Source organism: Muscardinus avellanarius (assembly GCF_963383645.1).
Source record: "Muscardinus avellanarius genome assembly, chromosome: 3".
NCBI classification, from domain to species: domain Eukaryota; kingdom Metazoa; phylum Chordata; class Mammalia; order Rodentia; family Gliridae; genus Muscardinus; species Muscardinus avellanarius.
In genome coordinates this window covers 46319951-46389892 of record NC_137788.1, presented here as the reverse complement: position 1 = coordinate 46389892, position 69942 = coordinate 46319951, and the positions used below count along the sequence as shown (strand labels likewise).

Genomic DNA, 69942 nt, shown 5'->3' with positions numbered 1-69942 from the left:
CGACATGTGGCTCCCCCACGTCTTATTTCCAGATTCCGTACTCCTCCTCGTCACCCGGCACCTACGTGGTAAGTGTGTGGGCTTGGGCACTGCACTTCTAGCCCTGTGTGGCTGACTCTGTATGGAGAACTATCAGGAGTCCCAGTTTCTTCCCTGGTCAAAACACATTTTGTGCACGGGTTCCAAACTTCTGGGACTTGCCATTGGTATTCAGATGCCTGTGCATCAGAAACACCCAAGATCTGTTATCGGCTCCTTCTGGGGAACTTCCCAGGATCTCTTGGGCTTCCCCACTGGCCTTTTCTTTCCCCATTGTGGGCATACGTGTGAGCAGGTGCATGCATGTACACATATGCGGGTGTACACATACACACAAACACACACGCCCAAGGTACCAGGCTCACAGCTTTAGCTTCAAGTGAGCACTGGAGGTTTAGCAGGAGATAAATGTGGCTGCTCACTGGGAGGGAATGCGTGCCCACTCCCCCATTCGTTACCTCTGTGGGCACCTGATGTGTTTTCATCTCATCTCAGGGACCCCCTGGTGGTGGCGGCCCTCCAGGAACACCCATCATGCCTAGTCCTGCAGGTAAGAAGGGCTGGTGGTTGCCTGGGAGTCTTGGAAGGCCAAGTGCAGAGCCCTGCTTACCAGCCACCCCTTCCTGAGCAGCCTGTCTTCCAGTACGCATCATGACAGCTGCAGATTGAGAGGGCTGTGAGCCCTCAACGCCACTGTGAAGGCTCCGACGGGTCACACCTCTTCTGCTTCTCAGGCACTACGTTGTAAAAAACAGGACTTGAGAGAGAGACCCAGTAACAGGGGACCCCCTTGCCTGCAGCTCCTTGTTAGGAGAGAACCCTGCCCTGGGTGTACATTGTCCTAGGTGACTCAGAAAGGGGCTTTGGGGCTTGGAGTGGAGCTTAGTGGTGGAGCATTTGCGTAGCACAGACAAGGTCCTTAGTTCAGTCTCCAGCACTGAAAAAATGTAAAAGGGCTTTGGAGCTCTGGCATCCTGGGACCAGAATTCTAAGACATGATTGATTCCTCCTGAGTTTCCAGAGCTCTAGGCCCCTGGTCCTCTGTGTAGGATCCCTTTCCCCTTTTTCTCTAGTCAGAAGAGGGAATGTGTACACATGCACGCATGCACGTACACACGCACACGCGCACAGCCTCACAATCTGTGTCTTTCCCAGCTAAGAATAGCATGCCAGCCAGCCAGCCAGCCAGCCAGCCAGCGGGATTCGGCGCACAGTCCCTACCCACCGCAAAATAGAAAGAGAAAGCTAGTGAGGATTTCTGCCTGGGATCTCCGATGCCCGCTCCTGATAGACATGCTAGCTGATTTCCTGAGGAGACTCTTTGGCTCAGTGGGGCGGCCAAGGCCCCTGCAGCCCTCCTCTCTCGCATAAGGAAGCTGCTCAGAGAGTCAGGGAAGGCGCTGACAGCTGCTTGCGGCTCGCTCTCACTCCTGCAAGGCTGTGTGACCCGCATTCCTCTGGGTCACATTAACCCAACCCCATGCGCCCGCCTCCAGCCACGTCCCTGCCTCCCCTTCTGCCCCCTGGGCTTGGCAGGGCAGCCCCTGGGTCACCCCTGGGTGGGGTTGTGGGGGAGCCCATGGGGAGATGAGGATGGAGCCTGCAGTTTCCTGGGCCGTGTCCATGCCGCCATCCAGACACCCTGAAATTCTTAGTTTTGTGGTTGAACGGTTTTCACACTTGAATTTTCTGTGATTAAAAACTTTGTGAATCTTCATTAAATACAAATTAGCCAGAAAATGGTGGTACTTAGAGGAAATTTTAGGTGATAAAATACAAAAGAATGAGTTCAAGTGCCACGAGTTTGTTTTAATTAAGAAATGAATTAATCACCTCGACTTGTGGGTTTCCACTGTTCTACAGATTCAACAAATTCCAGTGACAACATCTACACAATGATTAATCCCGTGCCGCCCGGAGGCAGCCGGTCCAACGTAAGTCTGCTTTCTAATAATTTACATATCAGATACCATAACAAATCATAATTAACTTCATCAGCTGAGGGGAAAGCTGGTTTAATTGATTTCAGCCATTTGTTACCAAAGATGAATAAAATAAACTGTCAGAAAAGTGATTAACTCTTGGGCCGTCCTGGAGTTCAGAGCTGGCAGGGTGGAGAGAAGGGGTGTGGCCGTTCCCACTTCAGGGACCCAAAGCCCCAGGCTACAGGAGGTCTGGGCTTGTCCCGTCTTGACTGTGCCACCTGCCCCGCCCCACCCACCTCAGGCCTGTTTCTTGGCGGCTTCCTGTTGCTGCCGTGGGCTCTGTGACCCTGCGCCTGGCACCTCCTTCCTCTCAAGTCTCATTCCTGGACATGTCACTGCTCCAACCTCGCCTATTCTGACTCCGACTTGCCCTCCACTGGACGGCACTGTGCGTGCCTGTGCAGCTGGGCCTGCCTCCCCCACCCAGCTGGGAGCAGTCCTGCTCTACAGACACCGGGGCACACCTGCCTGTCGCCTCCTTCCCCTGGGCGTGGGGAGGTGAGCAGGTCCAGCCTTGCTCCTCGGGGAGCTCAGGTCTGGAGAGGGGTCTCTAGGCGGCAGTGCTGGCGTGTAGGCGTCAGGCCCACTGCTATCCTCAGCCTGGCTCGGGTGGGACTTCGGGGGTACTCTAGTTTTGTCAGTCCAGTTCCTCAGGTGATGCCTGAATCATCCTACTTATTATACCCGAGTGTGGATACTGCATACATGTTTGTTTGTTTGTTGTGCTGGGGACTAGACTCAGCTGTACCCCAGCCCTGGGTACTGAACACACACAATCTCCCCAGCAGCAGCAGCCCTCTGATATTAAGCTCTTGGCTTGCCACCTTTGCCCAGGGTCATATGACCTGTCTCTCTCTCCTCCTTGGCAGCCAGCACCTCCCACCACCTCAGCCTCCTCCCCACCTCTCACTAGGGTGACCAGTCAACCAAGTTTTAGCACCAAAAGATCTGCAAACTGAGAAAGCCCAGGGCACAGAGAGTCCTAGGTTTCGGCAATGGATACAGAAGGATGGGTATAGAAACCCATATAGAGGCCAGGCATGGTGGCCCATGCATGTGATCCTAGTACTTAGAGGAGGCTGAGACACAGGCTCGAGGCCAGCCTCAGGACTTTGTGAGGTCCTCCACAACCTAGTGAGACCCTGTTTCAAAATAAAGAATAAAATAGGTATGGGGTGTAGCTCAGAGGTAGAAAGCCCCTTGATTCCATCCCCAGTAACACACACACACACACACACACACACACACACACACACACACACACACATAGCATACAGAGGCTCAAAAGACAGGATAGAGCAGGGCTAATGTCAGGTGGCCTTGACATGGTTCAGTGCCTCTGTCCATCACTGTCCTATAGTTGCCTTAGCCATGGGTGTTGGCAGCTGCGACCTCAGGGTGTCGCAGTCAGGGACTTAAGCAGCAGAGTCCACTTGTGCTCTATGGCAGATTCACTCTTGTGCATTGTGTCAAGATAGAGCTGGTCTCATTTTCAACAGTGTAAATCTCGTGACGATGTGCCCAAGAATTCAAATCATGAAAACAAGATGCCAGCACCTACGTGACCCAGGCCTTACCAAAAGGAAACCTGGACAGCTGTATTGTTGTAGTGATGGGCGGAAGGACACACTCGGATGAACTAGGACAGCAAAGAACCCAAATAGGACGTCCTACCCAGCGTGCAGGAGAATGTGGGGTTCGGCGGGCAGGGAAGGAGCTGTAGGGCTGGCACCTGCACATCCTAAACCAAAAGGCGTTTGTGTCCTCCAGGGGGAAACCAGTGCTCAGGCTCAAGTAGCGGTGGTTGAATTAGCTCCGCTCACCCCAGAATGAGCACCATTATCATCTCACTCCCCTGACTGCACCGTGAACTGAGTTTACATCACCTGATCCAGAGGTTGCAACTAAAAGTTCTATGTGTGAAAAGAGGGAGGGAGAAGTTCTGTAACCGATGTGTTGGCGCCTGAGACGGCTCGTCCTGCCTGATCTTACAGCGGTGGTGCAATCCATTGGGCACCAACAACACCTCAAGCCACAGCAACGAAAACAAACCTGGTGGAGCACGTGCCTCGCGTGTTTGAGGTCCTAGGTTTGATTCCAGCACCACAGAAAAATGAATTCCTGCTAGGTTTTATGTACATTGACTTGGAAAACAGGAGGTTTTTTTGTTTTTTGGTTTTGTTTGGTGGTACTGGGGTTCCTGGAAACCCTTCTACCTCCGGGTTATATTCCCAGACCTATTTTTATACTTTTTTTTATTTGGAAACAGGGTCTCTTAAGCCAGCGCGGCTGGCTCCGAACCTGCACGATCCTCCTGTCTCTGCCTCCCAAGCGCGAGGATTACAAGCGTGCGCCACCACACCTGGCAGAAAACAGGAGTTTTAAAAATCATTTTGAGCTGGGTGTGGTGGCGCACGCTTGTAATCCCCACGCTTGGGAGGCAGAGACAGGAGGATCACGCTGGTTCGAAGCCAGCCGCGCTGGCTTAAGAGACCCTGTTTCCAAATAAGAATATAAAAATAGGTCTGGGAGTGTAGCCCGGAGGTAGAAGGGTTTCCAGGAACCCCAGTACCACCAAATAAATAATAATAAAAATCATTTTTATTTTTGTGAAGTTTTTTGTTTGTTTTATGTGGTACTGGGGATGGAACCCGGAGCATTCTTCCTCTAAGCTCTACCCCCAACCTTACTTTTTATTCTTTATTTTGAAACTGGGTCTCACGGATTTGCAAAGGGCCTCATGAAGTAGCTGAGGCTGTCCTCAAACTTCAGTCCTCCTGTCTTAGCTTCCCAAATGATGGGATTAAAAGCGTGCACCAACACGCCCACCCTCTATGAAGTTTTTAATGAAGCTACAGCAAACGGAAAATTGTTCTGTCCAGATACAGACTAGGCTTTGCTCACTTAATTGCATATTTGACAAACAGTACATAGTTAATTCTGGCAGATTTTATTTAATCTATTAGCTTCTTGCCAAAGAAAAGGGAAACGACTTACCTGCTAAGTGTCCTGTGCACCTTGCTTCTAGCATTGCCACGGAGAGGTATGATCTGTCTGCTGAGGATTCCAGCTCTCATAGTGAAAGTTTTCGGTCACTTTTGAGTTTCCTGAAAGTGTGCAGAAGAGCTTAGTGAGATTCCTTTTTCTTTTTTTACTTCATAGAAATGGAGATCTCCTCAAACATATGCCCGCAAGATGACCATCATTGTTGCTGGGCATAGAAAAGGTGGCAAAGCTGGGCACAGTGGCACATACCTGTAATCCCAGCACTTGACAAGAGGATTACAGGTTCAAGACTAGCCTCAGACACTTAGCCAGACCCTCAGAAATTTAGAGATGCTATTTCAAAATAAATGGGGTGTAGCCCAGAGGCACAGGGCCCCTGCGTTCTATCCCTAGTGTAGAAGGGAGGGAGGAAGGGAATGTAGGAAAGAAAAGTAGATAAAACATTGCCCTGCTAGAGAAAAAGTTTGTTTTTCGCTGTGAGACAAGAAGTCTCACAATGGAAATTATTGAGGTGAGAATGAAAGAAAAATAGGAATAAAAGAGGTAAGCCAAGCTGGGCATGGTGGCACACACTTGTAATCCCAGCATTTGGGAGGCTGAGACCAGAGGATCGCGGTTTGCGGACAGCCTCAGCTACTTAGTGAGGCCCTGTTTCAAACATAAAGAATTTAAAAAAAAAAATAGGGCAGAGGTTGTAGCTTGGAGATCAAATGCCCCTGGGTTCCATCCCCGAACCTGCAAAAAAAAAAAAAAAAAAAAAAAAGAAGAAGAAGAAGAAGAAGAAGAAAGAGGTGAGCCAGGTGTGGTGGCACACGCTATAAGTTTGAGACCGGCTTCAGCAGCTTACGGAGACTTTGAGAAAACTGGGCAGCCTTGTTTTCAAGATTATTAAATAGGACTAGTGGTGTGCCTCAGAGGTACAACTCTGCTGGGTTCAGTTTTCATAATCCATTCTCCAGCACCTTTATTATTTTTAAATTACCCAGTCTCTGATACTCAGTTACAATAGCCAAAAACAGAGAGACAGACATACTGTTTCTCCCAAACTGAGTGGTTGTCTTGAGAGAGGCCACAGGAGCCCTGAGCGGGTGAGCCAACCGCACCTGAATTGTTCAGTGTTATGTGGAGGTCGCAGCAAAACCTCATACCACAGAAATAATGACTCATTTTTTTTTTTGAAATGAGACTGCCTGAGAATGCAGAAAATGTCATGAGAAAGGGCAGCCAAGTTAAATAGGACTTTCTTGATTTCTTTATTAAAACTGTAACTTATTTGGAATCCAGCTTGGATCCCACAAGTAAGAATTACCTCTCTGCTTTCACAGCCATTTTTCCTGTGCAAAAAAGGTTTAATTTATAACGATAAGTTATCCATCCCGTCTCTGCTTCGTGGTGTTTGCCCGTGCTGAATGTCGTAGGCAGCGCTAGCCCATGTGGTGAACTTGCAGGTACAAAGGCCCTGACTGGAGGCGGCCAGTCTAGAGCCCCCCGGAGACACAAGCGGATGGCCAGCACTAGGGGCTCAGTCATTTGTACCAACCAGGTTTTACAATCCTGTGTAAAGGTGGAAGGCCTCAGCCAGGCGCGGTGGCGCATGCCTATAATCCCAGCATTCGGGAGGCTGAGACCGGAGGATCGCGTTTTGCGGACAGCCTCAGGTACTTAGTGAGGCCCTCTGCAACTTAGTGAGACCCTGTTTCAAAATAAGGAATAAAAAATAGGGCAGGGGGTATAGCTCAGAGGTCAAATGCCCCTGGGTTCCATCCCCAGACCCACACACACAAAAAAAAGATGGAAGGCCTCCCCATGCAAGTGTGTTGGTTGGAAAAATAGTTGAGTGTTCTGTGTGACATGGGAATCACTGCAATATGGGCTTGGTAGGAGCAGAGAGGCAAGAGAATTTTATATTTTGACTCCTCAGTTTTTATTTTGTACTAGGGATTGAACCTAGAAACATTCTATCTCCAAGCTACACCCCAGCCCTATTTTATGTTCTATTTTAGGCAGGGTCTCAAGATGTTGCTAAGGCTGGCCTTGAGCCTGTGATTCTCCTGTTTCAGCCTCCCAAGCACTTGGGATTACAGGTGTTACACCACCACATGGCTGTGTATTCAGTTTTACCACTGCACCAAAAAAAGGAGGATATCCTAACCGCTAGAGGCAGTTCAGAGAAAAATATTGGGAAAGGAAGCAGAGCAGGAAACACCCTAGTGTATGACTGGGCAGAAAGAAGAGCTAAATTACTGTATCAGGACAGATACATTATTAAAATATACCTTTTGCAAGTGTGGTGGTACACGCCTGGTAATCTCAGTACTTGGGAGGCTGAGACAGAAGGATCGCAGGTTGGAGGGCAGCCTCAGCAACCTAGTGAGACTTTCAGTAATCTAGCTAGACTCTCTTTCAAAATAATAAATAAATAAAAAGGGCTGGGGAATATAGTGGAGAGGTAGAATGCTCCTGGGTTCAAACCTGATAACCTCTCCCCCCCAAAAAAAATTATTTTTCTTATTTTTTTATTTAGCCACCAGTCCTCTATATATTAATTGCTAATATTAACTAGTCCTAGCCAGGCATGGTGGCGCACGCTTGTAATCCCTGCACTTGGGAGGTGGAGACAGGAGGGTCACGCAGGTTCAAAGCCAGCCGCTCTGGCTTAAGAGACCCTGTTTCCATATAAAAAAAAAAAGTATAAAATAGGTCTGGGAGTGTAGCCCGGAGGTAGAAGGGTTTCCCAGAACCTAGTCCTATTGTTTTGATTAAATGATAACATGTAACAAAAAAGTAAATGGTACAGGATAAATAAGTGATGCTGCTAGTTGTGTCGTTGTTCTGATTACATCATGACATTTGTGTAACAAGCCAGGTGTGGCGTGGTGGCCCACACTCCTAATCCCAGCATTCCGGAGGTTGAGGCAGGGGGGTCACAGTTCTTGGTTCTGGGACAGCCTCAGATACTTAGTGAGGTCCTCTGAAACTCAGTGAGACCCTGTTTAAAAAAAAAAAAAAAGACAAAAAATGGGGGGGGGGACGACAGGAGGATCATGGTTCCCAGTCAGCGTCAGCTACTTAGTGAGGTCCTCTGCAACTCAGTGAAACTGTTTCAAAATAAAGAAGAAAAAATAGGGCTGAGGGTGTAGCTCATTTCCTCATCAGTACTGCATAAGGAAAAGAAAGTTAAACATCAACTCACAGGATGGAGAAAAATTTACAAATCATTTCTCTGATAAAGGGCTTGAAACTAATTTATAGCAAGAACTCTTACGACTCAATAATAGAAAGACAACCCAGTTTAAAAATAGGACAAGGATGTGAATAGACATTTCTCCAGAGATGTAGGAATAGCCAAATACGCACATGAAAAGATGGCAGTATCATTAGTCATGAGGAAATGCAAATTAAAACAGTGTTGCAAATTAAGCCAGGCGTAGTGGTGGTGCACCTTGTAACCCCAGTACTGTGGTGGTGCACCTTGTAACCCCAGTACTTGGGAGGATCAATGGCAGGTTCACAGCCAGTGCCAGAACTTAATGAGGCCTGTGCGACTTAGACCGTGTCTCACAATAATAAGAAACAGGGCTGGGGGTAGAGCTCAAAGGTAGAATGTCCCTGGGTTCGATCCCTAGTACCACGAAAAAAGCAACATTAAGGTCCTACCTTGTGCCCATTAAGAAGGCTGTAGTCAGCCAGGCATGGTGGCGCATGCTTGTAATCCCAGCATTTGGGAGGCTGAGACGGGAGGATTGCAGTTCGAAGACAGCCTCAGCTACTACTTAGGCCCTTTTGCAACTCAGTGAGACCCTATTTCAAAATAAAGAATTAAACAAAATAGGGCTGGGGATGTAGCTTGGAGGTAGAATCCCCCTGGGTCCCATCCCAAATACCGCCCCCCCCCCCCAAAAAAAGAAGGCTGTAGTCAAAAGACAATAATGACTAGTGTTGGGGAGAGTGTGATGTCAAATGCTGCTGCTGTAGAGAAGTCTGGCAATTCCAAGAAAAGTTAAACATAGAGTTACCATATGACCTAGCGGTCCCATCCTAAGTATCTACCCAAGAGAAATGGAAATGTGCAGCCACAGAATGACTTACATACAGATAGACAATAGCATCAGTCACAAACACCAAAAATAGAAGCGGCCTGTGTGTCCCATCAGCAAAATGCGGTATACCCATACAGCAGGTGCTTTTGTCCAAAAGAAGGAATAAAGGACTAACGTTTGCAGTATATGGATGAACACTGGAAACATGCTAAGTGAAAAAAAGCCAGCCACGAAAGGTCCCACGATTCTGTTCAAGTGCAGTGTCCAGAACAGGTGCTGCATAGAGACACGTACATGAGTGGCTCCTGAGGCTGCGGAGAGACTGCTGAGAATATAGGATTTCTTTTTGGGAGGTGGAAACGTACTAAAATTGATTATGGCAGTGGTTGTAGAACGACTAAAACCCACTGGATTTTTTTTTTTTTTCTTGGAACTTTGGAACTGGGAATGAAACCCAGGGACATTCTACCTCTGATCTACACCCCCAGCCTCAGCCCTGTTTTTTACTCTTTATTTTGAAACAGGGTCTCACTGAGTTGCAAAGGACCTCACTAAGTAGCTGAGGCTGGCCACAAACTGCGATCCTTCTGTCTCAGCCTCCCAAGTACTGGGATTACAAGTGTGTACCACCATGACTGTCAACTTGTTTGTTTGGTGGTACTGGAGGTGGAACCCAGGGGCTTTCTACCTCCATGCTATACTCCCAGACCTATTTTATATTTGGAAACTGGGTCTCACTGAGTTGCTGAGAGCCTCACTAAGTAGCTGAGGCTGGCTTTGAACCTATGAGATCCTTCTGTCTCAGCCTCCCAAGCGCTGGGATTACAAGCATGTGCCGTCACGCCCAGCTAAATTGTGTGTGTGTGTGTGTGTGTGTGTGTGTGTGTGTGTGTGTGTGTGTGTGTGTGTGTGTGTGTTTTGGTAGTACCCCAGAAGGGGTACCCAGAAGGGTTCCTGGAAACCCTTCTACCTCCAGGCTACACTCCCAGACCTATCTTATACTTTTTTAAATTTGGAAACAGGGTCTCCTAAGCCAGCACGGCTGGCTTCGAACCTGCGCGATCCTCCTGTCTCGGCCTCCTAAGCGCGGGGATTACAAGTGTGCGCCACCACACCTGGCTAAATTGTATATTTTAAATGGACCGATTTGTGTGGTATGCAAATTGTACCTCAACAAATCTGCTAAAATAGTACCCCAAAAAAAGACATAATAAAATATAGTTTCAAAGCAAGGCATGGTGGTGCACACTTCAGGAAGCTGAGACATGAGGATCCAGGTTACAGATAGCGCTTTGCAACTCAGTGAGACCCTGTTTCAGAATGAATAAAAAATAGGGCTGGGGATGTAGCTCTGAGGTAGAATGTCCCTGGGTTCCATCCCTAGTACTGCAAAAAAAAAAAAAAAAAAAAAATCTCTATATATAGTTTCAGATAAGTAACCTGATTTTTTATATATTTATGTTAAAGTAATGATGTATATATAGGATATGAACATGTTGGTGTGTTTGGGTCGTGGTCTTGTTTGTTTTGGTTAGTCACCCTGTCCTTACACACTTGGGCTACTAAGAATGAGATCCATTGCCAGATGGCCAAATGTGCCATGAAGCCTGGCCCTTCGTGCCGCCATCCAGCATGTGGCCTCCCCAGGACCCCTGGGATGGCTTCCATGGCCAGAGTTGTACCCCTCAGTTATGCCGGCACCCTATCTCCTCCTGCCACCTGTCATGATTTCGCTGCTCCGTCTGAAGCTGCAGCGTGCTGTCTGTGGCTGTCTTTGGGAGTTGGCACCTCTTTCCCTTCTGCGCGGTGCTCCTGTGACTCAGCTCCTGGCCCGGGCCAGGCGGCAGCAGTCCTCCGCCCCACCACGTCCACCCTCTCCCACTTGAGGTCCAGTCTGCGTCCCAGCGCCTTGGCCGTCCCGATGGTTTCCAGCCTTCCCTTCCCAGCTGTGTGAATTGTGGCGTGGGATCTGATCTCTCTGGCCTTTCATTGCTTTCTTTCTGAGATGGGTTTGATAGTTGTTCCACGCAGTCCTGAGGATGGAGTACAATTGATCTGAGTCCAGATCTGCCTGCACTGTGAATTCTGTGTGAGACTCTCCCCAGCACCGTGCCTCCCGGCCCTGCTGCTCAGCACACCCAGTCTCTGCCATTGCCCACAGAACGTCCTTGCATCTCAGGAGTAGCTTGGAGGAGGTCAATGTGCAGCCCAGGGCAGGCTGCTGGGCTCCAGCCCTGACCTAGGAGACCCCAAGCAGGGTACTTCCCATGCTCTGCTGCTGTTCCTTTTTTTTTTTTTTTAAGCATGTAAAGTCAGACAAGACACCTGTCTGCAGCCATGGCTGGTGAGCCTAGCACTGTGCCCCAGGGAATAGAATGAGCCCTGGGGGCTCTGGTTGCTGGCTCCATGTGGAGCTGGGTGGCCTGGAACTAGTTAGTTCCTTTCCCTCCCTGGATTTGCTCCCTCCCTTGGTAAGGGAGTTTGGGGGGGATTGGCACCTCTGCCCTGCAGCCCACCAGAATGGCTGCTGCAAGGCCAAGGACGAAAGCCCCCAGGGGTGCATAGGGCCTGGGTCCACTGAGCCTTGCTCTGCTTCTCCCTCAGTTCCCGATGGGTCCTGGCTCGGACGGCCCCATGGGCGGCATGGGCGGCATGGAGCCACACCACATGAATGGATCTCTAGGTAAGCTGGCCTGCTCCTGGGAGCGCACACCACCCGCGCAGCTCTCCTTGCCTCCACTAGGCCTTGTTGACGTAGGCCTGGCTGGGCACACAGCAAGAGGCTGCCTTCACAGGAAATCCTCTGCAGAGGTGTGGGGCTTGGGTAGAAGGACTCGGGGGCCCAGGGAGGCGGGCGCTCAGAGCCGGAGACCCCTCCAGGGAAGAGTGCGAGGAACAATTGGATTCTCCTTTCCTTCCAGGGTCAGGCGACATAGATGGACTTCCAAAAGTGAGTACAGGCTCAGTGTCTCCTCCCTGACAGTACCCTCCCCTCTACCCCTATCCCATGAGGACAGTGCACTGGGAACTCGCCTCATCTCCTCTCCCTTTCTGCAGAATTCTCCTAACAACATAAGTGGCATTAGCAATCCTCCAGGAACCCCTCGAGACGACGGCGAGCTAGGAGGGAACTTCCTCCACTCCTTCCAGAATGACAATGTAAGCCCCCATGCTTGTCTCCACCCTCATCTTGCCCCTTGGGCCTGGGGACACTTATCTAGCCGCTGCGGTGCCTGGCAGCCACAGTTGCAGCTGAGCTAGTGACTGGCACCTGTGCCATGGCCTCTTCACCCATTGCTTTTCCACACAATGTACAGATCACCCTGGCCTGGCCGCTGGCCGGTCTACCGGAGGCGCCATGGCGAGCTGGGCACCTCTGGCACTGAGGAGCCCTGGGCTGAGGGCAGGCGCAGCGCTGGCCGGGGAGGGAGGTTTGTGCAGCCAGGGCCTTCCTCTGTCTCAGCACCTAGAGCCAGCCTTCTGTGTATGATTTCATCTGAAGAAAGCACCTTTTGAGAAGTCCAGACAGACCACCCCACACCAGGGCACCCTGGCAGGGCTCTGGCTCTCTCAACCCCAGTTCCCTGCAGACCCAGTTTCCCTGAAGGAGTGGTTCAGGGCAGGGGAGGCGCGGGAGGGAGGCGGCCCTGAGCGGAGAGCGGCCTCCTTGCCCTCGGCCCAGCCCTGTCCAGCTCCCTGCAGCCGCAGCGCACAAGGCTGCAGTGACCACAGCCTCACGCATCCCCCTCTGCTCTCCCCTCAGTACTCTCCAAGCATGACGATGAGTGTGTGACCCCCTTCTCCAAGACGCCGAGAGAGCTGGCCTTGCAGGCAGGAAGATGCCAGAAATTATGCAAGAAGATCTGAGGTGTCGTTGCCAGGAGCGGGGCGGGCGCTCCCGCTCCCCTCCCCCCACCTTCCCAATTTAGTTTCATGCAATAAAAAGGCCGAACTTTTTATTCCATAAAACATGAAGGACAAAACTCAAAAGTGAAAATATATTTCAAGTCAGTGACCAGAAAAATCCCACCCCTTGCCCCGTTCCCTTTCCCAAAATGACCTTTACTTTTTTTTTTTTTCTTCTTTTTCGTTCATTTGTTTGTTTGGGGTTTTACTGTTGCTGGGATTTCTTTTTTATTTGTTTTCAGGGTGGGAGGTGTCTTGGGAAAAAATTTTTTAATGGAAGCTTCTTGCAAGCCCTCCACCCCCATCAAACTCTTTGCTTTCTTCTTTAAAAAAAAAAAAAAAAAGGAAAAGAGACAGAGAGAGAGAACCACCACAAGCCCTGCTGTTTGTCTGTCCCCAGCCCCTTCCACCAGGAAAGCTAGTCTAGGCGTGAGGTGTCACAATGTCTCTGTAGCCATCTAAAAATAATAATAAACTGGACAGTTTACAGTTGGTGGTTTCTTTAAAAAAAAAAAAAATGGGAAAGAAAAGGAAGTCACCCTTTTTCCACGTGGAGTTTTGTTGTGCGATGGGTGTGGGAGGGCAGGACCTGATGTGTGCTGGCATGGTTGGCGACAGCAGCACACCTGGACCCCAGCCCTTTCTGCCTCGTGGCCGGAGGGGCCGACGTCCGGTCCCTTCCAGGACTCTGCGCAGCCAAGACCGTCGCTGTGACCCGGCGCATGCACCGTGCTCCCGGGACGCCGCCTCTCTCCTGGACCTCCCCGGCCTCTGCTGCCCACCCGAGACTCCTGCCTGCTGGGCAGCGGCAGAGGAGGCGGCTGCCACCGCAGGACGGCTGGGCCCTGGGACACGGAAACTGGCCTCCTCGCCTGATCCCACGGTCCTCACGTCGCTGCTGTGCGCCTCGGCGAGTGGGGGCTGGAGTTTGAGTTTTCTTTTCTTTTCTTTTTTCTTTGCTTTCTTCATCCTCCTTTTGCAAAGATGGGATATTGACCAGAATTGCTCTGCACATGCTTGGAACTGGATGGAAAGACTTGAGCAGAGTGGTGGGGGTGGGGGAGCACCAACAACCAAACAGACGTGCTGTTTCCGGTCCTGTTTTTATTTTCAAAAACCAACAAACCTGACGACGACGTGGAGCCTGTCCCCTTCTAGGAGGGGCACGTCACGGCCTCCCTCATCTCACCCCATGGAAACCTTTGTGTCTTGCCCTGGAAGGCACCGAATTCTTTGTACATTTACACTCCCTCCCCCTGCCCCGCCCTTGTAGCTGGTCTTTGTTTTATCACCCCCCTTTCTGATCCATGTATATCATATTATGTGAGATACCATCTGCCTGAAAAAAGACCTTGTGCGGATTATTGGGAACATTGTAGCTGTTTCTGTGTTTTTTCTTACCTTGTAGTCTGGTTCTGAATTATGAGAGGAAAAAAAAAGTAATTATGATACATTGTAGTTTGTGTACGATATATGTTGATAACGTTTTATTAAAGGGACATCTTTTTTCCGCAGCAGCCCTTCCTGACATGTTTGGGGGGAATGTGGGTTGGAGTTTATTACACTGATTACAAAATTCAAAGGTGACTCGTTGAGCACAGTTTTTGTTCCTGTTTCATAACAAGATTGTGTTTTATGTGTGAAGCATCCGCCTTTTTTTCCTGGGCATTGTTCTCTGCATTTTTGTGGGAAGTTGCAGTGGCCTTTGGACGAGGCACCCATCTCCCGTCAAGTATTCGGAGGCCTGCTGGGAGCCGGTTTCAGCTTCTTGCCTTAAAGTCACATTTTAGTTTGCTGGAATGTCTTTTTATTTCTAAGAATAGAGAAAGGTTGCTGGTGCTGTGTTTTCTGTGGGAGTCGCCTGGCCACGGTGGCATAGGCCATGGTCGCACCTGCCTTCTCCCCTCGAGCAGTGAGGTATACTTTGCCAAAGGCCTGCCTGAAGTGCCTGGTGTGCTTGGGACTGCAGGGTTGAAACAAGAGTCCTTAAGTGATGGGCTTCAGAGGTGGTTTTACTTATTATTTACTTATTTATTTTGGTAATAGAGATTGAACCCAAAGGCATTCTACCTCCAAGCTATATCCCCAGCCCTGTTTTATTTTTTATTTGGAAACAGGGTTTCACTAAGTTGCTGAGGCTGGCTTCAAACCTGCCATCCGCCTGTCTCAGCCTCCCAAGTAGTGAGATTACAGGTGTTCACCACATCTGGTTCCCAGATCCGAATTTTAGAGAACTTCCAGGTGGGTCTGGACACAATGTGGGGTGTCCGGGTGGAGAGTACGGCAGTGTTTAGGAAGTTGTGCTCTGGGGATCTCATTCCAGACCAGGATGGAGAGGGTGCCCGAGCAAAGTGTAGGCTCTGTCCACATCTGTAAGGATCTTGGGACCGGATTGCAAATCACCAGGCTCAAATCTGGCCTTTGCCACTATCTGCTCTGTGGCCATGGGCAGATCAGTTTATACTCTGCCCTGTTTCCTTTGTAAAATGGGAGTAATGGCTTACCTGCCTTGTGGGATCACGAGGCTGGGTTATCACTGTAAAGTGCCTGTGACCCTGTGCCCCATGTAACAGGAGCAGTATGTGTTAACCACCACGATTATTGTGACTCACATTTAAGGAGAATCTACAAGATTCCACACTTGACACTTGCCCCTTCGCTCTGGAACAAGCTTCCCGAGGCTCTTCCTTAGCACAGGCACCTGTGAGCTCTTGGGAAGCATCCCCCGTGGACAGGTGAGGTGCCTCGGGTGACTGGCCTGCACCACCAGCTCTGCAGAGGCGTCTGCTCCAGCATCGTGCATCCCAAGCTCATACCCTTGTTGCCACCTGTGCCCCAGAGTGGGGGGCAGCACAGCCCGGCTCTGGAGCAGAGCCAGCCATGGTGGCCCTGGCAGAGGACAAGAGAGGACCCCGTAAGGAGCCCACTGCCCGCTTCCATCTGGGGTGGCCGCACAGCACTTTTCCCGCTGTCCTTGAGGGAAGGAGTGCCCAGGCCAGGATCCTGAGGGAGAGGTAGGACGGGTGTCAGGCTGATAGCCTCCTGTCTATCCAGGAGGTCTTTAGCTCAGCAACGAAGCAGGCAGCCGAAGAGGAACCAGACCTCACATCCCTGGACCTGGTCCCAGCCCTGCTGGGGCTTCAGGGCACCCAATTCTAAGTGACACCCGGACTGGAAACCCAGGCGCAGGATCAGCCACCTTGATGGGAGACCCGCACCTGCTCCCTGTTCCTGGCTGGGCACTCCTGTAAAAGCAGCACCCACCACCACTCCCCAGCCAGACAGCAGAGCCCCCACCTCCCCAAAGCAGTCTCCACCAGCAGCTGCAGAGACAGGGTCCCTGGGTACCCCTGAGGAACCTGCCCCAGGGGCCTCTTCTGTCCTTGAAGTGTGGGGAAGGTTCCCCAAAGTCCTCAGGCCTCCTCTCCACACACGTCTGAAGAATTTTGGCTCCTTAGGTCTGGTGTGGGGAAGAGGACCCAGAGCTCACTGGATGGGGGGCTCAGCAGTGGGGCAGGGATTGGCACCAGGGCCAGGAGGTTCCGCTCCACCCTGCCCTGCACCTGCCTCCTGTCTATTCTCAGCATGTGAGCACCTGGGTCCTGGCATTGATCCCTAGACATTCAAACACCTTGTTTTCTGCCCCATCTCAGCCCTTCCAGTGCCGTGAAGTTCTCCTCACTCTGCCTCCACACTCCTGCTCATCGTGTGTGTTGAGCAGCTCTTATCTGCAGAGACTGCTCCAGCCAGGGATCCAGCGGTGCAGACCTGGAAGATGGAGATGACCTTCCTGGGAGGGGGCAGGGGCAATGTCCAGTGGACATCAGGGAGGCAGGACTGGGCTGGGGACAGATGGCATGAGACAGACAGAAATCCTCTGAGTGGTAAATGGATGGGAGCCCAGGACAGGGCCCCAGGTGTGTCAGTGTTAAGAGATCTGGAAAACAAGCCAGGTAGTAAAATAGGATCGCAGGTTTGAGGCCAGCCTTAGCAATATCAAGACACTCAGAAACCCAGAAGACCTTGTTTCAAAATTTAAAAAAAAAAAAAAGAATAAAAAAGGCCAGAGATGTAGCTCAGAGGTTCAACTCCTGGGTTCAATCCCTAGTACCATAAAATAAGCAAATAATTAAATTAAATAGGGCTGGCCGTGTAGCTCAGAGGTAAAGATAGAAGAACCCTCCTGGGTTCAAACCTCAGGGCAAGAAAAAGGGAAAGACAAAGGGTCTGGGAAACAGGAAGCAGAAAAGTGAAGAAGAGGAGGAGAAACACCTGGGGTCAAATGAAGACAGGTGATCCCAGAGGCTCGCGCTGCGGGCTGTAGGGCCGCAGGTGCTCCCCCCCGCCAGCCCTGCCAGGGGCCCCCTGCCCTTGCCCTTCGCTCTTGCTGCCGCCTTCTCCCGGCTGCCTCTCCCACTTGCCTGTGGAAGCCGGCTCGCACGGCCCTCTTCAGGAAGCCCGGCTGTGACTATCCCGTGCGGCCTCCTGCCTCCTCTAAGCCAGGGAGCATGTCTGGGTCATCTTTGTCTCTAGGCTCACCCGGCGCAGGCCTGGCGCCCAGCAGGCGCTCAGCAAGTGTTCAAGGGGCAGCCATGCTGCTGCGGTTGCCCCTCCCTGCTGCACACTGCGCCTGTGGGCAGGTGCTCAGGTGTGGGGAGAGACGCGGCCTCCCTGGGTACCTGCTCCTGCAGGTCCAAAGGACGCTGGCAGCTGGCAGTGTCAGCCAGGCAGACTGGGAGCTCTGGGGACAGGGACCATGTGTCTCTTTCAGCATCTCTAGATCCAGCACAACACCTAGCAAACAGTGAGTACTTTTTTTTAGGTAGCACTGGGGATGAAATCCAAGGGCATTCTACCTCTGAGCTACACCCCCAGCCCCAATTTTTTATTCTTTATTTTGTAACAGGGTCTCACTGAGTTGCAGAGGGCCTCACTAAGTAGCTGAGGCTGTCCTTGAACCACGATCCTTCTGTCTCAGCCTTCTGAATGCTGGGATTACAAGCGTGCGCCGTGCCCGGCTGACAGTGGGTACCTTTTTTTTTTTTTTTTTTTTGGTGGTATTAGGGGTGGAATCCGGGGGCTTTCTGCCTCCAGCCTTCACTCTCAGACCTATTTTATATTTTATGTGGAAACAAGGTCTCACTAAATTGCTGAGAGCCTCACTAAGCAGCTGAGGCTGGCTTTTGAACCTGTGCGATCCTCCTGTCTCAGCCTCCCAAGCACGGGGATTACAAGCGTGCGCCACCACGCCCAGCCTGGGTACTTCTTAAATGGTCTGAATGGCTAGGCGGCCCCTAGAGGAAGTCTATAGTGGGGAACCTCAGGGCTTAGGCCCCAGTTCTGCTGTTCTTGGGTGCCATCATTGGCCTGGCTGGGGCTGAGAAGATCCATGGATCAGTTACATGTGCGTGCTGGGGTGGGGCATGTGACAGGAAGCTAGGAGGGGCTGTGATACTCTTGACAGGCTGGTCTTTAAGAGCCAGGGCCCTCCCTTGGATTCAGGCTTTGGGTATGGAGAGAGGTGGCCTTAGGTGTCTGGAATGGGCCAGAGGATTTCAGGGAGCGATAATCCTGGCAGTGTCCAGAACGGGAGGAGCTGGCCTCACCCCATCTGCCCTACTCACAGCCACTGAAGAATCTGGTCCCTAAGCTCCGCTCTGCCGCGTGGCTGGAGCAGGTGGCCAAGGCAAGCTGTGGCCTGAGAAGTGGGACAGGTCGGTGGGGGCAAGACACCGGGCTGACACTGAGGCGCTACAGGAGTCCCCCGGCCGGGAAAACAGATGGTGCTTGTGGCCCCACAGGCAGAGCTGGGGCCCTGGCAGTGAAGCCACAGAATGACATTCTTCCTGAGCCAGAGCTGCCACAGAATGAAAGGGACAGTGTGCAGAGGTGGTGAGTATCCCCGCTGGGGCGGCGAGGGGTACACGTGCTGGGTGGGGAGCTGGTTCCTGGGAGCCCAGGTGGATGGCAGAGAAAAAACCCTCTTCAGGAACGGACTTAGAACCAGCTCACGCTCACCTCAGAGAGGCCAGCCCTGCTCCGGGCTGGACGTCCACCTATGAAAGGGGTCCCTGCAGGCTCCACAGCTCAGCAAATGCCACAGAGAAGGGCGGTGGTCCTGCGGGTGGCCAGGGAAAGGGGACAGGAGCCTATCTATGCTGGCCTGGTCTCCTGTTCCTCCCACTCCAAGCCAAGTCTGTCTCAAGCCGCTGCAGTGTCCCAGACATCTGCCTGGCTGGCTCCCACCTGCACGCAGGCCCTACCCGACGTCACCAGAGGCCCTCCCTGACTGCAGTGACCTACCACAGCCCCGCCTCAGTGCAACTCCAAAGGCTGCCCCCGTGCAGAGTTCTCTGTGGGACCCGCTGGGGCCTGAGCTCCATCTGCGGCTCCTGCAGCCTCGCTCCCTTACAGGTGTCTCTGGAGAGCACTCCAAAGAATGTCTCACTGCGGCTCTGCGCCTCAGAGCCAGGCTGCAGGAGCCCTTCTGACACCCTGCTTCATGCCTCTTCCTCGTGTGTGTGTGTGTGTGTGTGTGTGTGTGTGTGTGTGTGCGCGCGCGCACGCGTGTGCGTGTTGCTGGGATTGAACCCAGGGGCATTCTACCTTCGAGCTATACCCCCAGCCCAATTTTTTATGTTTATTTATTTTTGTGGTACTGGGGATGAAACCCGGAGGCTTTCTACCTCCAGGCTACGCTCCCAGACCCTTTTTTTTTTTTTTTTTTTTTTGGAAACAGGGTCTCACTACATTGCTGAGCCTAAGTAGGTGAGGCTGACTTCAAACCTGTGCAATCCTCCTGTCTCAGCCTCCCAAGTACTGGGATTTGAAGTGTGCCACCATGCCCGGCTTGCTTGCTTGCTTGCTTGCTTGTTCTTTCTTTCTTTTTTTTTCTTTTTTTTTTTAGGTACTTGGAGTAAAACCCAGGGGCATTCTACCTCCAAGCTATACCCCAGCCTGATTTTTTATTCTTTATTTTGAAACAGTCTCACTGAGTTGCAGAGGGCCTAAGTAGCTGAGACTGTCCACAAACCACAATTCTCCTGCATCAGCCTCCCAAATGCTGAGATTCCAAGCATGCGCCACCACACCCAGCTATTCTTTATTTTTTGAAACAGGGTCTCGCTAAGTTGTAGATGGCCTCACTAAGCTGAGGTTAGCCGCAAACCCGGATCCTCCTGTCTCCGCCTCCCAAGTACTGGGATTACAAGCGCGAGCCACCACGCCCAGCTGACATGTATTTCTTCACCGTCTCTTCCCAAACTGAAGTGTAAATGCCATGAGTGGGTGTTCTGCCTGTGGGGCTGGCTCCAGCTGGGGGTGCTTGGTGAACACTTAGGATGACCCCTGCAGAGAACTTGACATCAGAGGAGCCAGCTAGGACTGACTAGTAGCAGATGCGCATCTCTAGAGGCCCCCGGGCTAGCACGGAGAGCATCACTGTAGCAGGGGTCTTCCAGCAGTCGCTCACATGTGCAGGACTCACAGTAAAGTCGGAGGCACTCAGGTCGCATGCAGATTTTATGGGATTTCACTCACTGGGACCTGAGATGACCCTGCCTGGCTCCTTCCAGGCTTGGGCTTGCAAGGGGTGAGGGTAAACTTCTGACAGGCGCTTTCCCAGGTCCCAGGCTGAGCCGGCCTTGGGAGAGGACAGAGAGCTGCTCACATCGGGATGTGAGGTTCCCAGTGAGGTTCCCAAGCCAGCCCTTGCCACAGGGCTCCTGAAAACTCCAGATCCAGCTACTAAAACCTAGTGAAGCGCAGCCTATTCCGCCTGTAGGTGGGGAAGCCTGGAAGGGAGGCAGGCATTTTATCCACTTGCAGAGGAGGCTGAGGATCTGAGGGCCGCTGGATGCGAGGTGGTGGGGACCAGGTGGGGCACTAGGGCTTAGGGCAGGGAGCACATCTGTGTGGTGGGGCAGTTGTCACCACATACGAACTCTGCAGCTCTTCACACTACATCGTGTCATCTCTGAGCCTCAGTTTCCCCAACTGCGAGGAGGGTAACAACTGCTGCTTCCCCTGCCTCACTGTGTAGACCAGCTGCGTGCATCAGGCCCCAACCCACCACCTGGCAGGCGGGGCTGTCCTCCATGGGTGCTGCGGGTGACTGCAGACTGCGCTTGCTCTGCGCCTCCGTCCCAAGGGCGCAGGGCACCAGTTCGCCTCTCACTCTCCATTTAGCCAGTCCCCACGGGGCTGTCTGCTTAGGAGGCTACTGGCTTAAGGAGAACCGCAGTGGTCTCCAGCTAGACTCAGCGCTGTCTTCCGGCTAGCTCATCTTTAAAAAAATCCCATGACTCAGCAATCTCCTGGCACGGAATTTACCCAATGGCTACGCTGACAAAAGTACTCTAAGATACCAAACAAGGAAGCTCACCGCAGCATTGTCTGCAATAACTAACAACTGGAAACTACCTGAACATCATCAGTAGACATGAGCGCGGCTGCTCCAAAGAGCAGGTAGAGCATGTTGTGCTGATGTGGCAAGATCCTGAGTCCCCAGACCTGAAAAGAGGCTAGGAATAGAGCTGGGTGTGGTGGTGCACGCCTATAATCCCAGCCACACCAACACACGCACACACACTCGCACACACACACATACAAATGAATAGGACGATACTAATGGAATCCTCTGGCCTAATCCCAACTCTCTACTCCTGTTTCCAGGACCCCCAACTCCCTCTGTGCCCTGGCTCTTCTGAGAATCCCTCTTCCTGCACCCACCCCACCCTTTGTAGTGCCTGGACGATGAGTAAAATGGAGAGAGCCTGCGCGGCGGTGCACACCTGTGGTCCCTGCTGCTTCTAAGGCTGGCAGGTGAATCACTAGAGCCCAGGAGTTCAGGGCCAGCTGGCCAACAGGGCAAGAGCCTATCCCTGAAAAACTAATAGAAATAAGCGGGAGTGATGGCACAGGCTTCTAATCCCAGGACTTAGGAGGCTGAGACAGGAGAATTGTAGGTTTGAGGGCACTCTCGGCAATATAGCAAGACCCTATTTCACTGCAAAAAATAAAAAGGGCTGGAGGTGTAGCTTGGAGGTAAAGCACCCCTGGATTCAATCCCCAAGACCACAAAAAGACAAACAAGAAACCTAATAAAAATAAATGTGTAGGTGAAGTGCAAAGAGTACAGCGAGGAGCTAGGCAAGGCTTTACCACCCCTGGCGGTGGGCGCCGGGGCCCCCAGCTCTCTCCAGAGCCCCCCAGCCGCAGATACGGCGCCGCCTTGCCAGGCCTCTCCCCCATGGGAAGAAGCGGTCACGCACTGACTGGCCACAGCAGACAGGGTTGGTCAGGGCGGGACCCTGGCCCCAGGCCCCTGCGGACCTGGCGGAGGCCTGGGTAGGAGCACAGGTCTCTCCCAGCCCTTCACACCAAGCCTCTTCTCCAGGGGTTGTGGGGAAGCTGACCAAACACCAGCTCTGGGGCCTGGCTGGGGCCAGCCCTTTTCACTTTTTGTTTGGAAATGAGGTATGCTGCTGAGACTGTCCTCCAACCTGTGACCCTCCTGCCTCAGGCTCCCTAGTACTGGGATCACAGGCCTGTGTCACTGCACCCGGCTCGATCACGCAGCACTTTTTCTGACTACAAAATGACATTTACCACGCAGCTGCCCTGCAGGGCTGTGTGAGGGTTAAACAAGACCCGGTGTGGGGCACCTGACATGTAGCACAGTGTCTGGCACTGGGGAGGATCTGGTCTTATTAAATAAGTAGAGGCAGGTGACACAGGAGTGTGCTCGGCCCATTAGCCATGAAGACTCAAGCCAGACTTTCTGTAGTCACTGTGGAAGTGTGCACCTGTAAAGGACTCTGTAAGCCCAGCCCCATCGCAGGGCATATGCCATGAGCAAGGCATGACACCTTAGTCTTCAAAACAAGAGATGCCAGGCTAGCGCCAGGTTCCAAACGAAGAGACTGAGGTGGAGAGAGAAGCACATGCTCATCGGAGCCCCCCATGGGTGCAGGGCGGAGCCCACCATGGGTACAGGGCAGAGCCCCCCCCCTCCGTGGGTGCAGGGCGGAGCCCACCATGGGTACAGGGCGGAGCCCCCCCCCCCCCCCCGTGGGTGCAGGGCGGAGCCCACCATGGTTGCAGGGCAGAGCTGGGCTCAGCCAGGCCTGCACTCGCAGGGCAGGGCGCACGTGGTGAGGGCGGCGCATGCCAGCGGTGCTCCCGACACCAACACAGGCTCTGGTGCAACACAAGGGCTCTTTATTGTGGGTAAGAGTGCCGCGAAGCCCAAAGGCCCCCGAGGGCCTGATGCAGGCTCTTCAGAGTGAGAGGGGCTGGGGGTTCAGAACGCCCACGCTCACACGGCACCGTGCAGATACAGAGCCAAAAACTTCCTGAATGTCTCTGGCTGGAAACCAGTCAGCCCAACAGGTTCCTGGAAAGAACACAGCCCATTAGGATCCTGTTACTAGGTTTAATGGCAGCAATTAAAACAAAGGTCAGTCTTATGTAAATCTTCAGTTACTGGATAATCACTGTTTCTTTCTCCCACATCGCCTCATGCTGGGACCAAGTAGGGACACCAAGGAGCTGGCACCAAGGAACAGCCTCCTGAGGAGAGCGCTGGGGAGGCCGGGAGGCGCCCTGACCGTCAGATGAGGCACGCCGCTGCTGCTGCCCTGCTCCCCAAGGCCTCTCGCGTCCAACACCCAATTCTAGGGCGACCACCCTCAGCTCATTCTACCCCATTTACCGCGCCTGCTCCCCGAGGCAGGTGCGGAGCCAGAGACCCGGGCAGCGGCGTGACCCTGCTTCCTCTCCTCAGGAGTGTCAGTCAGCTGCTCGAATAGTGCTGAGAAAAGGGGCAGACCTCACTTCAGAAGGCAGGGGCCACCACTAGCTCACCAGCTTGTGCACATGGAAGGGAAAGTAGAACGGGCCAGAAAGAAAAAGGGAAGGCAGGAGGCTGAGGGCGAGGCCCGGGCTCGGGCAGGAGGCATGGCAGCATCTGACCCACCCAAAGGCCTGGCGCTGAGTGTGTATTCTAGAAGGAAGATGCTCTGAAGACTCAGAGGCAAAGGGACTAAGAACAGAGGAGGTGACTGTGTGACTGCAGGTGAGACAAAGGGGTCTGGGCTAAAAAGGGCCCAGATCTACAAGGTGTTTCAAAGTAGAGCAACAACACACGGGGAGCTGGCCACAGAACCACGCTGCTCACACTCCAGGGCTCCCCGCTCCAGGCGGCCAGCTGTCCTCAGGCATGGGACCAGCCGACCACAGATCAGCAGCTCCGCTCTCTGCTGAGCCTGCCTACGTCTGTTCAGAGTGCTCACTGCTGCCTGCCGTCACTGATCTAGATGTAGTCACCCACTGCAGAGAGCAGGCCCCGGCTTGGTGGTGACGGAGCCGGGGGAGGACCTACATGTCCGAGTGAGGGCCCTGCCTTGGAGAAGTGGAGTGCAGGGCTTGGTGGAGGAGAAAACCAGGCAAACATGACTACAGGGTGGTCTTGTGATAGGCGAACACAGGGATAGCGGTGATCGGGGAAGCTTCCCGCAATAAGAGTAGCACTTACGCTTATGCTAACCTGGAAGGACAAGTGGAGGACCCTCACGAGAGAAACAGAAGAGGAGAGGGAAGAGAGGGGAGAGGTCGCCTAGGCAAGAGGAGCAGCGTCTGCGGAGGCCCTGGGCTAAGCAGAGGAGCCTGGTGGGCACTGAAAGGCACGGAGGGGGGGGTGTCGGCAAGGGAAGCAAGGACTAAAGGGGACACACATCCCGGGGTGTGCAGGCCCTACAGCCAGGGCCCCACGCATACTCCCTCCTGGGCTCTGGGTGGGACAAATCCGGGCCTGTCCAGTCACCAGGCCAGAGAGGGCTGGACTTACCACCACCACTTTCTTTTTGATCACTGGGAGACACCGGAAGTACTCATAGAGGTGCTGGTCCGAGTCAATCCAGACCAGATTTTTTACTCCATCATTAGAGGTCAGATCTGTGGTATTCAACTGCAACACCAGGAACTGGAAGATCTGCCCATCTGTGCCTATGCTCTGCACCACCACCGGCTGCTCCAAGACCCTGCTGTCGTTCTGAGACGAAAAGGGACAATGAAACCTACATGAGGCTTACCTCTAGAATGACAGAGTCGAGGTGAGTGTAGGAAAAACTGGCAAGATGCCTGGTACCCAGGAGGCCTTCAGAAGTAAGTTTAAGTATTAGTAAAATTACTAAGTGGTGCTAACTGAAAGAGACTATCAGCAAATTCACTGACGGGTGCTATCCTGGTGAGACATGGCCAGGCGGACACCCTAGAAATGTCTTGTAATGAACAGCATAGTCCAGGCAGCTTCTAATTGCCTTCGAGGCCTGTTCCCAAGACATCTGCCTACACCCAAGGTTCCACTTTGAGACAATTAAAATTGAATAAGATGCTGGATGTGGTAGGGCATGCTTGTAATCTCAGTACTTGAGAGGCTGGGACAGGAGGATCACAGGGTCACAGCCAGCCTTAACTACTTAGTGAGACTGAAAACAAAAACACAAAATAAAACAGAGCTGGGGGTGCAGCCCAGAGGTAGAATGCCCCTGGGTTCAATCCTCAGTCACACACACACACACACACACACACACACACACACACACACACTGAATAAGGAGTCTAGGGCCAGGCCTCCCTCCCTGCAGGCTCTGCTGGGCCTCCCATGCCTCGTGGCCCCGGGAAGCCTGGTGTTTCAACTTGAGCACAGAGTCATTATTCCCAGAGAGGTGATTACTGAGCAAGTCACAGAGATCAGACAGATGTGCAGGCAGGATAATGAAGGAATCTCACAAACCATGGCATCAGCTGAGGGGGACAACAGAGACATCAGCTACCAAATGTTAACCTGCAGGACCAACGAGTAGATATGTCATGAGTTCTCAATCCATTTGTCAGACTCGGAAACAGACCTGGCAATGTAAGCTGACTCGTCTGAAGTCACCAAGCTGTACGGCACCGGAACCTGAAGTGGCTCGTGCTAGACATGTGTGCTGTTCACTGTTCCCTGCTCCTGAGGGCCTGGTGTCCTGGACTGTCATGCCTACAGTCAGTCAGCTTCAGGCTAAGGGCTTCCTGCTCCCATTTTAATGTGGAGTGGGGTCCACTATGTAGGATTCTACCCACTGGCATATTTACTGATGATCTCTCTGTTGGCATCACTTGGTAACTGTAGTGATACTTAAACTACTTCCAGAAGGCTTCCTAGGTGCCAGGCATCTTACCATTTTTTCCAAAACTCACCTCTATTCTCATAAATCTAGAGGGTAGGTCCCCAAACTCATTGGCTTACTGCCCCCTTCTAAGAAAAAATTACTCAGTACCCCCTGGACACTTCCACTGCCCCCTTACCTTTATTCAACATCCTCTAATTGTACCTGAAGCTACTATCGCTCCCCCTGGATTGGTCCAGCATTCCCTCAAGAGCAGTTATCTTCAACTTCAGAAATCTGAACTAAAGCGATATTCCCACGAACAGATAAGAACACTGAGATTCAGAGAGCTGATATAACTTGCTAGAGGTCACCTAGGAGGTGCGAGCCAGGATCAAACCCAGGCTGCTAAATCACTCAAAACCCTACTGTACCGCTAGGCATGGTGCCACACGCTTGTCATCCCAGCATATAGGCTGAGACAGGAGGATCACGGTTTGTGGCCAGCCTCAGCTACTTAGTGAGGCCCTTTGCAACTCAGTGAGACCCTGTTTCAAAATAAAGAATAAAAATAGGGCTGGGAGTATCGCTGGAAGGTAGAGTGCCCCTGGGTTCCATCCCCAGTTCCACAAAACAAAAACAAAAACAAAAACACTCTACTGTGCTGGTTGACACCTGGTGTTACCAGTTATCTGACAGCAGCATCTTTTTTCATTCTCTACTTGGCTGGTGAGTCATATGGTCAACCTGTGGAGACTCAGCAGCAATCTGGTTTGTGATTGCTACTTGTTGGACAAAGATCCAAAAGGCAGCCAGGCATGGTGGCACACACTTGTAAAAAACGCTTCTGGGGAGCCGGGCGTGGTGGCGCTCGCTGGTAATCCCCATGCTTGGGAGCCGGAGACAGGAGGATCGCGCAGGTTCAAAGCCAGCTGCACTGGCTTAAGAGACCCTGTTTCCAAATAAAACCTATAAAATAGGTCTGGGAGTGTAGCCCGGAGGTAGACAGGCTTCCAGGAACCCCAGTACCACCAAAAAATAAATAAATAAAATGCTCCTGAGTTCAATCCTTAGTCACACACACACACACACACACACAGAACAGGGCATCCCTGAGTCAAAGATGCTGCCAATGTTCACTCTAGGGTTGATCTGACACTGGGAACAGCTAATGGCAGACATTCAGTGTGGGCCACAGAGGGCTGCTGGCTGTAGAAATACCTGTTCTTAGCTGCATGAGAAACAAATTGAAAAAAAGAAGCACCTGTATGTATTAGTCGAGAATTCTATATTGACTCTTATCTCCCTCTGCAGATCAATAAAACTGCAGGTAGTTACATAAATTTCTTAGCAATTTTACCTTTTACATGGAGGATCTCCCCATAATTGCTGAACATCACATCCCCAGGAATGATTTGTACCTGGAGGGGCTGGGGAGCGCCCCTCTCCTATCCAACTGGTGGCAATTAGTGGCAGTGCTGCTACCCAGGCTCTGCTGGCAATGGCTGGCGCAGACGCTGCAGTGAGCCTGCAGGCCTGAGATGTGGCATGTGACCAGCTCCTTCTCCCCTCCAAGCTAAGAGACAGCACGTCCTTCAAGCTGGAGGGATCTTGGATCCAATCCTTGTTTCTCCACTCATAAGCTGTGGAATCTTGGGCAAGTTATCTAACCTTCTGCAGCCTTCAGGAGGTATATAGTCAGACAGGAATAAAGTGGGAAAGACACAAGGTCACATAAAAATGTGCTGTCAATCCATGTGTGTGGTGGGGACTGAGCGCAGGGCTCCATGCATGCTAAGCAGGCACTCTACCACTGAGCTACACTCCCCGCCCATTCACTAATCTCCCAGCTGTGTGATCTTGGTCAGTTATCCATTCTCCTTAAGCCTCAGTCTCTTCATCTGCAAAGTGAAGCTAATAGCATCTGCCACATGAGGTTGCTACGGTAGTAAATCATGCAGTGGTCCTCAAATTTTAGTGCAGAGTTTTTGAACAAGAATTCCTACCAGCTTCACCTGGGGAACTTGTTTAAATGCTGACTATAGCCGGGCGTGATGGCGCACGCTTGTAATCCCCGCGCTTGGAAGGCAGAGACAGGAGGATCGCGCAGGTTTGAAGCCAGCCGCGCGCGCTGGCTTAGGAGACCCTGTTTCCAAATAAAAATGTAAAAATAGGTCTGGGAGTGTAGCCCGGAGGTAGAAGGGCTTCCAGGAACCCCAGTACCACCAAAAAATAAAAATAAATAAAAATAAATGCTAACTATTGGCCTCAACAGCAGAGTTTCTGATTCAGTGGTTCTGGGAATCTGCATTTTCAACAGCTCCCAGATGGGGCTTCTACTGCTCATTTAAGACTATATGCAGAGAATTACTGATACCAACAGCCCTAATTAATGCCAGGATATAGCAGCTGCTCAACACCTGCAGGATCCGTTCCACTCTCGATTCATGTAACTTACCACACCTCCTAACCTGCCTAGGGCCTAGACCAAGTGGCACAGGAAACTACAGAATCACCTCACTCCTCCAAAAGGGTGTTAGGCTCTAAGCAAGCCCTGGCTGCCCAGCACGTCTCAGAATCTCTCTCGCACGCACACACACACACACACACACACCAAGGGCCTGGTTTTCTGGGTCTCCCACACAGCCCTCTTCTACCTGGAGGCCTCTGCTCCTGAGCCAGGCTTTTACCCCTCTGGGAACAGCTCTCTGTGACAATACTCAGACTCCATTCTATACCATCTAGGGCCCCAGGACCTCCTCTTGGGATCAAGAGGCACTACCAGAGGCACCTTGGGCCCCAAACCCATCCTGAGCCCGCGGGCAGCTCTGGCATCCCCACCACCTCACTTCCTTCTGGGAACCTAGCGGGGCCCTGAGTTCCAGTTCTGCCACTGCACAGCAGGTGCAGTGATGACTGCAGACTGGGTCACATCTTGTTCCGATCCTCTCTCCACCAGCTGCGTGCGAGCCAGGCTGTCTGGAGAGCAGAGATCTCCATGAGACCTCATGGGCCACTGTATCTGGATAAAGCCCAGGCACAGCCGGCCCCTAGCAGAGAGGAATCGTACCCTAGGGTGAGTGGCAGCGCTTCTCCCTAAGGCTCCTCCATGAAGCAAGGAGTCCCTATACCCGCTTCTTCCACTGAGTAAAGTCCTTAAGGCAGGGGACCACCCCATGTAAATACACATACATACGTACCCCGTAGAGGAGCCGGGCCTGAGCCAGGGCACTGCCAAAAGCATACAGGAGCATCTTGGCCCGCAGCTGGCCTGGCAGGAAGCGGTGTGGCCGTATATTGGCTTTCTCCAGGAAGTACAGAGTGTGGGGATGGGAGTAAGGATAGCCCTTCTGGAATCCTGCAAGATACATAATCGCACAGAGGTGTGGAAAAGATTAACCAGCTTGCCACAGAGTCTCAGGAATGTCGCCTCCCCTCGGCTCAGGGCTAGGCACCACCAGACTCGGTGGGAGTACACACTGTCACCTCGGCTCAGGGCCGCACCTCGGCTGCCGGCCACACCAAGCCTGCTGCCTGCTTTTGTAAATCATGTTTCTATTGGGCCATAACCGCACTCAGTTATGTATGTCTACTGTGACAGAGACCATATGTGGACTGCAAAACCTAAAATGTTTACTATTTGTCTCTTCACAGAAAATGCCTGCCAATCTGTTACAGGTGCTCCTTGCACGCCTGTTCTCTCCAGCCTTCCTTGCTATTCAAGCACACAGAGGACGATAATATTAGGAGAGGAGTAATGTGGAAGCTGTGGTAATTATTAAAAAGGAAACAAGTTATTTGTAGAATCTCCTACTTTAATATTACATTACTTTAGTAACAAATGGCTTGTCTTGTATCTCACAACTGATCAACGTTTGGCTCTTGTTCATCTTAGCCAGGACCTTGTCAAGTCATGATAATCTTTCCCCTGCATGGAGATGAACAAACCCTGTAGGCTGGGGCTTCTAGGACGAGTGAGCTGGACCCGTGAATGTGGTACAAAGGAGAAAAGGAGGAAGAGGCTTAGCAGTGCAGGCCCGAGAAGCTCTGAGGAAAGCACTGAGGGTGCGGCTTTCCTGCACGTCTCGGTCCTCCGGGCTGCTTAGCTACTCAGCACATGGAAGTACTCAGCACCCTCGCAGTGGCACCAAGCTCTATGACACGGGAGCAGAGACCAAGCAGACCTACCACTGCCTTTGGGAGCTCAAAGCCTAGAGAGAAGACAGACAGGAAAACCGATCACGTCCAGATCGAGCATGTCAAGATCTGAGTGACTCAGGGGCCGTGGGAGGGAGATGAAAGGCCCTGACGAGGCTGAGAGGGCTCAGCGGCTCTGGGAGGAAGTGATTCTTGAGACAAACTGTGAAAGATGAACAGTTGGCAAGCTGCAGGCAGAAAGGGATGAATGGCCAAGAGTGCCGGCAGAGCGAAGAGGAAGTGCAAAGCAGTGGTGACAAAGGGAAGGAGGCAGCAGGAAGGAGGGATGAGCTGGAGCGAGGGGCGGGGGCAGAGGCGTAGCTCCAACACGAGAAGGGAAAGAGAACCCGCTTTACGTGGGCGCGGGGGGGGGGGGGGCGGGATGAGATTAAACTGGAAAGGCTCCTCTGGAACTGTCAGCTAAACGGATTGGAGAGCAAACAGCCTGGGGTCACACTGACCAGCCACGATGGCAGCGTGCACTGCAGGAACTGGGGCCAGCCCGGTCTGACCACCTAGTTTCTGGTGTGGCTGACAGAGTGGACGTGATGCTTTGTGGGATGGAATTTGGATAAAGAGCTCTATTCAAGGTCTGTGGAGAAGTCTGAAGGAGGGTGATAGCATCTACAGGGTGAGTAGAAAGAGGGGACCCACAAATAAAGGAAAAGCCCTGGGCATAAGCACTTCAAATTGGGGGTGGTAGCATACACCTGTAATATCCATGGCTCAGGAGGCTGAGGCAGGAGGATTGCAAATCTGAGTCCATCTGGGCAATTTAGCAAGACTGTCTCAAAAAAAAAAAAAAAAAAAAAAAAAGGCAGGGTGTAGCTCAGTGGTAAAGTATCCCTGGGTTCAATTCCCAGTGCTTAAAAAAAGCCCCTCAAGCCAGGCGTGGTGGCACACGCTTGTAAATCCAGCATTCGGGAGGCTGACAGGAGGATCACGGTTCGCTGACAGCTTCAGCTACTATTTAGTGAGGCCCTCTGCAACTTACTGAGACCCTGTTTCAAAATAAAGAATAAAAAGTAGAGCAGGGGGGGTAGCTCGGAGGTCAAATGCCCCTGGGTTCCATCCCCAGACCCACAAAAAATAAAAAGCCCCTCAAGTCACCCATTAAAACTCTGATGTCAGAGTTACTAATGGGAATAAAATAAAACTCAGCCTTTGAACAAATCACTTAACCTCCTTTCACCACAGTTTCCTTGTCCCTAAAGTGGGGGTAACAGCACCTGTCACGTGGATTGCCTCTAGATCGGAGGAGATAAGGCATCTGCTAAGTTCTTAGTACATCCTTCCCTCTGCGCCACCTAAAACTCCAAGCTCTGCTCCTTACCTGTGTCGTCCCTCACATCATAGACATGGCATTCCTGAAGATCGATGGTGGGAGCTATGGGAGAGAAGGTCTCAAGAACGTGGCTCTTGGTAGCTTCAACCTCTTCTTTGGAGGCGATGGGCGGCAGAGGATCCTTGGCACTCAGTCGGGTGCCTTTACTACCACGGACCTGAAGGAGAATAGACTCTAAAAGGGGAAGAAGATGGTTAGTCCAATCTGGTCTACAGCATTTATCAGCTCAGCCAAGTCTAAGGCCTCCAACCGCGGTGCGCCATTAGGATGTTAGCCCTAGGGTCCTTGAAAGCTTCTTTCTGTGCACCTACCCAATGACCCGAGGCCTCAGGATCCCTGGGGGCCCAGCCTGCCCCACACAAATATTCCTGAGCACCACTCTAAGCCAGGAACACAGAAGTGAGTTCCTCTCTGCTCAAAGAGCTCACCAGGCAGTGAGTGCTATAGGGAAAAGCATGAACCAGTCAGGAGCATGCCTGTAATTCCAATTCTTGAGAGACTGAGACAGGAGGATCACAGGTTCCAGGCCAGCCTTAGAAACTTAGCAAGATCCTCAGCAACTTAGTGAGACTCTATTTAAATAAAAAAATAATAAGACTCTATTTAAATAAAAAAATAATAAGAAGGCCCTTGGGTTCAATCCCAGTACCATGAAAAAAAAAAAAAAAAAAAAAAAAGGAGAGAAGGGAGGAAGGAAAGGGATAGAGAAGAAAGGAAGGGAGTAAGGGAAAGGAAAGACAGAAAAGTATGAGCCAGATTCAGAGTCAGATACAGCTCAGGTGGGGAGAGGGAGGCCTGCCTGGGAGCCCTGGGGACATCCTGGAACAACGCCTTAAAACCAGGCGTCTGAGGGAAGGCAAGCACAGCGCTTCGCACTGTTCTCACTTCGCACCAGCTCACTGGTTGTGAGGGGCTGTCCTGTGCGTTGGAGGGCATCTCGCAGCAGTCCTGTCTCTGCCCATTTAGAAGCCCCTCCCCATCCTGCCCCAACCCTCCCCATCCAGTCACGACAATTGAAGACGTCTACAGACACTGCCAAATGCCCCCAGAGGACAAACTCTTTCCCAGTTGAAACCCACGGGGTGGAGTCCACCAAGCAAGAAAGGGAAAGAAAAGCACTTGAGTTAAGGAGCAACAGGTGAGAGGCAGGAGTGCGGGCTCCACAGAGGAGCACAAGATGACCATGGTGTGACGCGGTGGGTAAGCGGGGAGGAGAGGGCAAAGCGCTAGGATGGTCACTGAGGGATGGGCCAGCCAGGCGTCCTCGCTAAGAGAGTGGAAGTGCAGGGCCAGGCACAACCCTGCACAGGCTGAGTCACGTGTCTGTTCTGAGGGGACATAGGTGGCTTAAGGAAGCAAGCCTCTGACTGACCAGCGAGCTGCCAGCATTGCTGTGCGGTGCCCTTCACAGTAGTGCCCACAGGCAGCATGCTCCACCCCAGACACAATGTGTCTGCAGGCCCCTGGGGTGTGGGTCCTCAACAGTCTCTGTGCAGGCACACTTTCCTCTGTAGCGTCTGGGCTTCAGAGACAGTCAATCAAGTTGAGAATGGTTTTACTATAGGTCTAACAATCTGCTTGGCCCACAGCACTGTCATTTACTTAGCGTGTGGCCTCCCTTACTGGGTATGCGAGAAACAGGTACTACATCGGCGGGTGGAAAAATTCTTTTCTATTTGCTAAACTACATCATAATTGCACCTCAAGATTAGTATCCCAAAGCATTTCCTACTTCCTCACACATAATCTACAAGCAACATGAATGTGCCCGGACCTCTCCTAACCTTGGGTTTTTGACTCTCCCCACAGACCACTCTACTGTGGTTTCTAATTCAGTCCCCTCCACATCCCTCCTCCAGTGACAGCTCCAAAGGGGGCAGTTTAATTAGAGGTAATGCTTGACGATGGGCCAACAAGCCCTCCTCCACTAATGAGGCCTATTCCCTAGTGCTGCCTCTGCCTCGCAAGGCTGCTCCCTGCCAGGAGGCCCATCTAGAAGGGGCAGGTGAAAAGCCTCACCAACAGACAACCTAAGGCCCAAGTTAGTCCCGGGCTTCTCTCCCTGCTCCAGACCTCCTTTTAGAACCCCTGTGTTCTCTACGGCCCTGCCAGAAGCACCTAGGAGTTGAGATTTGTCCACCCGTCCCTCTCCACTGTGTCATGAACCGTGAGACACTGTGGACAAAAGGAATGAGTCATGGCCCTGACCTCAGGAGTTCACAGCTCAGTGAGGCAGACAGAACGCTACCAGGCAGCACAGTGTAACAGGTGCTGTGATGGCCAATGGGCACAGGGAGCACCCAGGAGGAACAGCCAACCCAGCCTGGACGCCAGAGGAATGGGCCGAGTCGAGCTTTGCTGAACTGGCTACATGAGGAAAATGGACGAGAGCATCCCAGAGAATGCACAGCAAGTGCAAAAGCCTGAGGTGAGAAAGCCTGAAAGCAAAATCTACAAGGGGCTAATGTAGGGATGCAGTGGGGGCAGGGCAGTAGAGCAAAAGGTCAGACGAGGTGGAGGCCAAACCACAGAGGGCCCTCCACGCCACGATAAATGGCTTAAGCCACTGGGAGACAGTGAAGGATTTGAAATAAGAGAGAGACATAAAAAGAATTGTACTGTCTGGGTGCAGTGGCCTATGCCTATAATCTCAGCTACATAAGAGGCTGAAGCAGAAAGATGGCAAGTTCAAGTCCAACCCTGGCAACTTAGTAAAATCATGGATCAAAATAAAAAATAAAAAGGGCTAAGAGCATAGCTCAGTGGCAAACTACCCCTGGGTTCAGTCCTCAGTACAAGAATTGTACTTTAGAAAGAACACTCTAAGCCGGGCGTGGTGGCACACGCTTGTAATCCCAGTACTTGGAAGGCTGAGACAGGAGGATCGCAGGATCGTGGACAGCCTCAGCTATTTAGTGAGCCCCTCCACAAATTAGTGAGACCCTGTTTCAAAATAATGAATAAAAAATCCGGCTGGGGGTATAGCTCGGAGGTAGAATGCCCCTGGGTTCAATCCCCAGTACTACAAAAAAGAAAAAAGAAAAAAAAAAGAGCATGCTAGCAACTAAGCTGAACATGGATTTAGAGATAGAGAAGTGTGAACGGGGTGAGAAGGCTGCTGCAATAGGGATGAGCCTGGAGAGGCAGGGACTCCATGTGCTTTCCTTACCTTCAGTATTGAGGCACTCCAAGCATGTGGGGGCACTCAATAAAAACGGTTGACTACTAAGGGTTTCATTAACAGTCTTAGAAAGAAGTGATTACAAACAAAAAAGGGTAAGGCTATATAGTCAATGATATCAAGGATGTGCCTGAGCCTACAAAACTAGGCATGGAAGAGTGAGGATAGGTCTCTGGGAGGGGTGGAGATAAGATGTAAGCTGGCGGTGGGGGTCAGAGTAGAAAGATAAAGAATAGAGTGAGACTTTTAATATACAAGATGACCAACCTCGATTCCAGGTGGCAGATAATGTATAGTTTTTGGCACAAATCCGTCTGGCCAGAGAAGGATGCTTGAGAATCTGGGATTTACACAGCTGTATCAGACTGTCCATAATGATGGGGCTTGAAGAAAACAGAAGAGACGTTTGGGACATAAAGCAACAGGTTGGCTCCACGATTCATCAGTTGGGAACCTCATTTACTTGAGGGGAAACTTACCAGTAGGCCTGTCTCTTGGGGACGTCCTCAGTGGAATGCCAGAGACGGGCGTAAGAGATGGCGTTGAGCACCTGTTCGTCTTGGTTCTCGATGTGGTTCTTTGGATCATCAACCAGGCTAAGCACTTTCTCGGGAAGACCTTCAATTAACTTGGACTTGGTCAGCCAGAGGGCCTGCTTCACACCTTTTAGGTAAACAGCACAAAACAATGAAAACAGAAGTGTTTCAGGAAGAACTGCTCATGTCTGCCAAGTTATACTGTGGGGAGAAAGCTCCCTCAAGGGGGCTGGATTTGGCCATACAAGGGGGTGCATGCTTGTAATCCCAGTACTTGGGAGGATCACAGCTTCACGGCCAGCCTCAGATACTTAGTGAGGCCCTCTGCAAATTAGTGAGACCTTGTTTCAAAATATGGACTAAAAAATAGGGCAGGGGGTATAGCCAGGAGGTAGAATGCCCCTGGGTTCCATTCCCAGTACTGAAGAAGAAAAAAAAAAAAGAGGGTTGGATTTGTTCTGGGAGACCCGAGGGGAGAGAACTAGAAGTAAAGAGTGGGAACTAGGGGAGCCAGATTTCAACTGGACTTCAGGAATGACCATATACTTCAAGATAGTCAACAGCTGACCAAGCTACCATGGCTACCATAGGAGGGATTCAAACAGTGGTGAAGACAGTGGAGGTCATGTCGGCAGTAGTGAGATCTGAGCCTGTGGGACTATAGCAACATGTGCCAACCCTTCACTTAAGATTCCTTCTATTAGCTGGGCACAGTGGCTCACAACTGTAATCCTAGTACTTGGAGGCTGAGACAGACAGGTTTGAGGCCAGTCTCAGCAACTTAGGAAGATCCTGGGGGTTTTTTTTTGTTTTTTTTGTTTTAATCCCTTCTATTAATCCAGCCCTGACTAGAAAAACCCATGCCTACCAAATATGCTTTGGGGAATGGGAATAACTTTTAGATCTTTAGATCTTCATGAATAACTTAAGAAACCCTGAGTATTTTTTCAGCAAGGAGTGGTAGTACATGCCTGTAATCACAGTACTTAGAAGGTTGAAACAGAAGGACTGCAGGTTTGAAGACAACTTCACCTATGTAACTAGAGAGACCTTATTCAAAATAAAAAGCAAAAATTTAAAAAGGGCTCAGGATGTAGCTCAGAGGTAGAATGGCCTTGGGTTCAATCCCTAGTGCCAAAACAAAAACAAAAAACCCTGAAATTCTGTAATGAGCTATTTTATTTTTTCCAGAACTGGAGAGTGAACACAGGGCATTCTACCTCTAAGCTACACCCCCAGCTTATTTTATTTTTGAGACAGGGTCTCAATAAGATAACCAGGTTGGCCTTGAATTTATGATCCTCCTGCTTCACCCTCCAAAGTAGCTAGGACTATAGACGTGAGCCACTGTGTCTAGCTCAAATGAGTGTAATCTTAACTTCTAAAATACTGCTAACAGATCCATCCACCAGATATTCCATTACCAAGGTCACTGAAGGGTGCCAAGTCTTTTTTTTTTTTTTTTCAGTACTGGAGATGGAACCCAGAGGCATTCTACCTCTAAGTTACACCTCTAGCCCTATTTTTAATTCTTTATTTTGAAACAAGGTCTCAGTTGCAAAGAGCCTAAGTAGCTGAGGCTGTCCTTGAACCGTGATCCTCCTGCCTCAGTCTCCCAAATGCTGGGATTACAAACATGAGCCACCATGGCTGACACCAAGTCTTTTAATATACTTCATAGCACCCTGTGGGGACAATGAAGTATTTAATGGCTGGAAGGAATAGAACTGAGCATCTAAAGAGGCTGACCAACTGACTTCTCAAGTTTAGGACTTATTCTCTGGCTTGGTCCCCACAGCCTACCAAATTACCTTCTTTCCTAATTAACCCTTGGAAAATACTGCTTCCACTTCCCTCAACCATTTTGTTTTCAGGACCTACTCCCATCCTGATTTGGGTGGGTAAAGATGAAGAATGAGGAAAGAGAGCCAGGTGTGGTGGTGCATGCTTGTAATCCCAGTACTTGGGAGGCTGAGGCAGGCAGATAGAAGGTCCAAGGACAGCCTCAGTAAGTAGTGAGACTCTCAACAACCTAGCGAGATCCTATTTCAAAATTAAAATAGGGCTGGTGATGTATTCCAAAAGTAGAATGCCCTGAGTTCAATTCCCAGTACCACCACCAAAAAAAAAAAAAAAAAAAAAAAAGAGGGAAAGGGGCCAGGTGTGGTGGCACATGCTGTAATCCCAGTATTTGGGAGGCTGAGACAGGAGGATCGGAGGTTCTTGGTCAGCCTCATGACTTAGTGAGACCCTCCACAACTTAGTGAGACTCTTTGGAAATAAAAAGTAAGATAGGGCTGGAGGTGTAGTTCTGAGGTAGAATGCCCCTGGGTTCAATCCCCAGCACCACAAAAAAGAATGGGAAAAGGGACTCTTAATAAACAGCCCCAAGGCCTCTTGAAGATAATTCCTAAAATTGCTCAAGAGAGAAGGACTGGTTTTGGCTTCGTTATTTTGACCTGTTCTCACTGAGGGTTGAGAGAAGAGCAGAAATGGATAGAAGACTTTTGGGTCCAGATCCTTTCCTTGAAAACGTCTCAACTCTGACTTTTGACCAATGACACTGACCTAAGAAACCACAGCCGCACAAGGTGGCGCACGCTTGTAATCCCCACACTTGGGAGGTGGAGACAGGAGGATCGCGCTGGTTCAGAGCCAGCCTTACTGGCTTAAGAGACCCTGTTTCCAAATTAAAATATAAAAATAGGTCTGGGAGTGTAGCCCAGAAGTAGAAGGGTTTCCAGGAATCAGGAATCCCAGTACCACCAAAAAAAAAAAAAAAAGAAGAAAAGAAAAGAAAAGAAAAAAAGAAACCATAGTCATAGGCCTGGCTTCACCACTGATCCACAGTGCACCTGTGAACAAATCACTTCCCTTCTGTCTTCTGTTATGATTACTGACTCTGTGCAGTGAAGTGACAGGCCTGGAGATTAAACACTCTGCTATCTCTTTCCACTACAATCTCCATTTCATATGTGTGTGTGTGTGTGTGTGTGTGTGTGTGTGTGTGTGTGTGTGTGTTAGTTACTGGGAATTTAATCCAAAGGCATTCTACCTCCAGCGCCCCCCCCCCTATTCATTTATTTATTCTGTCCTGGGGATTTGTCAATCCCCAGGGGATTCCACCACTGGGCTACACCCCCAGCTCCTCCTTTTTGAAACAGGGTCTGGCTAAGTTGCTGGGGCTGGCCTCAGCAGTCCTCTTGTCTCAGCCTCCCCAAGTACTGGAATTACAGGCGAGTGCCACCACACTGGGCTTATTTTTTTGTTCTGAAACAAGGTCTTACTAGATTGCTAAGAGTCTCACTAAGTTGCGGAGGCTGGTCTTGAACCTGTGACCTTCCTAAACCGGGCTTCTTCTGTTTCTTAAATGCACAGGATGTCAGAGCCAGAAGAGTCAGTGTGGACTGTCTGGTCAATAATATTCAATTCACTGGAACTGGAGGCTCAGGAAACTCAGCCACTTGCCCAAAGTCACAGAGTTAGTGCCAGGGCTACATCCTTGACGCGGGTCTTTTCACTTTGACACTGAAACTTTCTATTACTCCCTCACAGAAGCACAGCTCTTCACAGCTCGACTTAATCCTGTCAAATATCACAAGACTGAAATCACTACGACTCCACTTATCAGATGACGAAGCCAAGATCCACAGAACTTCAATGTTTTGCCACAGAGGATGGGGGTCTGTCCTGGGCAGAGGTACAAGGCCCCCCTCCCGCCGATCCTGGTGCCTCACCCTCGACGAGACGGCAACGACTGTGGAATATGTAGCAGACCTGGTCCTTGTACAGCGGATGCTCGTGGATCGGGGGCTGGCGCTGATACCTTGGGTGCTTCCAGCCGGGGTCCCAGGGCGGGAAGACCGGCCGCGCCAGCCCGGGCATAAAATGCATCTTCCCCGCATAGGTGATGGGCTCCAGTCCAGGAATCTCGTACACCCTGTCCAGGGGCGGAGGCTCGGGTTTCCGCGTGGAGCGCACGCCCCACTCGTACGCCCCACGTCTCGGGGCTCCGCAGCCCCCAAGGCCGAGCCGCCCGGAGCCAGCTAGCGCCCGCTTGGCGGGCCCAGACACCAAAGCCATGCCCAGGTCTCTTCAATATCACCTGGAGGCCGCCATTTTCCCCGCGCAAAGCCTGCCGGGAGCTTTAGGGGCTGGGCGCCAAGGCTTGTCTTCTGAGTGGCAGCAACATCAACCAATCAGAGCCGGGACATCCTTCTCCTGGTTCCCACCCCGGAGGCCTTTCTCCTTTTCTTATAGGTGAGACTCGCTAAACTCGCCCCGCCTCCAGGGGGTGGGGACACGCGGAGGCTCCTCACGGGAGGGGGATTGCAGGACCGTAGGTGAGTGGTCGTGTTAGGGCTGGGGTGGGAGGAGAGTGCTAGGACCTTAAAACTGAACTCGGAACGCCGGCATCCTTGGCCGATTACGAGCAAGTGGAGTCTGGGCAAGGCCCCACCGTCGCTAGCTGTAAAGATGACTGAAATGCCTAAACGGGCACAGCTGTACGGCACCTGGCACGTAGTAGTGCTCGGGAAAAGTTTCCTTTCCCCTCCACACACTTCTCACGACCTTCCTGCCCATCCTCTGCGCCTGAGAGCGGCCGCGGCCATCGCCGCAGTACCGCCCGCGCTGCTCATTCTGCGGCTCGGGCCCGCAGTCCCGAGGGCGAGGGTCTTTCCGCCCTGTTCTGGGAGTTTCCCTTTTTGCCTCCTAGAGGCAAGGCCAGAGAGGTGGAGAGGCTCCTTTGCTCTTTGCCGGCTATTTATGTGTTTACTAAAAGCAGGCTGTGTGTCAGGCGATGTGCTAAGCACCAGGTTGGCACCCGTGATAAAAGGTTTACAGTGTAGTAAGAGAGACAGACAGACACGGGCAGACAATGTAAACAAACAACAGCTACGCGCATTGAACACTATCGTGTTTTCCGTTTAGATTTTGTTTGAGTGGCTCTCCAATGAGTACAGGATTTTCCGTTTCTCCACTGCTATACTCCCTGCACCTAGAACAGTGGCTGACACTTAGTAAATAAATGACTACATAATAGACACAAGTAGGATGCTTGATAGAGAGTGATAGGGTGGTTCAGAGAGAGCCTCTGAGGGCAGATGGCCTTTCAGCCAAGGCCTGAGGGTGCAGAGAGATATCTGGGCAGAGGCAGCATCTGCCAAGGCCTGGCTTAAGGATGGTGCCTTTTATTTTTATTTTTATTTTTGTAGTACTAGGGATTAAACCCAGGGGCATTCCACCCCCAAGCTACACCCCCCTGCCCTACTTTTTATTCTTTATTTGAAACAGGGTCTCACTCAGTTGTGGAAGGCCTCACTAATTAGTTGAGGCTGGCCTTGAACCTGTGATCCTCCTGTCTCAGCCTCCCAAGGACTGGGATTGCAAGTGTGCACCACTACGCCCGGCTCTCTATTCTTTATTCTGAAAAAGGGTCTCACTACGTTTTGGAAAGCCTCACTAAGTAGCTCTGGTTGGCCTTCAACCTGTGATCCTCCTATCTCAGCCTCTCAAGTACTGGGATTACAAACATGTGTCACCATGCCTGCTAAGATGATGCCTTTTAGGCTTGAAAGATAGAGTCTGAGAGAACTGGCATGGACCATGTCTTTACTATTAATGACTAGAAAACCAGGCATCGTGGTGCATGCTTGTAATCCCAGTACTTGGGAAGCTGAGACAGGAGGATCGCAGGTTCAAGGCCAGCCTCAGCTACTCAATTTAGTGAGACCCTGTTTCAAAATAAAGAATAAAAATTAGGGCTGGGGGTATAGCTCAGAGGTAGAAGTGCACTGGGTTCAATCCCCATTACTGCAAAAGAATTCATGACTAGAGCTGGGTGTGGTGGCAAATGCCTGTAATCCCAGGCCTTGGGACAGGAGAATCATGGGTTCAATATCAGCCTCAGCAACTTAGGGAGGCCCTGTTTTAAAACAAAAAATAAAATGGGGCTGTAGGTGTAGTGTGGCAGTAAAATGTCCCTAGCTCAATCTCCAGTACCACAAGAAAAAAAAATCATGACTGGCCAGGTGTGGTGACACACCTGTAATCTCAGTACTTGGAAGGCTGAGACAGGAGGATTACAGGTTCAAGGCCAGCCTCAACTAATTAGTGAGGCCTCCACAACTTAATAAGACCTCATTTCAAAATAAAAAGAGCTGGGGGTGTAGCTCAGAGGTAGAATCCACCTGGGTTCAATCCCTAGTACAGAAAGAAAGAAAGAAAGAAAGAAAGAAAGAAAGAAAGAAAGAAAGAAAGAAAGAAATGAATTTATGACTAGCATGACCAACTTGTCTATCAATTTGCAAAAGAATAGAGAAGGTCAGGATTATTATAACATGGAGAAGGTAAATTTATTTTGGGGGTGGGGTTGTGGTACTGAAGATGGATCCCAGGGTCCTTCTACCTCCAGGCTACACTCCCAGACCTATTTTATATTTTATTTGGAAACAGGGTCTCACTAAGTTGCTGAGAGCCTCGCTGAGTAGCTAAGGCTGGCTTTGAACCTGCACGATCCTCCTGTCTCAGCCTCCCAAGTATTGAGATTACAAGTGTGCGCCACCACTCTCAGCATGGAGAAGGTAAATTTAAAGCAGAGATTGATATGGCTAATATTACACTGAGTAGCAATTTACAGTTAACAGAGCTCCTTTGCTTATCTCATTTTAGCTCCCTAAAACTTCAGGGAATAAGAAATTGACATAAAGAGGATTTCACCAGTTGGGTGTGGTGGCACATAATTGTAATTCCAGCATTTGGGAAAGAGACAGGAAGATCTCAGTTTGCAGATAGCCTCAGCTACTTAGTGAGGCCCTTGGCAACTCAGTGAGACCTGGTTTCAAAATAAAGAATAAAATAAAAAGGGCAGGGGGTTTAGCTCGGAGGTCAAATGCCCTGGGTTCCATCCCTAGACCCACAAAAAAAATTAAAAATTAAAAATAAAAATAAAAATAAAGAATAAAAAATAGGGCTGAGAGTGTAGCTCAGAAGTAGAATCCCCTTGGTTCCATCCCCAGTACTTAAAAAAAAAAAAAAAAAAAAAAAGAGGGTTTCACCAGACCTCATTCATTCAGAATATATACCCGGTACACAGCACACAATAAAAACAGATTGGATTGGTGTAACACCATGCTAGGTCTTATACAAACAGGAACCATGCTCTGTTCACTTGCATTGCATCCTAGCAACTAGCACTGTCTAGCTCCCAGACCATATTTGTAAAGGGAATGAGCACTCACCAGTCACTCGGGGCCTTCCATATGCCAGGCTGTGTTTGGTGAAAGAAGACAGAAAGAATAAGACTTGATCTTTTCCCTCACAGGTTCCCAGTCTGCTTACCTTTCCTGAAGTCGTAGAACTCATGCACAGTAGAACCAGATTTTCTAAAGCTGAACCCTCTCCTCTATTAATAAAAGATTTATTCCACACAGAGACTGCCTTTCTAAAACCAGTGTAGGCCTGGGGCTGTAGCTTAGTGATGGAGTGCTTTCCTAACGTGGACAAGGGCCTGGGTTTGATTCCCAGCTCGGAGGCTGGTTGAGGGGGGAGCCTTAAAACCAATGGTGGTAAGGAGTAAGTACACCCCACCAGACAGCAGATTCTATGACTGATCCAGCTCTGTTTCTAGTGCTTCCACAGACAGAGCCTGGCACCTGCAGGCCTTGGGGAGAATATAAGAAATAGAGGAGACCATAATATAACCCCCGTGTTTTTCTTTTTCCAGGCTAGCAAGAGAGGAGGCCTGGACCTTTGTTCTCACTGAGCCGGGCCTTCTCTGAGAAGAGTTGACCCTCCTGCACTGCCCACGCCCCACTGTCAATGGGTGAGAAGGAGGAGGAGGAGGATGCTGAGGAGGCCTGGCTGCAGCTGCGGCCTGTGGAGCCCCTGCCCTCCCAGTGCTGTGGCAGCGGCTGCTCCCCATGTGTGTTTGACCTCTATCTCCGAGACCTGGCCAGGTGGGAGGCGGCCCGAGCCAGCAAGAACAAGAGCCTGCTGAGTGGGCAGCAGTCACAGGTAGGGAGGCTGCTCCTCAGACCGGAGGGCCTGGTGGCCTCGCCCCCACCTAGCGCACCTGCTCTGGGGAGCTTCCCTCACTGGACGGCAGAAGAGAAGAGTGTGCACAGAGGAAATAGACAGATTTAGGGTCAATGTCCAGGCCTGGAACAAATTTATTAGCAGCGGTGTTGTTTTAGGCACAGTTCCTTAATCTTCCTAAGCCTTAGTTGTTCATCAGTATAATGGAGCTGGACATTCGTGATGTTTAGCACAGATCCTGACATTTATTTCACTTAACAAGCATTTGTTGAGTACGTATTATATACCAGGCCTTATGCATCACTGAGGATTTCAGAGTAAACAAGACAGAAACCGCCCTTGTCCCCATGGAACAAATGAGCATATAGTATATACTAAATAAATAGCATATAGTATATACTAGGTAAACAGGTAAACAATTGCTTCTTCTCTGGCCTTTACTGAGTTTTATAAGAACATTATTTTTTTCTTAAATTTTGTATTAATACACACATATTTTTTGGTACTGGGGATTTAACCCAGGGGTGTTCTACCTCTGAGCTACACCCCCAGCTCTTTTTATTTTAAGCAAGGTCTAAGTTGCTGAGGGCCTCACCAAGTATGAGAGTACTTTACATGGAGTTTACCCTGCTCTTATACCTTCCATGGCTCCCTTAGCCACAGGGTCAAGTGCAGGCTCCTTAGCCTACACTCAAAGGCTCAGTGGATGACCCTCAGCCTCAGTGTAACTCCCATGCATCAGATGTCAGACTCTTCTCCCTCCTCCCAGGTATATCTGCTGCCTCTGACCTCTGAGTCTGAGCTGTGGCCTCTATCCAGAACACTTGCCTCCTAAAATTGAGACCTGCTCACCCTACCAACTTCCAGATTTGCGGATTTGAGAAGTTGAGGGGACCTTCATGGTGATCCAGTACCTTTGTATTACCTATTCGAAGAACAAGGCCTGAGTAGTTTTGGCTTACAAGTCCAAAGTCACACACTGTAAGCAGGGACTCAAACTCATGTCTTTGTTTATTCTACCTCCGAGCTAGCCTCCAGCCCTTTTTGTTTTTTTATTTTGAAACAAGGTCTTGCGTAGTTGCTAAGGCTGGCCTCTAACCTGCAATCCTCCTGTCTCAACCTTCCAAGTACTGGGATTATAGGCATGCACCATTACACCTAACTTCAAATTCATGTCTTCCAGGTCTCAGCCCGCTACCTTTACAATTCTACCCTTACTCCTCCAGGAAGCCTTCCCAGAAAGCTATAACTCCCAGAGCTCCCTCATCTGAAAAATGGCGCACATCTGATTCACCAAGACAGCTGTCCTTGGGGAAAGGGGAAGGTGCTCGTGTATCTCTTAGCCCAGCCTCTAGCTGCCAGGTCTTTCCTGTTGCAGAGCTGCTCGTCCCAGCTGAACCCAGAGACCTTCCTGGCCTTCCGTATCAGTGCCATGGACAAGCTCACAAAGGACACCTACCACGTCCGCTTTGCACTTCCTGGGAGCAGCCGGCTCGGTCTGCAGCCCGGGCAACACCTCGTCCTCCGGTACACCTGGGCAGCGGGAGAGCCGGAACCTCGCGGCCTGCTTTGCGTTTACTAGTCGGGTGGCCCGGGGCAGCTCACTCGGCTTCCCTTAATCCTCCATCTGTCATCTTTGGGATAGACATAGTAATACATGACTCAGAGGGTTCTTGGGATGGACCTAAAGGATGCATTTTCATGATAAACAGTAACATGAGCACGTTAATAGCATTTATTATCCAAGGCACAGTTCTGTGCACTTACATGTGTGAACTCGTTTAACCTTCACATTGTCCTGTGTGGGAAGTAGTGTCATTATCCCCAGAAGACATGAGAGTCAGAGAGGTTCAGGAACTTGCCCAAGGTCACACAGTTAAGAAATGTTAAAGCCAGGATTTAAAAGCAGGCAGTCTGGCTCTAAAGCTCGAGCTTTTAACCTAATGTAATCAGCACCAGTTGACAGAAGGGGCACTGTCACTGAAAATAAGGAACTTGCCCAATATCACAGAGCTAAGAAGTCACGGGCTTGGGGTTCAACCGCAGCCAGCCTGGCTCCTGAGTTAGACTTTTAGCCTCTCCTCTGAGCTTCCTCCCAGCCTGCTTTGTGCTCGACCCCCATCCTGATCGCTACCCAGAACCTTTCCAGGGACAGGGACCCGAGGAATGTTCAGGGAGAGGCGGCTGCCAGGCAGTCAGCTCTATGGGTTTGAGGCTCTGAGCCTGAGCTGCAGACATGGGTTCGGGAATTATCAGCACACACCTGCATGGCATTAGGGAGCATGAGTGTGTGCAAAGAGGAAAGTACACTGATCAGAACCCTGAAAACACTGGAATTTGGGAATTAGCAAGAGGACTAGGAGCCAGCAAAGGAGGCGGAAGGTGTAGTCAGAGGATAAGGTGGGAACCAGGAGAGAACAGGGTATTGCTGGTCAGACTGCCTGTTGCCTCACCCCGGCCCCCTGGTGTTTGAAGTTCACTGTTGCAGGGGCAGGAGGAGCCACAGGCAGGGCCTTAGTGCTCTTTGCATCTGAGCTCTCCTTTCCTCGTTTGCTTCATAAGCACTTATTAAATGCTTCTGTTCAGCTCACCGATTTTGAGCCATTGAGCCAGGGCCTTTGAGCATCACACAGCTCAGAGAAGAACATGTAACGCCCAGTGGGCCTTGAGAAAGGAGTGGTGGGTGCCGCGGTAAGCTCTGAGGAGTGCGTGGGTGCCGCGGTTAGCTCCGAGGAGTGGTGGTGAGGTTCAAGTCAGAGTTTCCGCTGGATTCTAGCTTGCAAGTGATTTTCCTTCTGTAAACACTGGATTCTACACTTGGGTGTTTGGATGGAATGAAATACAGCATATCACGTGCTTGGTGCATAGTAGGCATTTAACACAGCATGGTTATTATTATTGCTTTTGTGTGTGTGCTAGAGGTGAACCCAGGGGCGTTCTACCTCTGAGCTATTCCCCCAGCCCTATTTTATTTTTTATTTTGAAACAGGGACTTACAGAGTTACTGAGGGACCTAGCTAAGTTGCTGAGGCTGGCCTCAAACCTGCAATCCCCCTGTCTCAAACTCCCAAGTACTGGGATTAAGCCACCATGCCTGGCTTTACTATTACTGAGGACTGATATCCTGACCCTGTTGTTGATAACATCGTAGAGAGGATCTGTGTAGGGACAGGGCTTTGGATTGGTGCCTCCTTGAGATCTCCCAGTTTTGATGCTCCTGGCACGTGAAAGTGTTTCATAAAGCTTAGCAGTTGCTTTTGTCTTTATGACTCCGTGGCCGAGAAGAGGTGAGGAAAAACCACAGCAGTGTCCTCAAAGCTGCTCATGTTGTCAGTGCGCTTCCGGAGCTCCCTCCCATCTGTAATTCCAGTGGCACCCCACAACCAAGATGTAGACGGCTGTCCCATCTCCATTTGCAGAGGGGCAGCTGGGAAGCGAAGTGACCTGCCTGGGTCTCACGCCATCCTCTGGCAGTGGGTGAGCTCAGTGCTCTTTCTTCTGCTGTACCTTGCCTGCCCCTCACTGAGACCTCTGGGGGTGACTGGACTCCACCTCCACTTTCACCAGCCCTGCAGAGGAGGTGCCTGACAAGGGTTTGTTGAATGACTGGCTCACCACCTGATTGTGTGCTCCTCCTCCTCAGAGGGATGGTAGATGGCCTGGAAGTTCAGAGAGCCTATACGCCCATCAGCCCTGCCAACGCAGAAGGATACTTTGAAGTTTTAATCAAGGTGAGTTGGCTCCTGGAGGGTGCTCTGTGATGCCGTGGACTGCTGCCTCCTTCTGCGGTTGGCTTGGCATGGTGCGGACTCCATCCACGGTGCGCATGGGAGGGGGCCGACTTGCAGGAGCAGCCGGGCCAGGTAAAGTGGCTTTCTCCCCCCTCCTTCCCTGGGGAGGGGGCTGCTAGATCACCAACAGGGCATATTCCCTGGAGATTTGGGGGAACGTGCTCCTTCTCACTTTCACCCATGAGTGGAGAGTGGAAAGGAACCAAGCTCCTGTGCCTGCTGTGTGCTGGGCGCTGGTTCAAAGATGAGTCAGACACAGATCCTGCCCTCAGGGGACCCACTGGGGCAGGTGTGGTAGATGCCCCGAGTGGAGACGCAGCCCAACTTGGGCAGCAGGTGTGCAGGGAAGGTAGGAGGCTTCCTGGACAAAGCTGGGTGTCTGGGAGTGAAGAAGGAGGAAGAATGCAGGAAGGAGGCTCTGCATGCTGGGAAGAGCATAGACAGTAGCAAGAGTGTGATGCGGAGAAGGAGCATCCCTCCTGGAACAGAAGGGGCGTGCGAAGCGGGCACGGAGTGGAGGGAGTTCCACCGGGCGGAACACAGAGGAGCCTGTGGACGGAACTAACCTGACATCAGTGTGGGGGAGGTGGAGCGATGTTTGAGATGGGCCTCCAAGGAGTACGAAGGTGGTGGTAGGGAATGGCATTCGAAACCAGAGGTAGGGTGGAGAGGCACAGGACAGGTGTTCTGGGAACTCCCCTGCCCACGGGCAGGAGAGGGTGCCGTGGGACAGCCGGGGTGGGTGGAGGAGTTGACAGAGATGAGACAGACAAACCGGGTTGGAAACCAAACACCCAAGAGACCTAAGGAGTAGATGACAAACATATAAGTAGTCACAGAGGTCTAATTCTGTGGGGAAACTGAGCAGGCCCAAGTACACAAAACTGCTCATACTGTTACATCTTTGACTTACAGAAAGAGCAGTCAGGCTCACATGGGCCAACTCAAGTCTAGACCCTCATTCCCAGACCGCCTCCCAGGGAGCACCAGTGTTGAAGAACAGCATTCACAGCCCAGGCTCCCTTCTTAGACACACATTATTTTTCCCGATTTCATCGAAAACAACCTGAGGCCCAGGATGATGCAAAGTCCACAGCTAGTGAGAGGCTTCGCAGAGCCGGGCGGGGTGGCGCACACCTGTAATCCCAGTACTGGGGAGGCTGAGACGGGAGGATCGCAGGTTCGTGGCCAGGCTCGGCAACTTAGAAAGGAACCTCTACAACTTAGTGAGACCCTATTTCAAAATTTAAAAAATAATAAGATAGGGCTGGGGGCATAGCTCAGAGGCAGAGTGCCCCTGGGTTCAATCCCCAGTACCACAAACAACAAAGAAGTATCCTGGGCTAGGCATAGTGGCACACACCTGCAATCACAGTACTTTGGATGCTGAGATAGGAAGATCATAAATTCAAGTCCAGCCTCAGCAATTTCAAATAAAAAAATAAAAAGGGCTGGGGGTGTAGCTCAGAGCCCCCTGGGTTCAACTGGCAGTATCAAAAAGGGGGGGAAAAAAGAAAAAGAGCTGTGGGCGGGTGGGCCCTGGCCCCTGACTCCTGACCCTAGTGCAGTCTCCGCTTCCACCTCCCTCGCCTGCCTTCAGAGCCCGAATGTTTATTTCCTCACACATAAGCCTGGATGGGATCCCTTCTGCGCGCTGATGTTTGTCTGGGAGATTCCGCAAATCCTCTCCAAATGGCCCGCTTCCCCGCGCTGCTTGTCTGGGTGTGTTTCTGTCGAGAGGATAAGCCTGGAGACAGTTCTCCAGAGCAGCTGGATCCCTCCCAGCTGTAGGGCTGATTTTCTCCTTCGTTTGCCGGAAAGCCTCTCTTTCGAGAGGCACCTCATTATCCCTAAGCCGCTGGCTAGGAAGAGCCAGAAATGTCTTTGCAAATTGGGAAGGCATGGGGCTTGCCAGTTTGCCTCCCTGTGCAGAAAGGAGGGAGGCTCCGCTTCTCAGGCACCTGCTGGGCTCCCGGCACTGCTTCTGACTCTTTGTTCTCCTTGTCTTGATTCATCCTTACAACCACGAATAAATCACATCATCCCCATTTTACAGATGGAGAAACTGGAGCTCAAAGGCCCCTCAGGCAATATGATCCCAAGTAGAAGGACGGAAGTCCAGTGTCAGTTCTGTTTCACAAGTGTGCGTGGAGCAGTCACTCCATGACAGTATGGGGGACCCAGAGGAATCTTCTCTTCCCCTTGGTGCTGTCTGTGCCAAAGGGCCCCTCAGGCCACAGCTGGGGTTGTACCTCCCCGGACTGTGGCCAAAAACCAAAGCATGCTCTGAGACAGCCCCCATCGGGACAGGAACACAGCCCTTCTGGGGCTGTGGCTGAGGAGTAGAGCTCTTGCCTGATATGTGCAAACCCTGGGCTCATCCCCAGCACGGCAAAGACAAAAGTTCCTCCCAGACCTCTTCCAGGTGAACCAGGATTTCCCTTGCCTTATGCACATGGCACCCATGGAAGTTGTGGTATTGGAGGTGGCTATGAGTGATCGAAGCCCAGTCCCTCCTTCAAGCCTGACTGTCTTCTCCTAGCACTTTCTCCTTCTCAGGGGGAAGTCTCTATCTTGTGTATGTCTAAGATGCAGGTCTCTCCTAGGTTGTGAGCTCTTGGGGGGGGGTGTCTGAATCTTGATTGAGTCACTCATTTATTCATTTAGATGTTTATTAAGTCCTTCCATGGTTCAGACACTGGTGGTCTTCACTAAGCTTCAAGTCTGACTGGACCCTTGCAGAGCCAACATGGTTCCTGGTACAAAGTGGACAGCAACTTTAGTGTAGACTGTCCATTCCGTGCAGGAGTCCCTTCCTCAACCTCATTTTCCCATCTAGCCGGGTGCTGCAGGATTATGCAGAGATTGCAAATGGAGGGCTACAAACTAGATCCAGCTCAGAAATGTATCTGCATAATGGGGTCTTCTTTCTTTCTTTCTTTCTTTCTTTCTTTCTTTCTTTCTTTCTTTCTTTTCTTCTTTCTTTCTTTCTTTCTTTCTTTCTTTCTTTCTTTCTTTCTTTCTTTTTTCTAGCACTGTAGATTGAACCTAGGGGCATTCTACCTCCTAGCTATATCCCCAACTCTATTTTTTTCTGTGTGTGTGTGAGTCTGGGGATGGAACCCAGGGGCATTCAACCTCCAGGCTACACCTCCTGCCCTATTTTTATTCTTTATTTTGAAACTGGGTCTCACTGGGTTGCAGAGGGCCTCACTAAGTAGCTGAGGCTGTCCGCGAACCGTGATCCTCCGATCTCAGCTTCCCGAATGCTGGGATTACAAGTGTGCACCACCACGCCCGGCTCCCAGTCCTATTTTTTATTCCTTATTTTGAAACAGTTCTACCAAGTAGCTGAGACTGGCTGTGAACCTGGGACCCTCCTTGTCTCAGCCTCCCAAGTACTAGGATTACAAGTGTGCGCTACCATGCCAGGCTGCACAGTGTCTTAAAATTGTGAATCAATTGCTGACATTTAGAAATAGACTTTGACTGGACATGGTAGCACATGCTTATAATCCCAGTACTTGGGAGGCTGAGATAAGAGGTTCATAGCCAGCCTTAGCAACTTAGCAGGGAGCCTCCACAACTTAATGAGACCCTGTTTCAAAAATAAAACAATAAAATAGGGCTGGGAGTATAGTTTAAGAGATAGAATGCCCCTGGGTCCCATTCTTGGTACAAAGAGAAAGAACTAGAGGGAGAGAGGGAGAGAGAGAGAGTCTGATTGACTTTAAAACACGGATTTTCAGCCGGGCATGGTGGCTTACGCTTATTGTTCCAGCATTTGAGAGGCTGAGACAGGAGGATCACAGATTCATAGCCAGCCTCAGCTACTTAGTGAGGTCCTTTGCAACTCAGTGAGACCCTGTTTCAAAATAGAGAATAAAAAATAGGGGTAGGGTGTAGCTCAGAGGTAGAATGCCCTGGGTCTAATCTCTAGACACCACAAAAAAAATAATAAAAACAAAAAAGTACACACACACAAAAAAAACATGGATTTTCCATCTCAGGTGACCTGGTAGGCTTGGCCCCACTGACTGTGGATCCGGACTTGCCAAGTGGTTTCCCCTTCAGAAGGATCACTTCCCCAGCAGTTTATCACAGTCCTCTGCGCTCTCTATTGTCCCCCTGACACTGAGACTATTAATTACCATTAGTTGTCAGCTGGTTCTTTCCCTGGTTATGTAATCTGCATGGTGCCTGTGGGCATTTGGGTCTGAGATCTCTGGTGAAATCTATGGTCCCAGCCTTGCCATCTACCTTGTGTGCAAGCTTCTGGGCCTCATCTGAAAATTGGGGATGGAAGTACCAGCCTGCAGGATGTAGAGGAGACAACAGGTATAAAGCGCTCGGCCTGGGGGAGGAGCACCACAGTAACGACTGCGGTGGCATGTGGGCAGCATGTGCGGGTCCCCCTGAGTTTTCCCTGCCTTTGCTTCCAGTGCTACCAGAGCGGGCTGATGTCCCGGTATGTCGAGTCCTGGAGAGCAGGAGACACAGCCTTCTGGCGAGGACCTTTCGGAGGTTTCTTCTATAAACCAAATAAGGTCAGTGGCAGTACCCTAAGTCTTTAAGAGATACCCTCTAGCTTAGCTTCCGGGCTGTGATTCTCATGTTTCAGACCACAGAATCTCACTGTGCCATTGTTCATGAGCTTAAATGCCATCCCAAGAACCTCCTTGGGGTTGAACAAAAGAGAGGGGATGGAACAGACACTAATAAAGGGAACCACCTGCCATGCCCTAGGACTGTCCATGGCTGCCCATTGCTTAGGAAACCAGACTCGTGCTTGGCGTTTAGGACTCTGTACCATTTGAACCTCAGACACTGTTGTGAGACTGACTCTGGCTGGGGCCCTCCTGGGAGCCCACTGCCTCCGGGCCTCATCCTCAAGTCATGCTCCGATCCTTCCCTGTCTTTCCCAGCAAGAGTCAGTCACTTCTCTTCACTTGGTACGTGTCTGGAGAGCAGTTTGTTAGTGTGTACTAAGAGCCTTAAGAATCTTTAAGTCCTTTAACCCAGTAATTCCACTTCTGGAAGTCTGTTACGTGGAAGGAGTCCAAAATGCTAACTCTTTTGCACATGTTCATGCCATCTTTATTTGTAATAGCAAAAAATCAGAGACCACTGAGCCGGGCGTGGTGGTGCACATTTGTAATCCCAGCATTTGGGAGGCTGAGACAGGAGGATCCAGGTAATAGTGCTGGGGGTGGGGTGTAGCTCGGAGGTAGAATGCCCAGTATCGCAAAAAAAAAAAAAAAAAAAACCAAAACAAACAAGCAAACAAACAACCTCAGAGACCACTGAATATCTAACAACAGGAGAACAGTTGGGCGAGCTGGGTTACAGGTACTTGGTAGAATATTATCCTGGATTTAAAAATTATGTTTATAAATGACATGGTTATGCTATAAGATCAAGTGACAAACACTAGGTGCAAAAGTGAATATACAGTAGGTTGGGAAACTAACTTAAAATACACAGAAAAACGATGAAAACACAGCGAAGTGTTAGTGGGTCTGGGTGGTGGAATTCTGGGTGATTTATATTTTCTTCATTCATTATACTTTCCACATTATCTCCAATGAACACCCATTACCTTTATAATTAGGAAAGCAAAGCAAAATGAAAACAAATGGAAAAGAATGAATCATGCTTGCCTCGCTATTCTTGTTTAATTTAAAAATAGCATGTATTGGTTTTTCTTCCTTATTATAAATGCAGTACCTGTTCATTACGAAAAATAGAGCAGATAAAAGGAGACAAAAAAGAGAATACAAAACATACCTGCAGGTCATTTCCCTAGACACACAGTCTTACTACCTTGGTGTGTATTTTTTCCACATCCTCTTCCATGCATGGGTATGTATACGAACACATGCACGCACACGCGAGCACACACATACATGTGTGTAATACTGTCAGGGCTGGCGGTTAGTTCAGTGGTGTAGCACTTGCCTAGCATCGCATCCCTCAGCATTGCAAAATAACAACAGTAGTAACTACCAAACGCATCTGGGCACCTCCTCTGTGCAGGCCCACTCTGTGGTAGTGTTCGGTGTTCAGGACATCGTTCAGCACTTCACACATAGGTGACACACGTATACATCAGTGCTCTTCTACCGTGTTCTAGTACTAACTGCTCAGTCCTGCTCTTCAGCTGAGTGTGCCTGTGTCCCCTAGACCCTTGGGAGCAGGCCATGGTCATGGGGATTGTTCCTGTTTCCTTCTGGTCTAGGGTGGTCATCAAATGAGAATTGCCTTGACCACCTTTCCTGAAAAGAGCCTTCCATTCCTTGTAGCTGTCCATTGCACCCACAGAACACTCAGAAGCCCTTCTTTTCTTTTTTCTTTTTCTTTCTTTATTTTTTTGGTGTGTGCATATGTGTGGTACTAGGGATTGAACCCAGTGGCATTCTAACTCCAAGCTATACCCCCTGCCCTTTTATTTTTTGTTTGAAACAGGGTCTTGCTAGGTTACTAAAAGTCTCGCTAAGTTGCTGCAGCTGGACTTGAACCTGTGATCCTTCTGTTTTAGCCTCCCAAGTAATGGGCTCACAGGTGTGCTGCCATGCCCACCTCCTGCTGCTACTACTTCTTCTTTGCAGTTCTACAGTGCAGAGGGTGAAACCTAGGTCCTTGGGCATGTTAGGCAAATGCTCTGCCACTGAGCTACACCCCCAGCCCTATCCTCTGTGTTTTCTATCTAGGAGCATTAACTGCTGTAATCCAAAACACCTGATGACCACAATGTAGCAGAAGGAAGATTTGTTTGCTCACAGTTCTTGAGATTTCAGGGGTTTAGTCCATATTAGGCCAGATGACCTCTGCGGAGCTCAGGGCATAGTGCAGGGAGCAGAGAGAGCAAGAGAGCAAGTGCTCTGCTCTTGCGTCATGGAGACTGGAGGCCAGAGAGAGCAAGCAAGGAGAGAAGGGCTACTTAGTCCCCAGGGACCCCTCCTCAGCAACTTTGCCCCGCCTCCAACATGTCTGCCTTTCCTGCACTAGGTCTGCAGGGATATTCTAAATCCAAACCATAATAGAAGGTATAGGGCCGACATTCATCTTAGCCACTGAAGCTTCCACTGGGGCTTGGCTTTGCTCCCACATGGATGTCGGGTGCTCCTGCCCCTTGCCATCCTGCTTTACTGCTCTACGGTTGTCTCCATTACAGACAAGTGTTCAGCCCGAGGACTGACACTCAAGCATCTTGCTGTGAGTTCATGCAGCAGACAAACCCAAGTCTCCACCGAGGCCCAGACCCTGCTGGACTTTCAGGACCCAGAGATGGATATTGAGGCCTCTGGGCCAGGTGTGGTGGTGCAAATTTGTAATCCCAGCATTCGGGTGGCGGAGACTAGAGGATCACGGTTCGCAGACATCCTCAGCTACTTAGTGAGGCCCTTTGCAACTCAATGAGACCCTGTTTCAAAAATAAAAAGACTAGAGCTGGGCGTGGTGGCGCATGCTTGCAATCCCAGCATTCGGGAGGCTGAGACCATAGGATCGCGGTTCGCGGACAGCCTCAGCTACTTAGTGAGGCCCTTTACAACTCAGTGAGACCTGGTTTCAAAATAAAGAATAAAAAATAGGGCTGGGGTTGTAGCTCAGAGGTACAACACCCCTGGCTTCCATCCCCAGTACCACACACACACACACAAAAAAAAAAAAAAAAAAAAAAAAGATGAGGCCTTTGTCCTCCAGACCCTCTCTGTGCCTGGTGCAAGGAAGCTTCCTGAGCAGAGAAGGGAGAAAGGAAGAGAGAGGCAGGCCAAAGCTCTGGAGGCCAGAGGTATGGGAACACAGGACAGCACCAGGTGGCTCTGCAGGAGGGAGTCTGGAACTTACCAAGGGAATGAAGCTAATTGGATCTGCACCAGGTACTTTTATATCATCTCATTTAATTCTCACAATTCCAAGATAGGCACTATTATAAGGAAGTGATTTTTTTTTTTATGTGTATGTGATACTGGGGATTGAACCCAGGGTTGTTCATCCTACCCAGGTCTGACTAAGTTGCTGAGGCTGGCCTTGAACTTGCAATCCTCCTGCGTTAACCTTCTGAGTACTTGTGATTACAGGCATGTACCACTCACTATACACAGCTTAATTTTCCTTTTTATTTTCTTTTTTTCTTTTCTTTCTTTCTTTATTTATTTATTCTTCTTGGTACTAGGACTTGAACCCAAAGGTATTCTTCTTCTAAGCTAAACCCCAAGCCCTTTTTATTTTTTGTTTTGAAACAGGGTCTTGCCAGGTTGCTGAGAGCCTCCCTGAGTTGCTGAGGCTGGTCTCAAACCTGGGGTCCTATGTTTCAGCCTCCCAAGTACTTATTTTTTTTTTTACTAGTGAGGAAACAAGGCCCAGATTGGTGAAAGAGCTTGTCCAGATCATGTAGTTAGGGATTTATATACAGAGGCCAAATCTCCAGAACGAGGGAGATGAATACCTTTCTCTGTGGGTCGGGCACTAGCCTTTAAGGCACTGACCTTAATATGGCTTGTCATCTTTAAGAGGTTAAGAGCTAGGAAATGGGTTTAGTGAGGAAAAATTAATGGTACTAGGCCTCTTGGGCAGGAATTCACCTTTATTTCATGACACTTTTGAGCCAGCCGGTTCAGAGCAGCCCAGGCTGGGGTCCTGAGATCTCTGCCCATGATCAGAAAAAGCAGCCCAGAGGGCAGGGCTAAGATGAGGTGGGAGTGGGCGAGGGTTTGGTGGAACAGGTTTAGCTCAGCTTGAGGTGGGAAGACCTCCCTGGTGAGGGCAGTTGGCCGTGACGGAGCAAGCTGTCTTGGGGATAGTGAGTTCCACGATAGCAGAAGCATGTAAACAGAGTCCCTGTGGGGATGTGTTAGAAGGCAGGCAAGTGCCTTTCAGGTTGGGCTGTACCGCGATACTCTCTTTCAGCCTCTAGATTCCATAGTCTGTGTCATGCAGGCTCATGTGCCTTTCACAAGCCAGGATGGCTTCCTGGAGGAGGTAGACAGGGGCACAGATGGTGGGGCATCCAGCTCAAACAAGCCCAAGAAGAACCCCTGATCTACCTGTCCTGCCCATTCTACTTCCTAGTATGGTGAGCTCCTCATGCTGGCTGCAGGCACAGGCCTGGCGCCCATGGTGCCCATCCTGCAGAGCATCACAGACAACGCGGAGGATGAGACCTTTGTCACCCTGGTCTGCTGCTTCAAGACCTTTGATGGCATCTACCTGAAAACCTTCCTCCAGGAGCAGGCCCGTTTCTGGAATGTCCGCACCTTCTTTGTCCTCAGCCAGGTGAGCCAGGGGAGTGACTTCCTTTCCTGCAGTCCCCTTGCACCCACACCAAGGGCCAGCTGTGGCCTCTTTGCCCCATGCCATCTGATTGATCCCGGTCAATGGAGGCTCAGGTGCCTGGCCCAGGAGGCAGTTGTCACCATACAGAGGAGAAACAGCTCTGATAGGCGAGCCCCGGCATGCCGTGCTGTAGACGGGTAAGCAGGACTGAGCCTAGGGCTGGCTTGTCCCTCAGCTCCAGCTCTGCCCTCACCCTTCACTGCCTCCTGCCTGCCCTGCAGCACCATCAGCTGTGTGGCCTGGGGCTGGCTGTGGACTCAGAGGGAGGCCACGGCCCGTCCGGTTCCTTGAGGCTCTCTACTCAGTGTGTAGTGTGTTTGATGTTGGGCACAGAGTGGGGACTCTCAACAACCAATGGCTCAAACTGGCTCCAAGCCCACCACACTTAGTAGGGTCCCCATCACCTCCGTGTGTCACCTCCATGCGAGGACAGCTGCCATCAGCCTCGCCAAGCTGCAAGTTCTCCAGCCGGAAGCCACTCTACCCCGACCCCTCTGGCTCCCATCCCTTCATCCACACGGGTGAGCTTCCTGACCTCGCACCTGGTCAAAGCGCAGGGCCATCTTTGCACCTTACCTCAAGCCAGTCCTCGGCTACCTTGTTCTGCCTTCTTATGGGCTGTCGTCTTACGTTTCCCTCCTGCACCCCTGGTTGCTCAGGGCCAGCCTTCTTGCTCAGTCCTGTCAACACCCCTCTCATCAGCTTTCTCTTTGAGGCAGTTGTAAATAAGCAAGTAACAACTTACCCAGTCCTCAATATTGCGGCTGGACAGGTGAGGGACAGGGTCAGGAAACCAGAGCTCTGGGCTCCCCGGGGGCTTGGAGCCATAGGTCTGACTGTGGTACAGAGCACTCGATGGCGTGTTGTGCTTGGTGGGCATAAGGGACAGCAGGAAGCGCCACGGCAGGGCACTAGCTGGAAGTGAGTTGCGGCCCTAAGGGTGGAGCGAAGGGCAGCCTGGTGTGGGACGTGGGGGGAGGGGCAGGAGGGCACTCCTGGTGGAGTCACCTGACCAGGCCAGCTCCCCTTCCCTGTCTCCAACCACATGCCAGCAGGATGCCAGGACAGGAAGATGGGGCTCACTGCCCCCCACGAGGCGCTCACCTGAACACGGGCACACAGCCCAGGGATGACTGATAAGGGCTTCCCTTCAAGGAGCACTGTGTCAGCACCACTCAAAGCACTTTATGTGTATTAAATCACTGAATGCCCATCAGCCTTACGGGACTGGCACTACCCTCAAGTCCCCTTTTCAGTTGTAGAAACTGAGGGATAGAAAGGTTAAGAATAAAGGCACACAGCGGCCGGGGAAGCCGCATGGGGACCCAAGCTGTCCACTCAGAGGCCATTCTTTTCTCATTCTCCTCGTGCTCAGTGCAAGGTGTGAGAGGACAGGTGGGCTCCCGGAGGGCTTTGTGAGCAGGAGGCTTTCAGCCTAGCCTTGAGGGTTGGATTAAAGTTCACCTTCTACTGAGTGTGCTGGTGCGTGCTTGTAATCCCAGTACTTGGGTGGCTGAGACAGGAGGATCGCAGGTTCAAAGCCAGTTCAGCAACTTAGTAAGGCCCTCTGCAACTTAGTGAGACCCTATTTCCAAATAAAAATAAAATAGAGCTGGGGATGTAGCTCAGAGGTAGAATGCCCTGAGTTCCATCTCCAGACTCCCCCCCCCCACACACACACACACAGCCCTGGGTGGGGCTTGGAGCAGGAGAGTGGCTGACCATCAATGGCAGGGCAGGTGAAGTGGGTCGAGGATGGTGGTTCAGGATGCTCCCTCCTCCCCTGCCTGGGCCCCAGCAAAAGCATCCCCCAGCTTCTCCCGCTTCAGCCACGCCCTGCCAATTTGTCCTTCATCCTGCAGCCCAAGGGCAGATCTGACCCTGCCACTGCCCTGCCTCCAGCCCTTCCCTGGCTCCCATTCCCCTGTGGACAACGTCCAAGCCCAGTGGCCCCATCAACCCCTGTGGCCTCAACTCCTGTCCTGCCCGCCACGCCACACACCGTGTCCTGATGTCACTGCTCTGCTGGGGGCCAGCGTGCTGTGCTTTCCTGGCTGCCAGGCCTGCTCGTGTGCAGTTCCGCCTCCTCCCTTAATACCCCGCCAAAGCGTGGTCCATCCAGAAGCTCTCCCATACCCCAGGGCTGTGCTGATTTCTGCTGTCGTGGCCCACTATCCTTCACACACTCCTACTCCATCATTGTTTCCAGGCTGCCTCCCCACCTGAGCAGCTGCCAGGCCCCACGTCTCAGTGTACAGTGGGGTGGGGTCAGGCTAACCCAGCAGGCTGAGGAAGCAGAGCGAGGCCAGTGGGCCCTGCTGTCCAGGCCCCAGGGCCTCCCAGGAGCCCTGTCCTACCACCCAGCAAGTGCCTGGCACCAAGCGAGTGCTCAGGAAATCCTGTCAGGTGAGTACTGTAGTTCCCTGAGACCTCAAAACAAATGAACACTGAGAACGGCGAGGCTGGGGGGATTCTGGGGAGAATGCCTCCCTTAGGCAGGGCAGGGCAGTGCTGCCAAGAGGCGGCGAGAGGTGGCAAGCTGGCTCTGCCTCCTGTGTGCCCGGGGCGTGGGCCTCCTCCCCGCCCCCTTGCTGCAGGAGGGTGACAGTTCCTGACAGCTGTTGGGAGGGCGATGAGGAAGAGCCTGGCTCCTGGTAGGCTCAGTGAAGGCTGATGTCCCTCTCTGCCTCAGTTTCCACATTTGGCAGAGAAGAGCTAATTGTGTAAATTCCGGGGACACCGTGCCCCCCTGCTCTTTCTCATCTTCACAGGAGAACTCCCCAGAACAGCTTCCCTGGAGTTACCGAGAGAAGACCCGCTTTGGCCGCCTGGGCCAGGACCTGATTGAAGAGCTGGTCGGTCGCTGTCGGAAAAAACCATTTGCATTGGTCTGTGGCTCGCCCGAGTTTACCAAGGACATGGCCAAGTGCTTGCAGCGCACAGGCCTGGCCGAGGACTCCTGCTTCCTCTTCTAGTTCCGGCCTCGCTTCCAAAGCCCAGCCTAGTGCCTGCTGCGGAGACACAGGAAGGATTGCAGGCGAGATTCAGAAATCGTGGTGTCCAGGCCTGGCTCTGCCTGCCACTAACTTGCCAGGTGACCTTGGGCAAATGTCTTCACATCTTGGAACCTCTTTTTCACATCTGTACCATGGAAGCTAGTCATTCCCTCCTGACGTCGCCATGTGGAAGAAGGACAGACTGGGGACTGTGGGAACCCTGAGGATGAGAGCAGCCAGCCTGGAGCCAGGCGGGACTCCTGCAAGGAGGCCGAGTCCAAGCTGAGCTGCAGGATGAGCTGGGAGGAGAAAGCGGGAGAAACTGCCCTGGTTCCTGATTAGAGGGGCCATTCAGGGGTTCCGACTGTGGCCTTAGCACTAGTTGAGATGAGGTACTCTCTACATGTTTAGGGAATGACTCCAGGAGAGGACAAGAGCTCTTTGCAGAAGGACCTTGACTTTTGTACCTACAGTGCCATGAGCCTGGTGTGCCCAAGGTCTTGGGTTCTGTGCTTCCCCACATTTTTAGAGCAAGGTGTTACCCTGGATTACCTCTGTACTGGCTCCCAGCCTTTTCTGCTGTAAATGGCTTTGCTCTCAGTCATCCTTCACTGGCTCTAGAGCCCAGCCCAGAGCCCTTTCTGCAGCAAAAGAGGAGGCATGGCAGGCACACGCCCCTCCCTCCTCCCACAGGCAGCCAGCTCAGCCCGTGCCTTCAGCTCGGTGCCCTGGTGACGGTTGCCATGGAGATCTAAAGATAGAGCAGGAGACCTGGGTCCCTCTCCCAGCTCTGCCCACTGAGTGGCTGCTGATCCAGGTCTACGCAGCCCTCCCCACCCACCCCTCCACCCTGCACAGGGCATGCCCTCTCCAGGGAGTGGTGCCCCGGGCAGCACACTGCAGTTAATGAATTCTGCTCTGCAGCCTGGCTCTGGTGTGCTGCACTAGCGCAGTCTGGTTACAGGCTGCCCCCGAGTTGGAACACTAAGCAATGGAATCTTAGAATTAGAGGGCCATGAAGCCTTGTATTAGGCTTTTGCAGCCAAAGAATTGGAGTCTTTATATGGAACATGAAAGTTCAAGATGCCAGGAAGCCTCCAGTCTAACAGATTGGTGTGAATGGGGAAACCAAGGCCTGATGGGGCTAAATGACTTGCTCAGGGTGAGCCAGTTAATAGCAAAACCAGCACTAGAAGCTTCTTAATCCCAGCTCTGTGCTTGTGGTTTGTGCCAGTGGTTTTCAAACGGGGCTCCACAGGTCACGAGGGTCCTTGCATGGGTGGCAGCAGGGAAGAGATGGCCTACAGGATCTCCAGGCCCCACTTCAACCAGAGACATTCTGTTTTTATCCAATTTCTATATCAAGGTACAGAATAAATGTTATTTGTCAGAAAGGATTTTCCTGGCCTGCCCCAAAGGTTGCAACAAATCTCTGTGCTGTTCCGTGTTGCTAACAGCCACGCAGCTGTGGGATGGTGCAAAGGTTCCAACCTGCCTCACAGCCCGGGATCCTGGGACAGCTAGAAGTGGGCCGCTGGGTGTGACCTACAAGAATCCCGTTTGAGCCAAGTAAAGGCTCTGAAAAGTCCGCTAGTCAAGAGTTTGGCCCCGAGTTTCTCAGCTTCTTCCTGTGGATTCTTCTGTGAGGCTCAGACTCTTGCTGGCAGTGTGATGAGAACGAAAGCCCTGATCGAGGGAAACTCCAAGCAGGAGCTGTGATCCCCCGCCTGGCCCTGGGAGGGCCTCTGAGTCTGTGTGCAGTCCTCCTGCTCTCCCTTCCTCCCCAGGGTGTCCTGTTGATTCTGCCCACAGGTGCTCCCAGGGCCGCGTGAGCCTGACTCTGTTCTAGACACTTAGGAAACAAGAGTTTCCTCCCCAGCTCCCGGCCTGGCGCAGAAAGCAGAAATTAAACCTGGGCTTCCAAAAGGGATGCGGGTTGTAAAAATGGAAGGTGGAGGGGAAGGGCTTTAGCCCAGTCTAGGGGAGGGCCAGGGACATGCCACTGCCCCTGAGGGCACAAGGCATCCCTGCTTAAGGAGTGGAGGCCTGGGGAGTGCCTGTGTCTCTCTGTACCATTTTAGATGTCTGATGTTTGGTATCAAATGAGGCCCCTCTTGGAGTGGGTCACCCTCCCCTTTCCCTCACTCCATGGGGTTCTGTCAGTCTGGCTGCCGGGCAGGTCCGTTTCATAGAACACTGGTGAGGGACCAGCTTTGCCTTGGGTGCTAAGATGCCAAGGGGCCCTTGTCACTGGGTCCCTCACTCGTGGCAGGGTGTCGCGCCTCTCATGATGCTGTGTGAGCCCCAGAAGAGGGGCTGGTGTGATGGCAAGGATAGGCCTGGTGGGATGGGCGAGGCTCCTGCCATCTGGCCTGTTTCTCCATCTCTCCTGACAGTGGCTCTCACAGGCCGTGGGAGGCGTCTTGTTGGGATCATGGCCAATGCCTGATGCTACGGTGGGGAAAGTGAGACTTAGGAGCTGGACACAGCCCAGAGGCGTCCGGAAGTCAACAAAGCAACCGTGCTTCTGTGACTAGACAGGTCTTAATCTCTTCTGCATGAATTCCAAGCTTCAGGAAGACGATGGTCTCCAGATCATGGCAGCAGAAGCCACACTGCGGTAGTTCAGCCCTCACCACTCCACCTTCGCCCTCGCTGGGCCCAGGCCCCGGGTGCTTCACCCTGCCCCCGCTTCACGCTGTGACCAGACCCATCTTCCCAGGAGTCAAATCCAAGCCCCTCGCCACCCTGCTTCAACCTGTTCCTGGGCGGCTTGTTCCCCCCGAGACAGCTCTCAGCTCCTCGCCTCTCTAGACTATTTCATGCTGCTGCCCTTGCACCTGCCTCTTGCCCTCCAGAGGTGTCTGGCGTGGTTGCTCCCCCAGCAGCTCCCACTCTCCTTTTTTTTTTTTTTTTTTGGTACTGAGAATGGAGCCCAGCGGGCATTCTACTTCCAGGCTACACCCCCTGCCCTATTTTTTTCTTCTTCTTCTTTTTTTTTTTTTTTTGGTGGTACTGGGGGTGGAACCCAGAGGCTTTCTACCTCTGGGCTATACTCCCAGACTTATTTTTATATTTTATTTGGAAACAGGGTCTCACTAAGTTGCTGAGAGCCTCACTAAGTAGCTGAGGCTGGCTTCAAACCTGCGCGATCCTCCTGTCTCTGCCTCCCAAGCACGGGGATTACAAGCCTGAGCCACCACGCCCGGCTTATTCTTTATTTTGAAACCAGGTCTCACTGAGTTACAAAGGGCCTCACTAAGTAGCTGAGGCTATCCACAAACCCAAATCCTTCTGTCTCAGCCTCCCGAATGCTGGGATTACGAGTGTGCGCCACCACGCCTGGCTCCTCACTCTTCTTTTTAGCCTCTTCACCTGAGTTCCTAGCTCAGTGTCACTTTCTTGAGAAGCCTTGCTGTCCCTCCCACTCAGGCTGGATCCCAACAGAGACACGGCGCCCTCTTCCAACACAGAACCCATCAGACTGCGCATAGCACGGGCACCTGCGGGCACCCCCAGCACCTCCTGATGGTCGAGTCCCTCAGTGATGAATGAAATTCATGGAGCACCTTATAGGTGGCGTCTCAAGTGCTCCAAAGTACACAAGCTTCACAAATATTTATGCCATTTTATTGCCCTAGTTTACAGATGGGGAAACTAAGTTTCCAAGCCTCCAAGGTCATGCAGGGGACCCATATGCCAACATGTGATTGTTGTAAAGGTTATATGTGACATACAAGTAAACCTGGAGATGTGTATAAAGATTTTTATTGCTGTACTGTTGGAAATAGAAAAAAAGAAAAACTGTATATCCATGAAAAAGAGAATAGAGAAACAGTTGCTCTATTTTCATTATTATTATTATTATTATTGTACTAGGTATTGTTTTTTTTTTGTTTGTTTTGTTTTTGGTTTTTTTTGGGGGTTTTTTTTGTTTTTTTTTTTTTTGGTGGTACTGGGGTTCCTGGAAGCCCTTCTACCTCCGGGCTACACTCCCAGACCTCTTTTTACATTTTTATATTTGGAAACAGGGTCTCCTAAGCCAGCGCGCGCGGCTGGCTTCGAACCTACGCGATCCTCCTGTCTCTGCCTCCCAAGCGCGGGGATTACAAGCGTGCGCCACCACGCCCGGCATTGTACTAGGTATTGAACCTAGAGGCATTTTAGCTCCAAGCTACACCCCTAGCCCTTTTATTTTTTATTTATTTTTTATTTTTTATTTTTTTGGTGGTACTGGGGTTCCTGGAAGCCCTCCTTCCTCCGGGCTACACTCCCAGACCTATTTTATATTTTTGAAACAGGGTCTCTTACGCCAGCACGGCTGGCTTCGAACCTGCGCGATCCTCCTGTCTCCGCCTCCCAAGCGCAGGGATTACAAGCGTGCGCCACCACGCCCGGCTAGCCCTTTTATTTTGAAACGAGGTCTCATTAAGTTGCTGAGGGTCTTCTCAAATTGCAGAGGCTGGTCTAGAACCTGCGATCCTCCAGTCTCAGCCTCCCAAGTACTGGGACTACAGGTGTATGCTCTGCTTTCATTTAGCGTTGGGGATCGACCCCAGAGCCTCACATGTGCTGAGCACACATTCTATCACTCTGCCACACCCCAGCCCCAACAAATGGCTCAGATTCATTCAAGGAACACCAGACAGTGGTTAAGATAATTGAACTACATCTACGTGTGTCAGCATAGACAAAATCCTAAAAATATTGTAAGGGCATGAAATGCATGCTGTAAAAGGATAGGTACAGTGATATACCTGTATGTGAGAGTTGTACAAATCCAAAATAATCCTGCCTGCTGAGAAATAGGCACCAACTGCAAGCACAGACTGCTTCCTGTGATGAATGGAAGAGGGGGGTGGTGGGAGATTAGGCCATGTTTATATTTGTATTTAATTACAAAAATTTTTGCAAAGAACATTGCAAAACATGAATCTGGGTGATGAGTTCCCTGATTTCTGCTGTATTATATTGTTTTTTCTGTGTTTGAATTTGTTTTATAATTAAACTTTTTTAAAGTTAAATGTGGTCAATGCTCTTCAGAAAATAGAGACTTAAGAGTTGGGCGTGGTGGCGCACACACTTGTAATCCCAGTACTTGGGAGGCTGAGACAGGAGGATGACAGGTTCTCAGCCAGCCTCAACTATTTAGGAGGACCTCCACAACTTAGTGAGACTATATTTCAAAATAAAAAATAGGGCTGAGGGTGTAGCTTGGAAGTAGAATGCCCTTGGATTCAACCCCCAGTACCACAAAAAGAAAGAAAGAAAGAGAAAGAAAGAAAGAAAGAAAGAAAGAAAGAAAGAAAGGGAGAAAGAAAGAAAAGAAAGAGAAAATAGAAGCTTTAAAATATTTACTTCAAGCCAGGCATGGTGGCGCACACTTGTAATCCCCATGCTTGGGAGGCTGAGACAGGAGGATCGCACAGGTTCAAAGCCAGCCTCAGGTACTTAGTGAGGCTCTCAGCAACTTAGTGAGACCCTGTTTCCAAATAAAAATATAATATAGGTCTGGGAGTATAGCCCGGAGGTAGAAAGCCTCTGGGTTCCACCCCCAGTACCACCAAAGGGAAAAAAAAAATTTACTTCATCCAGACGCGGTGGTGCTGGCCTATATTCCCAGTACTTGGGAGGCTGAGACAGAAGAATCACAAGTTCAAGGACAGCCTCGGCAAGTAGTGAGACTCTCATCAACCTACCAAGACCCTGTTTCAAAATAAAAATAAAATAGGGTCAGTGGTGTAGCTCAGAGACAGAATGCCCTAGGTTCAATCCCCAGTACACACACACACACACACACACACACACACACACACACACACACACAAGTAGAGCTGTGCCTCTGTAGCTCAGAGGCAGAACACATCCCTGAGTTCAATCCCCAGTACCACCCCCCAAAAAATTATTACATTTACTCCCTTGCCAGATGTGGTGGCACATACTTGTATATCCCAGTGATTCAGGAGGCTGAGGCAGGGGGATCACAAGTTCAAGGCCAGCCTGGGCAACTTAGGGAGACCCTGCCTCAAAATCAAAAGTTCAAAAATATTTTTTCCTTCCTTCCTTTCCCTCTTCCCTCATCTCTCCTTTCTTTCCTTTCCTTTCTTTCCTAGGGCCAGGGATGCAGCTCACTGGTAAAGGGCCCTTAGGTTCAATCTCCAGCAATGTCTAAAAAGAAAACATTCCCTCCCTCTCTCCCACTTCACACTAGGCTGTGCTCTTTATGCCTCCAGCTCTTCAGTCTTCAGTCATTATGTGTGTGTGTGTGTGTGTGTGTGTGTGTGTGTGTGTGTGTGTCACTGGGGACTGAACTCGGGGCCATTCTACCTCTTGAGCTATACCCCCAGCTCTATTTTATTTTTTATTTTGAAACAGGCTCTCACTAGGTTGATGAGCGTCTCACTACTTGCCGAGGCTGGCCTCGAACCTGCGATCTTCCTGTCTCAGCCTCCCGAGTACTGGGATTGCAGATGTGCACCACTGCACCCGGCTCTCACTTAAGACTCTTTATTGAATCCTACTATGTTCCGGGCTCTCGGGAGACCCATTGGGGTAGAGTGTAAATCACTATCTGACCTCTGTGCCCTCTGTTTGACCCTCTTCTTTTCCTCGTAAACTCAAACCAGATTGATTTGCCAGACACCACAGCAGTAGACTGACCTTCCTTCCTTCCTTCCTTCCTTCCTTCCTTCCTTCCTTCCTTCTTTCCTTCCTTCCTTCCTTTTTGTTTTCCCTTTTAAATGAAACAGCCCTGGGTTGAGATCTCTTCCTGATCTGAGCCTCAGGTTGCTCATCTGTAAAATGGGCGATGGCAGCACCATCTCCAGGTCATCTGTCCTTCATCCTTGGGAGGACATTTGTGCACCCAAACCCTGCACCTGGCACCGAGTGCGTGTGAGGCTCAGTCCTTCCTCCTCTCTCTCCTCTCCCAAGTGTCTCTCCTCAATAGTACTTGGCTCATGATTAACCCTTGATTCAGCACTTATTTCTAAGCTTTTCAAGATCCAGAATTCTACTGCCTGGTGTTGCGGTGTGGCCCTAGAGTCCTAGCTGCTGGGAGGCTGAGGCAGAAGGATCACTGGAGCCCGGGAGTTCAAGGCCAGCAACACAGTGAGACCTCAACTCAAAGAAAGAAAGAAAGAAAGAAAGAAAGAAAGAAAGAAAGAAAGAAAGAAAGAAAGAAAGAAAGAGTAACACTCCCCTTTTTTATTATGTTTCCTATGCTTTGGAAGATTTTGATCCCAAATTGCATGTATTAAGTCATTATTAATTTATCTCCCATTTTTTATTAATCAAAGACATAGATAGCTGCAGCTCAGAGCTTCTGATCACACATCCAGCTGGGAGCTACGCGTTGCTGACAGGATCCCAGCCTCACAGTGTGTGTGTGTGTGTGTGTGTGTGTGTGTGTGTGTGTGTGTGTGTGTTTGGGGATCTGGGCGGCCCATGGGGGCAGGTGAGAGGCACATCTCACCCCCTTTTCATTAGGCCTTGCCCGGGTGTCTCCTGGGGGGCTAGAGACTGAGTTTCCATGCCAAGTCTTAGTGTGGGGCCCCATTGGGCCCCTAGCTTCTCATCCAGAGGGCTCATTCCAGATAGATGGCATGTACCAGTGCCACACAGAAAAGCGTGGGGTTCTCATAGTGGCAGGTGGCAAAGATGTCTGTGTGTGGGTCCCACAGGCTCTGGCTGGACACCACCACATCATCCTGCCCCTTGCTTCCGATGCTGACAGAGCACACGAGCCTGTAGTGGGGCGGAGTGACAGCCTTGACCAGGTCCTGGATCTCAGCACTCAGCATGGCAGCCAAGTGGGCGCACTGGGCCGGGTGGTAGGCCACCCCGGCCAGCTTGGTGGGCAGGTGAGCCTGCATCAGCTCCTCTGCCTGGACACAGGGAAACTTCACCTCAGGTCTGGGTGACCACGAGGGAACCTACAAAGGGGGAGAGGGGTTTACAATAAACGGATTTGGACTTAAAGCCTGATGTGTTGCATATTACCCCCCTGCGTTGGAACATAAGACTTGGAATACAGCATTGGAAAATGGAACTCAGAGCCTGACACATAAGAAAATAGCTTTAGCCAGGTGTGATGGCGCACACCTGTAATCCCAGGATTTGGGAGGCTAAGACAGGGAGATTGTAGTTTTGAGGACAATCTCAGCAACATAGTGAGACTCTCAGCAACTGAGACCCTGTTTCAAAAGAAAAAAATAAAAATTAGGAAGCTGGGCGTGATGGCACGCGCTTGTAATCCCAGTGTTGGGGAGGCTGAGACTGAAAGGATCTCCGTTCAAGGACAATCTCAGCTACTTAGTGAGACTCTGCAACTAGTGAGACTCTGATTTCAAAATAAAGGATAACAAAAAATAGGGCTGGGGGTGTAGTTGGGAGGTAGAGCGCCCAGGGTTCAATCCTCAGCATCCCCCCCCCCAACAAATACACAATAGCTTTGTAAATTGTGCAGTGCTGTGCGCTTCCAAGTGGCTCAATCTACAGGTGCCCTGGAGCCGTGGCCTCCGCCCCTCCCTGCCCGTGAGTCCCCAGGCCATTGGCTCAGACCTGCTCCTGGACGGTGATGAGGGGCCCACAACGGTGGTTCTGCTGGAGCTGCAACTGTGTTCTCAAAGGTGTCCGATTCTGCGAAAAATGAAAAGGAGCAGTGACCGTTTGCTGAATGTCTCCTGCAGGCTTTGCCCAGAGGTGACTGTGAGCAAGGATTCAGATGTAAAATGTTTGCCCAGGAGGGGATTCAGGGGAACAGGGAGAGCGTAAGCAGTGTGCGGGTGGGCTGGTTACCCCTCCTGGCAACTGTGGCTCTTCCTGCTGGGTCCCGCAAGGGACTGAGAGCTGTTCTTAGTTATCCCACTTAGAGACGAGGAGGTGGAGGGATTTATCCACCAGCGAGCTGGTGCCCTCGTTGGCCGAGGGCATGAATTCTGGCAATTCTGGCCTCCCCTGGCTGGCCTGGGTCTGGCAGCCAGAGAAGCCCTCAGGCAGAGCGACCCTGGGAGCCAGCAGTACATGGAAACTCCCTGTCGGGCCTGCGGGTGGGCAGGGCGATGGAGGCAGCAACTCAGCCGGCAACTCAGCCATGCCACTGCGTCATCGCTTGATGCTCAGTCTTTAGAGACCAGTAGCAAATAAATGGATGTTCAGATGGTAAAATAGCTGGCAGAGAAAGTGGTGTTCTTGCACAGGGCAGGACTCACCGCATCCCCTCCCCACCTGACCACCATCCAGCATGGTGTCTGGCCAGTAAGTGCTGCAGTGATGACTGTGTTTTTTGTTTTTTGTTTTGGGTGTGTGTGTGTGTGTGTGTGTGTGTGTGTGTGTGTGTGTGTGCTTGCTTCTTTTCTTTTTTTGTGATACTGAGAATGAATCCAGGGGCATTCTACTTCTGAACTACACATCCAGCCCTATTTTATTTTTTATTTTGAGACAAGTTCTTACTAAATTACAGAGTCTTGCTAAATTGCTGGAGCTGACTGAGCTGACTGTGAACCCATGGTCTTTTTGTCTCAGCCTCCTAAGTACTGGGATTACAAACATATGCCATCATGCCTGGCTCTGTGTGTGTGTGTGTGTGTGTGTGTGTGTGTGTGTGTGTGTTACTAGGGATTGAACCTAGGAGCATCTACATCTATGCTATGCCCCCAACATTTTTTATGTTTTATTTTTTATTTTGAAACAGTGCCTGGATGATAGGTGACTGAGAGTCTTGCTAAATTGCTGAGGCTGGTCTCAAACCTGTGATCCTCCTGTCTCAGCTTCCCAAGTACTGAGGTTAATAAGTGTGCGCCCAATGCAGTAGCGACTGTTGAATGAATGAACGGGTTGGTGGAATCCTCATGACTCTGAGTTAGTTATCACTCCTCTGTAAAGAAGGACAACAATTCTTTCCTTCCAGGTCTGCTCGGAGGGAGTACAGGAGATTCCAAGCAAAGTGCTCAGCTCGGTGTCTGCCCCCGGGGCCTGCTTTGCCTTTTGGAGAGAGCGTGTCTTTACCAGGAAGCAAACCTTTGTGCTCAGCTCAATGATTCTCAGTTCCTGGAGAAATGGATCTTTCCCCCCCAGAAGTTCCAGAATATCTCTACTGGCTATGTCCACTAGCACTGAAACCAGCCCCAGTTTCCCTCATGTTAATGCATAAAACGAAGCAACATCCTGCCTTACAGTGAAAAACGTTACTCATCTCTCTCTCTGTCTCTCTCTCTCTGATGTCCTCAGCCTCTCCTTGGCCAACTGCCCAGGCTTGCAGAGCCTGCTGTCCTTACCTCCCTGCCCTTCTCGCCCTCTGCAATCTGGCATTCACGGCCCCTCCAGCCGCTGCCCCAATAAACTCTAGCGTCCAGAGGTCATTTCTCAGCAGCATCGGATGCTGTCATCGATCCCC

General features: G+C 51.0%; 3 protein-coding genes across 9 annotated transcripts in view; 2 read left to right on the top strand and 1 right to left on the bottom strand.

Annotated features, from left to right (window-relative positions):
• The window catches only part of SSBP3 (single stranded DNA binding protein 3), a gene marked incomplete at both ends in the record, with an annotated part of 161466 nt that extends 148603 nt beyond the window's left edge, over positions 1–12863 (top strand). For 6 of the 7 annotated variants that reach the window (XM_080690382.1, XM_080690380.1, XM_080690378.1 and 3 more), the window contains 7 exons: positions 33–68; positions 535–589; positions 1903–1973; positions 11675–11753; positions 11992–12020; positions 12128–12229; positions 12834–12863. In XM_080690382.1, the coding sequence (XP_080546508.1) occupies positions 33–68; positions 535–589; positions 1903–1973; positions 11675–11753; positions 11992–12020; positions 12128–12229; positions 12834–12863 (402 nt within the window). The remainder of the gene's footprint in view (positions 1–32; positions 69–534; positions 590–1902; positions 1974–11674; positions 11754–11991; positions 12021–12127; positions 12230–12833) is intronic. The other variant, XM_080690383.1, reaches the window with a different exon arrangement.
• Positions 12864–23294: 10431 nt separating this feature from the next.
• MRPL37 (mitochondrial ribosomal protein L37) lies at positions 23295–39469 on the bottom strand (the record flags this gene model as incomplete). Its single annotated transcript, XM_080691015.1, has 7 exons — positions 23295–23372; positions 24825–25028; positions 29328–29485; positions 31658–31843; positions 35118–35233; positions 35330–35513; positions 39124–39469. The coding sequence occupies 7 exons, from the start codon at positions 39467–39469 to the stop codon at positions 23295–23297; spliced, it is 1272 nt and encodes a 423-aa protein (XP_080547141.1).
• A 3738-nt stretch (positions 39470–43207) lies between these two features.
• Positions 43208–59525, top strand: CYB5RL (cytochrome b5 reductase like; the record flags this gene model as incomplete). The annotated part of the gene is made up of 6 exons (XM_080692516.1): positions 43208–43402; positions 44802–44950; positions 47067–47154; positions 51657–51761; positions 56287–56490; positions 59322–59525. The coding sequence occupies 6 exons, from the start codon at positions 43208–43210 to the stop codon at positions 59523–59525; spliced, it is 945 nt and encodes a 314-aa protein (XP_080548642.1).
• Positions 59526–69942: the final 10417 nt, after the last annotated feature.